Here is a 72089-nt window from a genome sequence, read left to right on the forward strand (position 1 = left end):
TGAACAAAAACACAATAAATATCATACTAATACATCAACTTTAAACACTCCACGACACGTTATTCCTCTTTGGCATTTCATCAAACATTTGGCGCGTAACCTCCACCGCTAGGGTTTTCCAGCTCACTCGTGAGCTAGGTCATAAGTCCGACGGCCAAAACAATCGACTCCATGGTTTCCGGCACCAACAACCTTTTCCAGCTACTCCATGGTTTCCGGCGCCCCAACCTTTTTCCGGTGACTCCATGGTTTCCGGCGCCCCTACCTCCGTTCACCCCATGTTTCCGGTGATTCCATGGTTTCCGGCGCCCCTACCTCCGCTCACCCCATGTCGACCACCGCCACCCAGCCACCAACCCAATCCGGCACCAACAACCTTGCCACCGCTACCAAACTCTTCAGCACCAATTAACTCATAAATCAATAAGTAGGATGCAGATCTTGAAAAACACTTCACAAAGACATTTCAACTGTCTTGTGAACAACCGGCCGCCGGAACCGCCAGTGCCAGTCGTCTCCTTGCCTAGATTTGGGCAATGCCGGAAACCAGAACCGTCATTGCCGGCTGTCGTGTGAACAAAATATTAAGAGAGAGAGATAGAGAGGGAGAGGATGATTATAATAAGTTTTAAATTAATTCCAAAAATAATAAAATTGATATGGACAATCCTACCCTAATGTGCTATAACTAATCTAATGGTCCAAATCACTTCCTACACTTCTTAGACAAACTTCACTTCTTATTTTAACCTTGCTCTATATATATATATATATATGTATATATATGGGATGGTTCATGCGAGAAGTGATATTATAGTGAGAAGTGCGAGAAGCCGATCTCAACCATTGATGTGTTCCTACATTGCGAATATTTTGCAAGTTTAGGTTAATACTATTAATTGTATGTAATATCATAAACAAGTTTTGTTTGTGTAGGTTAATATTCTGATATGTGTAGATAAATACAAATTGGCAGACTATAACATGAAGTAAATTTGTATATATAGGTTAATATTATGATTTGTGTAGGTTAACATGAACTAGTTATGTGAATGTATATAAATATTGTAATTTGTGTAGATGATAACATAAACTAGTTTTTGTATATGTAGGTTAATATTATGATTTGTGTAGCTATTTGTTTTTATGATGATAAATATATTTATATTTTTTATAGTATGAGTATGATGGTTTTATTTTATGAATTGTTTGAAGATTAAATCAAATTAAAGGTAAAAAATAAATGTACAATCATTTGTAACTTAACATTAATTAGTATTAATTACCAAAAGAAGCTCTTAAACTTTTTACTAGTATACTTCTACAATTAAATAATTCGAAATTAAAAAGAAAATTTTGTGATTGGTTAGATACTCTTCTCGCACTTCTCACACTAAGAAACACTTCTGAAATGAACTCAATCATATACATATATGTGTGTGTGTGCGTGTGTGTGTGTGAAGTATAGAATGAAAACTCATTTGAGTTATGAAAACTCGTGAAAACCCTATGTAACATCGTTTTTTTTTTTTTTGCATATGTAATATAGGTTATTATATTTAATACGAAACATCAAAAAATAAAAAAAAATTTGTTTCGCTATTTTTTTACATTTATTTACTAATTTTTATATATGTTTTCAAAAGAGAAAAAAGTTATATTTACTTTTACATTTTTTATTAACTTTAATTTTGAACCACAAGATTTAAACTTTAATTAAAAACATGTTGTTGAAAATGAGTTTCTAGAGTTTTCACAACTCAATTGAGTTTTTATTAACCCTATACATGTTACACACACATACTAATATAATAATATGGAGTATTGTTTTAAACAAGGTTGTAAAAGTCGTTAGGCGGTCCTAGGCGGTCGACCGGGGAATTGTGAGTACTCGGAAGTAGTCGGGGATTACTCGGAAAATACCTATGGAGTACTCGGCCGAGGTGGGGAGTACTCGATCTAGGCGGGGAGTAATCGGGGAGTACTCGATATAGGCGGGGAGTAATCGGGAGTTTTACAACATTGATTTTAAATAATCCCAACTATAGCTGTTTGGCCGCCACCGGTCCCAACTACAGATTTCACCACCGCCAAGCCTAACTATTAACATTTTTGTAACCAATGGACCCTGACTAACTGAGCCCCAACTACAAAGATTTCCGAGACGAAATTGTTGAGTTTCCCGGCCAAAAATGAGTTTTCCGGCCAACTAGCTTTTTTCCGGCAAGCTCAAAAATTGGGGGTTCTACTAGAAAAGGTTTCCTAAAAAGTCCTATTTAAGGTTACAAAGAAGTTTAGGATGAAAATGTCGAGTTTTCCAGCCAAAAAAGAATAATCCAGTAAAAAACTGATTTTTCCGCGGACCTTAAAACCAAAGATTTTAATAGAAAAATGATCCTAAAGGTCCAATCCAAGATTACAAAGAGGTTTGGGACGAAAAAGTTAAGTCTCCAGCCAAAAACGTTTTTCCGGCGACTGGAGACTAACGGCGTTAGGGTTCAGTTTGCCATGGTCCATTGGTGACTAAAATGTTAATAGTTTGGACTGGTGGTGGTGGTGATTTTTGTAGTTGGGATCGGTGGTGGCCAAACAGCGATAGTTGGGGTTATTTAAATCTAATACTCCTAATAATATTAAACCAAAAAACACACTATGGCGACAAATACACCCCCCCCCCCCCCCCGGGCCCTGTCACCCCTCTATCGCTAGGGGCGGTGTTCTCGCCCATGTCGGCCACTTATGGCCACTCTTTGTCGCCCACTACACCTTGCCTAAGGGAGGGTTCATCTAAAGTTAAAAGGGAATGTTAATTTGTAAAATGTGATCGGTTTTATATAATTATAAAGTTTATGAGGCTCATCCTCTTTGCTGAATTATTCTTTCTTTCTTTTTTTTCGTTTTACCAGCATGGTATTATAAAACTAACAACTGGCTCGACCTTTTTAGAGGCCTAGAACGATGTCTAAAAACGGGGTGTTGTTGTAAAAATGTTATTTTGCTTTCACTCCAAATAAAAACAAAATGTTATCATTTTTTACAAATATAAAAGTAATGTAATACCTCATGCCTTGTTAGACTTAACTCAGTTTAACACCTCTCAAATTGCATACACCAATCCAAAACCCAAACCTCAAATTATAGACGTATAATTATTAACTTTGTTCTGGAAATTAAGGGCCGTAGAAGGATAAGGCCTAAAGCCCTAGCTTCATTTTGTTGTCCCTATACACACCCTAACTAGCCATGAAGTTAGAAACAAAGTATATATACATACCTCAAGAAGAAAAAAAGATTATAAAAGTTAAAATCAAACCATGTGTTAGAATTTAACTTTTCTTTAATGAAAGTTATTAGTACTTAACGAAATGATCTTTTTGTGAATTACTCAGTAGTTGCCAATTCGGGTACATAAAATCTGTATACGAGCACAATAAAAAATAATTAAGTTTTGGTTCTCATTTCAATTAATTGTGTTCAGGTTTAACATGTTTTACTCGTTAAATTAAAATATCAGGTTGGCCCATTTAACATTTTAATTATACGTCTCAACATATCAATCTATTTAAAATGTAAAAAAAAAAATAATTAAAAAAAATGTAGTGTAAGGTCAACCTGACTAAGCATTTACAACCCAGGTAACCTATTCACTACAACTAGTTTACAATATGATATGACTGATGTAATTAAAAAAGGCAACAGTGTTAAACAAAAGCTTAATTCATTAATAAACCTTGAAGGCTATAAATACTAATACAAACAAACGGAAATAAACTAATCTATCTAAAAAACAGGAAACAAACAAACAAATGCTGAACAAGTAAACTCCATAAAAGTAGGCAACCTCTCTCCGAAGTGCTTGACTTGATCAGCTTATTCTAACTGAACTTCAAACGGAAAATTACCATCAAATATTCAAATGACAATTATTCCATCAAACCTTCCCTCAAACCAGACATGGTGTCCATGACTTGTTTGCCCTTGAGAGAACATACACCAAGTTGATCTCTCAACCTGTTAAACACTTCTCTTTGTAGTGGTTTAGTAAGAATGTCTGCCAACTGATCATATGTTCCACAAAACTCTAATTCCACAATGCCTTCATTGACCATGCCTCTAAGAAAATGATACCGGACCCCAATGTGCTTACACTTACCATGAAAGATTGGATTTTTAGACAATTTAATGGCAGATGTATTATCACATTTAACTGAAATTCTTCCTTCCATCTTTACACCAAATTCATTCATCACCTCTTTAACCCAAATTACCTGACAAACACAAGCAGCCGCTACTACATACTCGGCTTCAGTTGAAGATAAGGCTACTATGCTTTGCTTCTTAGAAGACCAAGTGACTGCAGCACCATCCCAAAGAACCAAATAGCCTGAAGTACTTTTTCTATCATTTAAATCTCCCGCGTAGTCGCTGTCGGTGAAGACTTTAATTTCTCCTTTACCACCTCTTTTATACCATATTCCATAATCAAGGGTTCCTTTCACATACCTCATTACTCTTTTGGCAGCAGCATAATGCTCCTCCATGGGCTTTGACATAAAACGACTGATCAAACTAAACACAAATTGTATATCTAGCCTTGTATTGGTAATGTACATTAAACTTCTGACCATCTGCTTGAACAAAGTTTCATCCACACGTTCTCCTTCATCTTGCTTCAACGTGGTACCTGGAACTATAGGGTTTAAAACAACATTGCAGTCTATCATATCAAAACGTGCTAACACTTCAGTAGCATACTTTTTTTGTGATATGTGTATTCTAGTTTCTGTTTGACTTCAATTCCTAGGAAATACTTCATTTTTCCTAGGTCAGTCATTACAAACGCCTTTTTCATCGATCTTCTAAACTCCTCCATCATTCCCGTGAATATTAGATCATCCACATATATATTCACAAACAACATTTTACCATTTTCACCCCTTTTGATAAACAAGGTATATTCAGATTTGCTTCTTTGAAAACCTTGATTAATAAAATATGTATCAATTCGATTGAACCATGACCTATGGGCTTGCTTCAATCCGAACAAAGCCTTAGCAAGTTTGTACACTTTATGTTCATTTCCCTTCACTACATAACCTTGAGGTTGCTGCACAAACACATTGTCTTCCAGCGTGCCATAGAGAAAGGCAGACTTCGCATCCATTTGAAATATCACCAACCTCTTTGAGCAGCAACAGCTATCATTAGCCTTATAGTATCCATTCTTGCGACTGGTGCATAGATTTCCAAGTAGTCTACACCAAATTCTTGACCATATCCACGAGCCACGAGTCTAGCCTTATGTTTTTCAACTTCACCCCTTTCATTCAACTTAGTCTTATACACCCATTTTACCCCAATACACTTAGCATCCTTTGGCAAATCAACTAAATGCCACGTCTCATTTCTTTCTATTGCCTCGATTTCAAGATCCATTGCTTTCTTTCATTTTTCACTTTTTATTGCTTCTTCAAATCGTATTGGATCAGCATCTATTTCTTCCATTACATTAACCTCCTCTTCATCATAATCCAAATCATTAATGACCACATAATCTTTCAGATATTGTGGAGGTCTTCTCTGTCTAACTTCTCTCCCTTCCTGCTCACTTGTACCTGGATCATTTACCTCATGTTCTTCCTCAGCCCATTCTTCAACACCATCTGAATCTTCTGTTTCAACATTCTGATCGAAAACATAATTACCCTAACTTATTTCAACCCTTTCATGAACCTTTTCTTCTTGATCCCATTCCCATGATTTTTCTTCTTCAAAAATTATATCTTTACTTACCACAACCTTCATAGAAGTTTGGTCTATCACCCCGTAACCCTTAGATTCTTCACTCATGCCAGTTAGGATACAGGTCTGGCTCCTATCACCCAACTTGGTTCTCTTCTCCTTAGGTACATGAACATGTGCAAGGCAACCCCATACACGCAGGTGTGTAGGATTTCTTCCACACCATGCCTCCTCAGGAGTCATGTTAGATAGAGCCTTTGATGGACTTCTATTAAGTAAATAATAACTCCAAATGGCTGCCTCTGCCCAAAAAACTTTGGGCATATGTTTTGAGGCTAGTAGAGTAATTATCATACCAATTACAGTCTTATTCTTACGTTCAGCTACTCCATTCTGATGTGGAGTGTACCTTGTACATTTTCTTTACAAAACTTAGTAAAGTCATTAGATAAATATTCTCCCCCTCTATGTGTTCTAAGCCCTTTAATCATTTTACCGGTTTCCTTCTCAACTTTAACCTTAAATTCCTTAAAACTTTCAAAGACTTGTGATTTATCAATTAACAAGTACACCTAACCCATATGACTAAAGTCATCAATAAAACTTAACATATACTTCCTACCTGTGTTTGAGTGTGGTGTGATCGGCCCACAAATGTCTGAATGAATCAACTCAAGCACATCACTTGCACACCACTTGCTCGTTTTGGGAACATCTTCTCTTGTTTGCTTCCCAGTCAGACATTCATTGCAAACTGCCTTATCAACAATGAAACTTGGCAGCCCCCTGACCATTCTACTTTGTTGAGGAGTTCTCATGCTAGTTTTGCTTATATGCCCCAACCTTTCATGCCACAATTTTGCCAAGCTTTCATCACTTGAATAGTTACAATTGTCAGCCCTTCGAGTACTTGAGCTGCCTCTATTTTTCAACTCTGCTACATAATAAACATCTTGTACTACAAAGCTGGTTCCTTCTATTTTCAATTTCACATTCCCTTTTCCCTCAACTTTCATTCTAGTGTTGTTACCCAACCTAACAGTTGTTGAGAAAGACTGATCTAAACTTACAAATTTTTCTTTAATTCCACACATATGGTTAGAGCATCCAAAGTCTAAGAACCAATGAGGGCTCCTACTCTCTTCATTGGTTAAGGCCATAAGAGCATGTTCTTTCACACGTGATTCCACCATGAGCATCACTTCCTCGTTTTCATCAAATCCAGCATAATTTGCTTCCTTGGTGGAACTAGGGCATTCATAAGCAAAATGCCCTAATTTATGACACTTGTAGCACTCTATGGTTTCTTTATTGAACGATAGTCGGCCACGTCCACGGCCCCTTCCCCGTGGACTGTACTTTCCCCTTCCACGACCTCGTCCACCTGATCCTTCACCTTCATCAATTCTGAAGGCTTGCTCATCCTCCCTATCTACCCTTTTGAATTTCTGCTCATGCACAATCAAGGTACCTTGCAACTCATCTACTGACATTTCTTCAATATTGTTGGATTCTTCAATAGACACAACCACATAAACGTATTTCTCAGATAGAGTTTTGAGAATTTTTTCTACAATCTTGGAATCAGATAAGATCTCCCCATTGCTTCTCATTTGGTTTGACACCGCCAAAACCCTACCGAAATAATCCGGTATAGTCTCATCACTCTTCATCTCAAGAACTTCAAAATCTCTTCAAAGTTTCTGTAGCATCGATCTCTTCACATGTTCATTCCCAGTATAACGTTTCTTCATGGAGTCTGGCTTCGGATGTTTATCTGTCAAGAATCTGCTGGAAGGTTACCCTATCAATTGCTTGATAAAGGTAATGCTTGACTTGCAAATCGACAGTTCTGAGTTCCTCCAATTTCTTCTTCTGTGCATCACTCCCCACCGCTTGTTCTATGATTCCCGGATCGATTAGCCTCCATAATTGCTTTGCTCGCAGCAAATTTTCCATCATTTCACTCTCGTGTTTATAATGACCATCGAACACAGGCAACTTAAGATGTTCTTCATTCATCATCTTAACTTTCTTGTGATCGAAGATTTTGCTCTGATGCCACTTGATGTAATTAAAAAGGGTAACAGCGTTAAACAAAAGCTTAATTCATTAATAAACCTTGAAGGCTATAAATACTAATACAAACAAACGGAAATAAACTAATCTATCTAAAAAACAGGAACCAAACAAACAAATGCTGAACAAGTAAACTCCAGAAAAGTAGGCAACCTCTCTCCCACGTGCTTGACTTGATCAGCTTATTCTAACTGAACTTCAAACAGAAAACTACCATCAAATATTCAAATGACAATTATTCCATCAATGACTTCAACCCGTTTAGATAAATGGTTATATGGGTCTTGCTCAAGTTATAAAATTTAAAGTGTATTCATATTTGGTGGTTTTGATCCAATTGTCACCCTAGTTTTACCTGGTTTATTTTCCACTCATGCCTCTAAAAGGGGACCATGATTATGTATTGGCAAAATCATGAAATTTATTTTCTAATGAATTTTTAATGAAGCATTAATCCTAGTCAGGGGCTCTGCCCTTTGACCCCTGCTAACCACGGGCGCTTCCCTCGGAACCCCGTTCGTTAGAGGCTTTGCCCCTAGCATCATAACAAATTAAAACAAGCATGCATTTCGCGCATCTCTAACTTGCCTAATGTTTATTATGATTACATTAATGACCAGTTAATCCGATTACACTAAATTACTAACAGTCTTCGTATTCGAATAGTAGGGTTTGATGGTGGCACACTACACTAGTGATAACTTCATTTGTAGTTAAAATCTTAATTTGGGAAATTGAGGGGTGCTCTAGTCACTACTTGGTAACTTAAGGAGGCACTGTGCTAATTATTCAATTATATTATGGGAAAATTGCTAAAATAGTCCCTTTTAGAGTGAGAGTCCCTAAAATAGCCTTTTTTTTCTCAAAAACTTTTAGAATTTGGACTGTCAAAATGCTTTGGGAAAAGATAAAAACAAAGAGGGAGCAGGCCAAATTTCGAAAGAAAGTCAGGTAGGAGAGATTTCTGGAAATAATGAAGGTAAAGTCCAAATTATTTTGTAATCTTGGAGCAAAAGTTCAAGTTTTTTCAAATCTTTTTTATTCAAAAAACCGTCTTGAGAGACTGTTTTTTAGGTTTCCTACCTTTCCCGTCTATATTTTCAAATTTTTGGAAAATAGATTTTGAAATCTCGTCTTGAGAGACACATATAGGATGAATTTGTTCTTAACAGACGAGATTCTTTTCTTTCTTCCAACCTTCATGCTACACACACACACACATATATATATATGTGTGTGTGTGTGTAAATTCCGTATATATACATGCATATATATATGTATGTATGTATGTATATACATACATATATATATACGGAATTTATATATATATGTGTGTGTGTGTATGTATGTATGTATGTATGTATGTATGTATGTATGTATAAGTGTGTGTGTGTAGCATGAAGGTTGGAAGAAAGAAAAGAATCTCGTCTGTTAAGAACAAATTCATCTTAAATGCGTCTCTCAAGACGAGATTTCAAAATCTCTTTTTTCAAGAAATTGAAAATATGGACGGGAAAGGTAGGAAACATAAAGTAACAGTCTCTCAAGACGGTTTTTTGAATAAAAAAGATTTGGAAAAAATTGAACTTTTGCTCCAATATTACAAAATAATTTGGACTTTACCTTTATTATTTCCCAAAATCTCGTCTCCTACCTGACTTTCTTTCGAAATTTGGCCAGCTCCCTCTTTATTTTTATCTTTTCCCAAAACGTCTTGCCAGCCCAAATTCTAAAAGATTTTGAGGAAAAAAAAAGTGTTATTTTAGGGACTCTCTCTCTAAAAGGGCTATTTTGAGAATTTTCCCTTATATTATTCTATACGCACGCACACTCGAGTCTCTATCAGCTTGGAATTACCTTATTACTCTTACATTTGTGTAGATATCTGTTCATTTTTATCATGAGTTCATGACACATCTATAAGATTTAGTTTTAGAAAATTCACTCAAATCTGTTTATATATTTTTCTGTTCAATTCTTTTACATTTTCTTTTAAATATAACTTGTAAACAATTATATTATGTTATTTCAGTTTAAAAAATAACTCTGTTTTAAACTTGATTCTATACCAAAGTAAAATAGATTAATGATAGATATTCGAATAGCACGTTCCACCAGACTAAAGAGTAGTTTTTCACGTAAGCTCAATCTAAGAGTAGTTTCTCAAGGTCAGAGTCGGCTCATTTAGCTAAGAGAACTTTGAGTTTGGCTCCTTCAAGATAGAGGTCGAACTCGGTTTATTTTGTGCTCCATTTCTATAACTCTAGCTCACTCATGACTTGTTTTTTTAATACATCTTTATCCAGATAGGATTACCAAACTATGGCTTATCATTTGTTTCTTAATTATTTTTTCAATTTAAACTAACTTCTTAAATTGAAAGAAAAACAGAACCAATAACCACCCAACCCTCGTTCCGATTCAGAAATCTTCTATCACAAATGCATACAATCAGTTGTTGATCGTCTGAGTGACTCTCCCTGCGATAATATCACATCTAGAGGTGCACAAATCAGGTATTCTTGGAACCGGGTATAGTCAACAAAAGTCAAAATCAGGTCTGGGTAGGAACCGGTTCCGGATATAGTTGGGTATTTGACCAGGTTTTGAGCAGTTCCATCGAGTTTTTTTGGGGTTTCGGGTAGGGTACAGCCGAGTTTTGACCGGGTATTGGCGGAACCGGTTCCACCGAGTCCGGGTAGGTTCCGGTTCCACTTTCAGAGAGAAACCCAAAACCCGGTCCATACCTGCGAGTAGGGTAGAGTCGGGTCCAGTTCCGGGTAAGAACCGCCAGGTCGGGTCCGGACCCGGTTCTTTTGTGCACCTCTAATCACGTTGACTTAACATACACAAACTCACAACTTGAAGCAAATTCAGTCCTATCACCCTTTTACTTTTTCAACAGAACTTCCAACAATCCAAGCAATAAAACAGTAAAGCCAAACATGAAAAGGGAGCCAATTTGTCAACTGTAAACTAATGTAAGCAGCAGCAGCAGCAAAACAGATAATATTACAATATCCACAAATCAGGATCATCATATTGGCTTATAAAAAAACTTAAAAGAGAGACTTAGGTGGCATGGCATCGTCCGATCATCAATCCAAAACATTGGCAACATCTATATCAGCCAATCAAACTTCACGCTCTTAATTGATCATCCTCAACAGTAACCATAACCATAACCATAAATGGAATCATGCCAAGTACCGAAACAAGTTCGCATTCTCTTTGTCTCTTTCAAGATAATCACGCGTTATCAGATCTTCAATCCTCTTTTTTATTGCCTTCACATCAGGCTACACAACGCATGTTCATTATAATATCAGAAAAACTGGGGCCACTTGGGCAGTGTATTATCTTTAACAGGTCAAACTGAAGTATTTTGAAGAAAAAAAATTACCTTAAACATGCGGCCCAACTGCTCAACACACTCCATAACCAACTGCTGATATCCCAACACTTTTCTGCTCTTCATGATTCGCACGATTGAAGCATCAATCGCATACCGCCTATCTTTATCAACATCCTCAATTACCTTTTTCTTCTCGTCCACAGGAGGTAGAGGAATCTAAATAAATAAATTGATTAAACAATAGGATTGATCACCAAATCAGAAGATATATACAAAAATATAGCGGAAGGCTAGACAAAATACATTTTTGTTTTGCAAGAACATGAAAAACAAAATAAATCATTCATGTTTTCAATTAAATTTCTTTTTAAAACATAAGAAAATTGTTGAAATGCAATGTTTATCTCTCTCCTGAAATTAAAGAAGAAAATATGAACAAATTCTGTTTATTTAACCTAAGCATGTGCAAGTAATGAGTAGGTTATATTCCCTACACATGTATAGGTAACGGTCAAAATTAAATGAACATATAAACAAATTTGTTTAATGGATTTTTACGCACATAACATAGGAATTCATATGTAAAAAATCAAAAATTTGAAAAAATGACTTAATATAAAAATCAAGCAAAATTAGGTTTGTTCTTTTTCGCAACAATTTAGTGTCTTCTATAATGAACCTCATACACATAAATATGCACACAGACAGACAAATACCTTGATCCTCCTCATTTTATCTGTAAACTTGGAGTTGAACTCAAAGTAGTCAGTTGGAGAGATACTTTTGGTATTTGGCTCCTTGGTAAGAATTTTATATTTTGCACACGACAGAGAGTGAAGAAGCCTAACAACATCATCATCTGGCAAGTTCAACTGACTCATAATTTCCTGATAACTCAATCGGTCTGACAAGTTGAACAGTAGTAGAGCAGATGCCTTCATCAATCAAAGTCAACCCCTTAGACATTAACAACTATTGCACATAAGTAAATACATAAAGCATTTTTATCAAGGAAACCTGGTAGGTTGTGACAATGAGCTCCATAGTTTTCGGATCAAACTTCCCATTAATGTTGCAGGTACCCAATGAATATATCCATGTAAGTTTTCTGTGCTTTGTTTTTGTTTGATAAAATTCTCTGAAAACTTCAACACACTTCACCTAAAAGAAATATTATAACAAATTAAACATGCGTCAAAGCTATTGTTTCTTATAAAATGAAGTTAAAGGTTGTATTGTACCATTTCTGCTGGGAGATTTAGGTCAAAAGATTTGTAGCTTGGCCAGAAGCCGGTGGTCAGCACAGTTACAGTCAAGTCAATCCCAGGGCTAACATTTGAATTATTGCTCAAGTATTCCTCAAAGTGGGATTGGTTTTCCTTTGCTAACGTTAGATCTGTAACCTGAAAAGTAGATACGGCAGAGATAAATGGGTCAATTCGAGTTACGATTTATCCATATCATGTTAAATTGTTAGAATAAAAAGTACCTAAAGAGGAGATATCAATTTCTGACACTACCGAATCAGGTTTTGGGCTGCCATATCTAACCTGTTTAGAAAACGGGTCGTGTTCGAGTTGGACTATTGCTTAGTCAAACTTGCCGACCCGCTAACCCGTTTATGACTCGTTTAACCTATTTTTTGACAGCCTACCAAGTCGATTAACATGTTTACAGCTTCTTATCACCCATAAATTTGTTTAGAAAAATGATTACACAATTTGTGTTCGGTTTGTTAAGCTTGTGCAGATTAGGGTTTAACATATTTATCAAACAAATAAAAAACGGGTCATGTTTGTGTTGAACAAATCAAGCAGTCAACCTGCCATCTGTTAACCCCGACACCCCTTAAAATCATATAACTTAAGACTATTTATGAAGATTTTAAAAGTTTGGACTACAGCCACAGGTGATTCTAAATACTTATCCACGCTTACCATTCCTTCCATCTTAGATGTGAATTGACCACCGCATTGTTGCTTCAGTTTGGTCAAAATGCTTCTCTCATGCTCATCATTGGCACTTTTGTCAAACAAAAGCCGTCGAGCGAGTTTTTTCCTGCAAGTAGTATACAGTTTCAAAAGTTAAGAGAGTTAGCAATTTTGACCCATACATATATGAACAGGTCAATTAAGTTTATGTTTGTCACAATAGGTACAAAAAACAGCTTCATAGAGATGAGCGTCAAAGCTATTAAGTGTCATCAAAGTGTACTCCTAAATCATTTTATTCAAGCAAATATAGTATCAATGAAACAAAATAATGTTTTGTGATCATATTTAACATACTAATAGTACATATAGAAGTTGTCAACTAGGCCTGTAACCAAACTGAACGTTCGGTAAACTATTTGTGAACCGTCCAGTGGAAAGTTAACATGTAGGACATTGTTTATTCATTTGGTTAAAACAGACGAACATGACCATTTATGTTCGTAACTGTTTATTTAAGTTCGTTTACGCTCATTCAAATAGGTTCGTTTATCTTTGTTTAAGTTCATTCATTTGTATATTCATTAAAATCTTTAAGGTAAATTACAATTTAGTCTAGTTTTATTATTTTTTAGGCCAACAGACTGGCATTCACGATTACTTTTAATTGGTGTTCACTTAAGTATGTTCTTTATGTTCGTACATCTATCTGCAGTAATGTTCATTTGTTAGCAGTCACCAATCGTTTGCTTATATTGTTAATGAACAACGTACACAAACACGTTCACTTTCTTAACGAACGAACATGAAAAAGAAAACCATGTTCATTTAACTGTTCAAGTTTGACCATTTGTTCGGTTAAAGTTAAACAAGCACGTCAGTTACTTTATAGGCCTACAGTCAACCCATCCATTTTACAATTATTATACCAACCGATTAACGTTCATTAAAATAAAAATAACTGATTTTACCTATAAAATTCAGCAAATAGATCTTTATCACTGATGTAGGCAAGCAGCTTTACAACCTGCAAGTTAATCAGACAGCTCAAATGTCAGCCTGGATCAACAATGTTAGAAAAAGAACGGCATCTATAACAATTAGACATTACCTTCTCAAGGGTGTCTTCAATGGCTTCATCACTCAATTTCTCACTTCCACCCTTCTTAAGAATATTATCACAAAATGTGGCAAGTAACTCTGCACTTGAACTTCCGGCAACACCCTTATTGCAGAATATTTCAAATGCTTCTTTAAGTGCCTAGACACAAATTAATAATTAATAACAGGGAAAAAAAATGACAAATCATATTAGTAATTTATTAGTGAAACTAATAAACATACCTTGTGGAAGAGGGTATGGTTACTAAAACAGTCATTTACATACGCCAGATACTTATCATGAAGCTCAATCACTTTTCTAACAAAAACCTGAACGCATACCAAGGAATAAACACATACGTTTAACAATTGATATATATTAATAAATAGTAACTGCAGATTATAGGTGTGAATTTCTGACATGACATATACCAAACACGAAACTCATGCGTTTTGGTTTAGTATAAACAGGTTCAGGTCAGTTTCAGATTGAACCCACGAACCTATTTAGCTAAACAAGTTGTGTTTGTGTCAACCCGGCGGGTTTGAAGGTTGACCGATTTAACCCGTTTTTTTATTATATACTAACAAAATGAGTTTTATGACATAATTTAAATTAGTTGGGTAGTTTATCCCAATATTCAAAACTTCAAATTAAAAATGACATAATATTTTATGGCTAAAATGTAATTGCTATATATGCATTTCCATCTTCTGTTGTAAATTGTAATAGCAAAGTATTAATATGAACAAAAAAAAAGGAGTTGAACAGGTTGAGATGGTGTCAACCCGCGAGCACTCATGTCATGCAACACAATTTTCGGGTTTATGTCAGGTTGGACCAGCGAACACGGCCTGTTTAGCACCCTTCAGCAAATACCACATTATCAATATTACCTGTTCCTGCAAGCCAACCACATCTCTCTTTTCAGCCTGTAATAAACCACAAAAAGGCTTAACAAACATGTGATTTAAATAGATTGTGATATAACATGTTTACAAAGTACAAACCTTCTTGTTACTTGCAGCATCTTCAGCTTGTTTGACCAAAGTTGTACCTTCAGCAGTGACATGCTGTACAATAGAAATGCATTATGCATATAAAACAAGAAGAATGAAAAAGGAAATAAAAGAAATAAACTTGTGATTAACATAACAATTAACAAACCTGCTTAAACATACTAGACACAGGCTCTAGTCCTTTTGGTATCTTTGAAAAGAGTCTGTACATCCTTGACAGATCATCAACCTAAATAGAAGTAAAAAGTGCATACTCATATGAACAAAACCCAACTAAATATTAAAAGAAAAAAGTCAAATGATAAATGCACACCTTGTCATCCCTGAGCAATGCATGACAACCAGAGTGTTCTTTCTCAAGCAATTGAGTTGCATAAACAGACAGCAACTCATTTTGAACTTTCTACGAATATCAATAAAGTATACACACAATAAATTAATGACCATCAAAAGTAAATAAGATAAACCTTAAGAAAACAAACCTCAAGCAGCTTTGGCTCACTGCTGACATGAAGATAATGAGACACTCGGTCTTTTTCTCTTTTCAAGCACTCCTCTGCCTGAAAAAAATTATAAAAGATGCTTACAATTTTTTCACAAAATATTTGAAAAAGAAAGCCTACTATCATAAGTTCAATTTCAAAATGATTTTTTTTTTACTTTGAGCATGTAATCTGGACAAGAATCTTCTAAGATCCAGTTTGAAGCCTTGCGTGAATAATATGCAGCAGTATCTTTAAGCATAGATGATTCAAAATCATTCTCATAGTACTCCATTTGCCCCATTCCAATCTCAACAAATATATCTAGAACATTCTTCAGTAAAGCTCGATCTATCTGCTCGCCTTCACGCTCTTGATCAATCTGGTTGCAAATCCATAAATAATATCACAATAAAACTTATCACAACCAATGTTGCAGAAAAAACATTAAAGAAACACATACCAGAGATATCACAGCATCTCTCACTTTCCCATTCACCTCTTTGTACACCTAACAACCACATCCGACAGTAAAATCAACACAAAATATTTCAAGTAATTAGAGAAAAGATGAAATAGAACGATTCATGTCAAAGTAGTTGATGCATGCATCCATCCTAAGTTGGGATAAACACTAGAAGTGCAAGCGAACCAAGCCGTTCGTAAACTACTCGAGATCAACTCGCTAAAAACTTGAAAAGAGCCAAGCTTACACAAGCATGTTTAAACAAGAACGAGTTCGATGATAGAGCTCAAAACGAGCCGAGCTCGTACTCTCATAAGTCAAACGAGCCGAGCTCAGACCTAGTCGATCTCTCAGCTTGGTCGTTTACAACCCTAAATAAGATGTTATAAATATTATCTGGATACTTGAAGAATTTATTCTCGTTCAATAGTATTCTTGAACTTTGTAACTCTTTACTAAATATAAACATTATTACCAGATCACGGAAACAAGCAAGTCCAACTTCATGAAGTGGAGGAAGAGATCGGCGGGCGATGAAGTAACGGTCAAGATAATGAAAGAATCTTGAAAGCCACCTAACCATGATTTTATGATTAGACCACCTTCTCACAAGCTCTCTTAGCATGAACTCATCATGTTTCTCCCTTAAAGAAGGCAACACCTGCGTAACAGAATCCACCATTAAAACCAACATAGATAACAACAATCTTACAATAAATAAACGAATAACGTAACACAATAATCCTACCGTTGAAGTAATGTACTCTTCGAAAGACTCGCGATACTTATCATACAACTGCTGAGAGTAGTCATGTGGTGGTTTCTGCGTGCACATGTTGTAGATGGTTCTAGAACAACATTAACAAATTACACAAAATTTAGCTTATAGAACAATAAACGATAAAAAATCAAATCACAAAAACGATAGTGAATAGAGCGAGATTGAATAATACGTGTAGAGCATCATGTAGTCCTCTGAGCTAAACTGCGGCTCAGGAAGACCTTCTAGAATGTTCTTCAACTTTGTAATTCCTTTCTGCATGAAGTCCCATCCCTGCTCTAAATCTATCGTTTTCCGCTCGTTCATTTTTATTAAATTTCACTTTTCACGCCAGATTATTGTTCAAAACCTATAAAACCTGTCGGAGATCAGATAACAATAATTATAATAATAATAATAATAATGATAATAATAATAATAATAGGTATATGAATCTTGCATTTATGAGAATCTGTTATACAAAAAGAGAACAAAACAAAGTTTACAGACTAGTCAAAATCAATGTTCAATAAACCAATAACAAAACACAAACCATAATTTACAAACAAAGAGCTTCGCATAAACCCTACAAGTCCAGAAGCCCTAAATCCAACACAAACATAACCTAAGCCTAACAACAACGCATCAACACGTATCAGTAGACGTAAATAAGCAGTCACGACCGAACACGAACACAAAACCGATGTCATCAAATAGCTTCGAAACAGAATCCGGTTTTGCAAAAAAATATAAAATATCAGAAATCAAATACACTTAAATTGCATAAACTTAGGTCACGAAAACACCTAGGGCAAATTGCATAACAAAATGAAACAATCTGCAGCTGGAATAAGCTAATAGCAAAACACAAACCCTAATTGTCGAATGAGAACCTCTTATAAACCCTAGAAGTCCAGAAACCCCAAATCCGGAACGAATATGACCTAAACCTAGCAACAACGCATCAGCATGTATCGAACAATCGATCGATATCAAAGGCACAACAGATAGGTTGGAAGAGAAGATATGATGGTAAGAAATTGAATCGGATAAAATTGAGAAATCAAATACATAGGTAATAAACAGCAGAAGGTGATTGATTAATTACCTGAGTCGATTGATTGGAATGAAATGAATCGAAGAGCAGAGTATACGGGTGAAAGAGAGAGAGAGAGAGGAAGGATTTTGGATCTTCTTCGGTGGTTTCTTTCTCTCTCTCTCCTTTTATTACAACCCCCTTCCTCGTTCCCGTGCATATCTTTCCCTTCCCACAAAGTTATTATTATTATTATTTATTATCGTGACGATGAAAGTGTCATGTAATTCAAAATTCAATTAGCTAGTTAATTTAATTTGTATTTAATCCAACATATTATTATTTAGTTTGTATTTTCTTCGTATAAAAAATGAAGTAGTGTTCTAGTATATTACTATGAGTTTAAATTTTAGTAGATTTAGATGCTAAAATGTTGTTTCAATTGACAAACATTTCCTTTTGTATTTTGAAAACTTTGTTTTTACTCGGTTTAAGACCACATTATACTCTATTGATAAAACTGCATCATCTAGTCATTTTCTTCCATCTACTGCTTATTCTATAAGTTGGTTGTTTCTTTCTATTTATGTCACATCTAGTATTCTTTGAACGGAAGATCTTGAATTTCATTAGTAAATTATTAGGACTGTTTTCTTATATTTATGATCCAATTCAAAAATTTATATGGGATAATATAAAACTATTTGATTTTTAATAAATATTGGTATGTGTGACGTCTAAGATATAAAGACGTGTTAGTCTAATCACATCATGATGGCAACTAAAATTTGTGTGTATTTCGTCATCGATTTGTTAGCTTGGTATTATTAGGTTTGATATATGTCAGTTTGAATATTTATTTAATTTTTTGAAGAATACCAAACGTTAAATTCAAGCTCCATCATTATGCATGACATTACCCAGGTAGTAAGTATAAAATGTGTAGATGCGATCATCAATTAACCAGCCACCATACATGGTATTTGGGAACCATCATTATTGATTATATCTCCTACTAAGTGGGTCTACCATATTACTTACTATGCATCCACCATTACAATGGTCGAAATGCCTGAAGTGTTTATAGTCTCCCAGTAAGTCCAATCGAACGTCCATAAGTGAAAGACTAACCTAACTTCGTTGTGCATTACGCTTGAAAACATTTAGAAGAAGGGGATGAAGTGTATGTTTTAGGTGGTGTTTATCTTTTCTTATTTTACTTTTTGTGTAAAGTAAATAGGTTTGAATGTAAAATATTTGTGTTTCATTTTATGAAATGTCCAAATATAAATAAACTTTCAAAATTATAAATTTAAATATAGCTTAAAATAAGTCACATAATAATGTAATTTTAATCCTATAGTATGCTTTCTCATTAAAATTTTGTGTATATATGACATCCACACATGCATGTTTTGTATATGTCGACATTCATATGCCTCATGTGAAAATTTATATGTTTAATTTTGAGTAAAATAATTTAGAGATTTAGCCATCAAGATAAAAAAAAATTAATGATTAAATATGAACCACAAAAGTGTGATAATGGTTAAATATTAATCAGTTATAAAAAACACTCCAATCATCATTTATCTCAATTAGATAACCCTGTATGTCTAAAGGAGAGTCAAAATTGAATCTTACATTCTCATTCTTTGGTGTGGTATTAAATCTGTTGGAACCCTTAATGAATTTTTAGTGTGTGTATGAGAGTTCAAGATTGTCCTCTAATAAAATGGTAATAATGATGATAATAGTATTGAAATGAGTTTATTATGATGGTGTCCTTCTTTACAACATGATACCCCTTCTATATATAGAGAAGGTGGCTACAATTATCATCCCATGTGAACAGTATTTTGAATTTCCCCCCTAAACACCCTTTCCCTTCAATTCTCTTTTTAAAATGATCTTTTCCCTTTAATCTTGGGCTTTCTTTCTTGGGCCATTGTCATTCTTCTTGCTTAATGGGTCTTAGCTTACATCGGGAGCCCAATTCTGAGGTAGGCTCTTCAAGTCCCCCAGTTCATTGTGCTAGTTATTTATGACGAGTACAATGGACTCACAACAAGTCTCTATTCTTCCTCTACCATGACCTCTTGTGTGATACATCTTAAACTTCGATTGACCTTTATATAGCCATTGGTATCTTTGATATAAAAAGAATATCCATAGAACTATTATATGCTAGTTCTTGACCTATGAGCTTTCCCCTGGGCCATTGTTCTCTTTGACTTAGGCCCCATCCATTACAACAACATGGCTTGAGACATGTGTTGTTCTAATCCTTTCTTTCTAGTTGATACTACCACTTGCTTAGATCGATTGGACAAGTCCTTAATCCTTCTGGAACCTTTGGTTTCATTTAGTTACTTTGAAAGGCCTTTTGGTTACTCTTTTCTGGGCTTCCTTTCTTTGGCCACCTTTACTTTGAGCATGTGTTTGCTATAGGCTTATTTCTCTTATCACTTGAATAGCCCATTTCAAGGGTAATCTCTTCAAGACTCCCCAGTCCATCGTGCTCGTTATTTATGACAAGTATAATGGACTTATATCAATTATCCGCTATACTTTTAACCTGACGCTTTCTTTATCCTCCGGAAGTGTCCACTTATGTTGTTTTCTCTATTGGCCCAATTTTCGTGTTATCTTAAACGGCTCAACACTTCTCTATATATCTTATAAAGACATTTGCCCATCTTTTCACTTTCTTCATAAGGTTAGTGCTGATATCCTTTATCGGTCTCACCATCACCTTAACAGCTGCTAAAGTGAGAATGTTATTGTTAGGCTCATTTCCAGGGTAGCTTCATCAAGTCTCCCCCGTTTATTATCCTTATTATTTATGATAAGGGTTATGGACCAAACTCGAACCTGGCTTATCCTTACCTTTCTCTTACTTAAATTACCTAATCCCCTTTTATCCTTTCAGCCCGTCACTGGGCCCACACCTAAACTGGCAACAATTTTGAAAATGCCACTCGCGCTTCCTCCCAAGATGTCATGATACCTTTCGCATCGTCTGCTTTTCTCTTAACTGTTGGCTTCCTTTTTACGCTTTCAAATTTGCCTTTCTCTCACCCTATCTCTTCTTATCTTGTTGGTTTGATGTTTTTGTTAGAGTAACTAGTACTCCTCAAGTATCTTGGTTTCTCTAGGATTACCTAACTTGGACCCCTCATGGGATGGAGACCCATTTTCATAGCATGCTCTACAAGTCCCCCTAGTCCTTATTCTTTATGATAAGGATAAAGGACTAATGCAGTCCTGGCCCAAATTTCTCATCACATCCTAGATAGGTCTATCCTCTTTGCCTTTTAAGCCCATTCATTGAGCTAGTTTCAGGCAAGATCCTCTTTTGGTATCTGGATGAGGTAGATGATATTTAGTTCCTACGAGTATGCCCCAATTCTCTTGATGGTTTAAATCTACCATGATATAAATATGCGGTCCCTCTTCTATAAAGGATGAGCGAGCCATAAACATAATGGGTTGACTCCATTTTGACTTATCAAATTTGGACCCAGTAAGGTCGAGATGGTGAAGTCATGGGATGAGATAAAGACCAAATATATCTAAACTCATCCCCATACAATGGGCCCGGTCCTGGAATTATCTCTTCAAGTCCCCTAATCTGTCGCACCCTGCCAAAACGAAAACGTGGGCGCATGACGTCATGTATACTGTAAGTATATAATTATTGCCAACGCACATGTATTAGGATACCAATAATTTTAAAAGGTGTTTACAAACCATAATTTGTTTTCAAATAAAATTAATTGAAGACAAAAAGGAGATTTCTCGTATATGACCCTAAACATTGATAGGGTTATACAAGCGAAATCCCTTCAAAAAGGTATCCTAATTATGCATTGAGGTCCCATCTTCATGATTCCTTATGTGAGTTGTTAACTGAAAAACATACATTTTAAAAAGTCAACACAATGGTTGGTGAGTTCACAGTTTTGAGACTCAATATGAAGTCACGTTATTCATAAAATGTTGAATCAGTTCACAAATAAGTATACGATAATCTGTTGAAACAAATACGATGATCCTCCGTATACTAGCAAAATCTACGAATTAATATGACGAACCCTGAGCCTATAACCAAACCACGACTTATATCCTTTTGCCCTGTTCAAATCTCACAAATGAAATATACGCACCCTGTTTCGATACAATATCGGAGGTTAGCGCGACTAACCTAACAGTAGGGGGAAATGTCAACGTCAATGGTACTATTCGTATATTCCTGTGGCTAACTCCGTTAGCTAATAGTTATAGTATGCAAGCAAGGAACTTATAGCATTACATAGTTTAACTCATTTCGCATAAGGATTGAGTGTTTTGTTTCTAATTATCATATATAAGTTGTGTATGTTTCCCCCCGGATTTATAAAACAATAAAACAGTAAAAAGGGGGTTGTGAAACTCACCTCTTGAGTTCAGTGCTTGGTTCGCTAGCAATTTCAGTTTAGACCGGGTTACGCTGCCTTCACATGTCCTATACGCGTAAGGTCAGTTAGTTACCGTAATTGACTCGCAAGTCGGTTTATGCTAGTCGCTTTCACCCAACTAGTCGTTTCGTTCATTATGTTTGTGTCGGTCGCTTTCACCAACCGAACGTTTCGTTTATTATATTGTGTCGGTCACTGTCACCAACCGAAAGTTTCGTCTATTATATATTGTGTCGATTGCTTTCACCAACTAAACGTTCTGTTTTTAGGTTTCTGTCGGTTGCTTTCTCCAACCAAACGTTTCGTTTACCGCGTCGGTTGCTTTCACCCAACCGATCATTCTGTTTATTTCGTAAATAACGTTTCACACATTAGTTTTGGGATGGCCTGTTGGTAATAAGTTTTTATATTTCTTTTTCTTAAATAAATACTTATTTATCTATATAAATATTAATAATATTCTTTATATTAGTGTCGGTGTCACTTAAATGTCATTTGTCTTGAATACAAACGCCTTGTCCGTTCAAATAGTAAATAAATATATGATAAATATATCTATTTCTAGATAATTTCGTTAAGTTATTAAATTGTTATCATTATTTTTAATTCAAGATACTAGTGTGTATATTTTCTTTTGTAAATCTCTAACTGACTTTATATATTGTTGTGGTCATTTTTCCTCATTCACTAAAATAATCATTTTTATATTTCCCAATAAATCAAGTTATAAAAACAATATCATTTTTCATGAATAAAATTCCATCATTCTACAATAATATAACTTATAAACACATTTTTGTCCATATGTCTCAAACACATATCTACTTTTTTTATATTATCCTTTTACCCAATAGTTCATACTCCTTTCAAATCTTCAACCAAAACCTATGCTTATTAAGTTTTATGGGCATGTTTTAGTATTTTCTCAACATATTAATGTATAGTTGGCATACATATACTTTATATAAACATAAAGACAGGCTTAAGAGGTTAAGCTCACTTAGTTTTAGGATTAAAGTTTGAAAAGAGGTTGGAGAGTCTTGAGCTCCTTTCTCCACTTGAAGCTCATTTAACTTCCAGGAAAAAAAAATATCTCCTACACCATCTTGGTCTTGAAACACAAGGAGATATATATATATATATATATATATATATATATATATATATATAGTTAGAATGTATCTATGTATGTATGTGTTTGTATATAAAACGAAGAGAGAGATGAGTGAACGTGAGTATATTTCTTACTCAAAGAGAGAGCGTAGAGAGAAAAATAAAATGGTGGACGATAATGCTGGTTCCGGGGCGGTGGTTCACGGTGGCCACTGGAGGGTGGAGGTTGTTGATGGTGATGATGGGTTGACGCATTACCGTGATGTTGCGGTGGCGTACCGGAGATGGAGCGAGAGAGTGTGGAAGGTGATTGGTGGTGGCTCACGGTGGCTAGCAGAGAGGGAAACAAGGTGGCTGTTAGATGGTGGCGGTTGACTGCTGTGTGTTGCGGTGGGTTATAATGACCGAAGTGACGATGGTTGCTGCCGGTGACGCACCACTGCCGTGAGGAATAAGATGGTAGCTTTTGGAGTTGACGGAGGTGATTGTTGGTGGTAGTTTGCTGGTGGTGTGGGCTGTAACCGATGGAGGGGGGGCGAGCTATGATACACCGGTTGCAAACAAAGAAGAAGAGGGTGTGTTTGGATCTTGCTTCAAGATGTTATGTGGTTTTATTTGACCTTTTGTTTGCTTATAAAATGAATAATTATCAAGTGTTGTATAACCTCCAAACAATGATGGTTGAGTAGAATGTTAAACTTTGAAAAAAAATTGATGTATGTATGTTGTAGGGAGTACGGTTGGTGGCAAGGGAGAGAGAAGACAAAATAACATGACCTGCTCTCATGATGAAGATGTGTTCAAGAATTTTGGTTTGACTTCTTGTTATGATGAGACATGATCATTTATTTAAGTTGTTATTTGTAGATTTAGTTAGATATTTAGTTTATGTTCATTAAGGATGATTAGATATACTTCTAGTTGATTGGATGGAAATTCAGTAAGATTAAGCGTCTACTAATCGTTTTAGTTTATTTATAACTCAATGGCATCTCGTAAATCCAGAACCTCACAACAACAAATAAACGCTCGAAATCGTTTCATCAACGTTGATACTTTATAAAAATAATAATTATAAAATATAATCATACAAGATATGATTCAAACTTCCTGATTCGCTTATATATATGCTCGAGTTGTTTAAAATTATCACCAATGTCCATGTTCGTCGAACAAAATACGAAATTTCAAGTAATTTAAATAAAAATAAATTACTTATATGCAATGTATCGTGCATATGCGGGCCTATACTAGACTTGTCATGATTAAAATTAACAAAATTTAATCATGCAGGAATTGATGTTAAGAAATCATAATTAAGCATTGTACGGAAAATGGCATGTTTAGCGGAGTGTCACATAGTCCCTCATGCTAATTATTTATGATTAGGATAAGGGACTTTAAGCCCAAGTTTCTTTAATATAACCAAGACAAGGTTAAGTTTTCTTTCTTGGGTAACTATGTTGGCTGTACGTAATCTCTTTCTTCTTGTTGAATAAACCTACCAAAGTTGTTAGTAACAGATTAACAGGCTCTAATAATGATCATGCTATTTTTGCTTTACTAGTATCGAGGATAGAAACGAAGACATAAACAAATTCCAATGTGATAGTATACAATGAAAATGTATCAAATCGCCGACTTAATCATGATGATTTGAATTCTTTCTATATGTTTCTCCTACAAGGTCTTGTCAGATAATATGAATAAATCAAGTCAAAGATGTTAGTGGATATTGCGTTTTAACTATAGGGTGCATTTAAGCACATTTTGGGCTATATGGTTCACCTCCTTCTTGTGGGTGTATCATGATGTTTTTAGTTTGTATAGGGATGTATTATAAGGTTTCTAACCTGTGAGGTGGATGTAGTAGGATAGCTCTCAATTTGTAGCTCGGCTTTCCTTTCACTCGTTGTGAAGAAGATTCGATTAACTTTCCCCATTAGGGGAGGACGTATATGTATGGTGTTTCATTTAGTGGGAAATATATAAGTCGTGAGCCTCCTATAAGGGGCCATATCCCTCTTAGGGGGAATGTAAGTTCTGAGCCTCTTAGAAGGGGCTATTTTCCACAGGAGAAATTATAAGTATTGAGCCTCATATATGAGACTATTTTCTACAGGGGAAGTTATAAGTATTGAGTCTTATAGATGGGGCTATTTTCCTCTGGGGAAATTATAAGTATTGAGCCTCATAGATGGAGCTATTTTTGTATATGGATCCAAGCCCCCCCCCCCCCCCCCCCGTTACCGCCTTCCTTTCACTCATTGTGAAGGAGAATTTATGTCATTTTCCCACTAGAGGGAATTATAAGTATTGTTTCTCTTAAAGAAGGCTTTATCCCATCTGGAGAAATTATAAGTATGGTGGCTCTTAAAGAGGGCTTTATCCTACCTGGGGGAATTATAAGTATGATGCCTCCTAAAGAGGGCTCTATCCCGCCTGGGGAAATTATAAGTAACGATCGACCAATTATATTTGTTAGTCATAAATATAAAAGCATATTTAGTTTTATGTTAGAAGTCTTACATATGAAGGATGACGGAAGGGGCTAATGGAAGGGGCCCATTCTCTTCTGATAAAAGATAATATGGATATGGAAGTTTCTTCCCCCTTGAAAAATTCTTGGAATGTAAAGTGTTCCTAGAAGAGGCTTTTTTCCTTCCATAGAGACTTTGTCACTCTATAGAAGGGAACTCTTCTTCTTCAAAAGGACAACTCTTAAAACATGAGATGTTGCTTTAGAAGGCTCTCCTTCCTTTTGGAAGGCACTTTTCCAATACCTCCTTCGGTTAGAAGGGTACTATTCTTCTTAGAAGTCTCTTTAAGATGACGATTTCTTTATGAGATACGTCTTCATGCATAGAAGCTGATGAATAGGTCCCCCTTGTCTTATTAAAAGAGACTTCAATGACGAAAATCCACAATACAATGACGCAGTGCCAAATTAGTCCCCCAGCTCCATGTTGGTGTAGGGAGGGGCTTCCTTCTGAAGAGGATTTGACAGAAAGAAGTGCCTTTAAACATTCCATCCCTTGGAGGGGGATTCTTCTCCTTCAGATAAAATTCTTGCAATGCAAAAGGTTGTTGTAGAAGACTCTCCTTTTTCTCGCGGAAGGGGCTTCTCGAATACATCATCCAATAGAAGGGGATTAGTCTTCCTCATGGGAGGAACTTTTCAAATACTTCTCTTCATTGATATGTTGCTGTAGAAGGCTCTCCTTCCTCATGGGAGGAACTTTTCAAATACTTCTCTTCATTGGAAAGAGATTATTCTTCTTGATAAAGAAAATATGGAAGAGGTTGTTTTCCTTTGCAGAGAACCAAATGATAATTTTTTCTTTCGGATGGAATTTTTAAACACCTCATCCTTGGAAAGGGATTCTTCTTATTTGAAAAAGATTCTTGTAATATGGCAAGAGGCTTTAGTATGGATTGTCAGGGAGAAGTGTTTGTAATGAAGGGATTGCTTTGGAAGGAGCATTATTATTAATGGATTGTCTTGAAAGGATGCTTCAATCTTGGAGGAGGCTTCGTTATAACTTCCTTGTCTTAGAAGGGGCTTTGTTATGAAGGAATGCTTAGTAAGGGACCTCGATATGGGGAGATGGTTTAGTAAGGGACCTTGTTCTGAAGGAATTATTTTGTAAGAGGCTTTGTTCTAAAGGAATTTTTTAGTAAGAGGCTTCGTTCTGGAGAGATTGTTTAGTGAGGGACCTTATTCTGAATGAATTTGTAAGGGGGTTTGTTCTAGAGAGATTATTTAGTAAGGGACCTCATTCTGAGGAGGTGGTTCAGTAAGGGACCTTGTTCTGAAGGAATTATTTTGTAAGGGGGTTTCATTGTAACGGATTTGTTTAGTAGGGAGCTTTGCTTTAAACAAGCTGTTTAGTAAGGGGTTTCATTGTGGAGGACCTCGTTCTGGAGGGATTGTTTTGGGGATTGGTTATGGATGAATTGTTTTGTACGGGGTTTCATTTTGAATGACTTTCATATTAAAGTAATGACCCAGTACCCCCCCCCCCCCCTGGAAAGGGGCTCACTTTCCAAACTTTTAATACATAAAGTACAAGTAATGTTTAAATAATACATAAGATGAGTAAAGTTGATCTAAAAGATGAAAAGATGGTTCATGTGGGTATGTAATATCACATCAACTTTTAAAAAGAAACTTCCAATCAACTTTTTTTTAAGTGTACTTTCTATCAATTTTAAAAAGTGGACTTCCTTACCCCCCCCCCCCACCCCTCTTAAATATAAAGTAGATGGAATACAGTACACACATTTATAAAAATTTGAGTTTATTTTATTTTCTTCTTTATATTAAAAGATAGTGATACAAGATACTCTAGATTTTAAGTGCTTTTGATAATCTAAAAAGAGAAAGTAAGAGAAAATTTAGTTTTTTACAGCTAGGGTCAAACCCTCTGACCTTATATTCACCCAGATTTTGTCATCCCTCATTCTTTGGTATAAGAGCAGAAAATATAATTAAATAGATAAATGATTAAATATACCTTTTATATGTTTCTCCATCTAGGGCGGTTGACCTTGTTGACCCCCTTTCTAACCCGACAACTTAACCGCGAAAAACCGACTATGACTCACCAAGATCTGCCTATGAGCATTCATGAAACATTCATCCCATCTTTATAGCTCAACGTAAGCCTCACATCACTCGAATTCGCCTCATTGAACCGATTCCCGAGACTCCGACAAGACAAAAGATCCAGCAACCCTTATTTCATCAAAGCATGTCTATCAATTACAACCATGTTGGACTAGGTCAAGTTTTATCAGCTCTGGCAGTCGACGAAGGCGACATCAGATTCAACAATCCGGTGGCGAGGGCATAGTTGAAACCGGCAAAAGAAGATGGGTATGTGTCTTGTTGGTTGAAAGCAGTCGTCATATCTGACTTTTCAAGACACGCCGGAGAAGATTTCAAGATTCCAGAATTCTCAGAATATTTCGGATAATCGGAAAAAGACTTCGATGACAGACATAACACCAGAGATCTCAACCGGGTTGGTGTTTGTTTGCCAAAACACTAGACGGACAGCACCAAGAAATGTTTCCGGCGAGACAATGGTGGCAGTGGCGGATTTGATGACGGTTGTCGACCATTCTTTAGAGGCTATGGGTGGAAACCTTTTGCCGGAGCTTAAGGTCCTACGAATTACGCTAATGTTGGAACCCTTAGTGAATTTCTAGTGTGTGTATCTAAGCAGTCAATCTCGGTGGTATCTCGGTTATCGGACCTCTAGACAAATATCGGTCCAATTATCGGTCCCGGTAAAATCGGCGATATTTACCGATATTTGGTCACCATAATATTGGTGATTTCGCCGATATTCTTGGTTTTTCTTATTTACTGCATAAACTTTCCTAAAGCCCAATACAAGTAAATTTTAGAGAAAAAAAAGCCCAATACAAGAGAAAAAAAAAGCCAAGCCCCAATTATAAACCCCTAATAAGTAAATCATGGCGCCTCTTTCCAACTTCAATCTGCCTTGCTTCTCAACTTCAAGGTACGTATCTTTCTTCTTTCTTCTTATGGCTAATCATTAATACTCTTCTATTAATGTAATAATGGTCAATTAAGTATTGTGCCTTAAATACATTAATACTCTCTGCTCTTAATGTAGTAAATGTGGCCATAAGATTCAATTTAATGATTAATCTAATACTAATACTAAATTACTAATAAAGAAGGTGTAAATCATTAACTTATAAGTTATAATACGTTGTAAATTCCATGTCATCTAAAGTTATTAGTAATAGCCAACAGGTTTATGTTAATGTCCTAAATTCTAATTAAATGGATGGCTCAACTCCATTTTCACATGCATCTGCAAACCCGACAAACACAATGTCGTCTGATGCCAACACCGCCTCATCTAGTTTAAATAGAGATATGGCATGGGAATGGGCAGAGTGTAGAGATCCCATGAAAAAAGCATCCCTCACCTGCAAACTTTGTGGTCACAAGATGAGTGGAGGAATCACACGACTTAAGCAACATCTTACTCATACCAAAGGGCAAGTCAAAGGTTGTACGCATGTGACAGTGGATATCTAGAAGAGAGTCTTGGCATCAATTAAAGAAAAAGAAAAAATACAACTACAAAAGAAAAGAAATATGCATATTCTTAGAGAAAATTCGGTTAATCTTTCTGATGAAGATGAGGATGAGGAAGATCAATACGATGTACAAGAAGTTGATAAACAAAAAAAGGTTTCAAAGAAAAGGAAATTTGTGGGTGCTAGCAATATGCGAGGTTCTATTGATAAGATGTTAAAGACTGATTATGGAGAGGTTCTATTGATAAGATGTTAAAGACTGATTATGGAAAAACAAAGCAAGCTATATTGGATAGAAATGATCCAATAAAAGAAAAGTTAATGATGGAAGCTTGGGATAAATTTTCAATGTGGGGTGTTTCGATTTCTTTACCGTTCAATGCCGTACGCGATGAAGGATTCCAAGATATGATCAATGCCATTCGAAAATAAGGAAGAGGTATTCAAATGTGATTAATATTTATTGTTAATTTCATAATTTGATTATTACTTTATTAGTTCATTACTTAATTTTATTGCATTATGTTAGGTATGCCGGCTCCATCTTATCATAATTATCGCGTCACACTGATGAAAAGGCGTTTAGAAGAAACGAAAAAGTTTGTGGATTCGTTCCGACCACATTGAGAAGAATATGGGTGTATCATTATGTCCGATTTTTAGACAAACGGGAAACGAAGGTGTTTGATAAACTTTTTAGTCAATTGCCTTCTTGGAACGGTATTTTTGAAATCAATTGATGCATTGGAGCATGTGAAGAATGCTCAATTAATCGTGGAGATGATAAATGAGGTGATAGAAGATGTTGGAGAGGCAAATATTGTGCAGATAGTTTTAATTTTGTTGTTTTATGAAGATGTTACGAACTATTATTTGTTACTTTTACTAAGTATTCATTTTAGTAATTAAATTCTTTATTATTTCCTATAGTTCATTACAGATAACGGATCAAACTTTAAAGCTGCCGGTAAGATTTTAGAACAACAACACCCTAAGATGATTTGGACTCCTTGTGCCGCACATTGTGTGAACCTCATGATTCAAGATATCGATGAGCAAATACCAAAGATAAAGAGTACATCGGCTGATGCAAGAGCAATTGTGGTTTACATTTACAACCAGGGAAGGATTCTTAATATGATGAGGAAGTTGACGAAAAACAAGGAGTTGAATTGGTCTTGTGTAACTAGGTTTGCAACTCAATTTTATACCATTCAGAGTGTCCACGAGAATTGACATCATATTTAAGTATTGTTTGTTTCTGAAGAATGGAGGAAGAGTGACTTTACAAAGAAGCCACCTGGAAAGAAAGTTGAATGAATAGTTGCAAAAATATAATTTGGGACAACATACTCCTAGCTTGTCAAGTTCTAGCTCCATTGGTGGATGTAGTCAGATTGGTTGATACGAAAGAGAAGCCAAGTATGGGTTACGTCTATGATTCAGTGGATAGAGCGAAGGAACAAATCAAGAAAAATGTAGCTGATGTAAGACCTGTCACTAAAGTTTTGGGTATGATTCAAACAAGATAGTCTTCATCACCCGTTACATGCAGGTTTTGATTATTGAACTTTTTATTTATTAGTTTAAAGTTAAAATTTAATATAATCGCTTAGTTAGTTTTAAATTTAAGTTTTTAACTCTTTAATATTGAATGTGCAGCTGGATATTACCTAAACCCAGCCATTTTACATGAGGAAAAGAAGGATGTAAAGAAGAACTCGGACATTTTGGCTGGACTTTATGTTGCCATTGACCGTCTAGTGCCGGATGAAAATGAGAATGATAAAGTGAGGCAAGACTTGAATTTATACATAGATTCAGTGGGGCAATTTGGATCTCCGGCTACTATTCGGGGTAGAACGAAAAACGCACCATGTAAGTAAAACATTATAAAATATTAGCATGTCTTTATAGCATAATTTTTTATTAGATCACTTGAGTTTATTATAAAATGTAGATATATGGTGGCGTAGTTATGGGATTGACACACCTTTGCTCCAAACATTTGCAATCAAGGTCCTCAGTCAAACTTTTAGTGCTGCACCTTGTGAACGCAATTGGAGCGCATTTGACAATGTAAGTTCGCTCTAACAAATGTTTTTATAAATTATATAGTTATATATTATTCTATTTAACTTATTTGCTTCATTATGTAATACTTTATCCTTTATGTTCAGGTACATTCAAAGAAAAGAAATTGCCTTGTGCAACAAAAACTCAATGACCTTATATACGTCCAATACAACACAAGGTTACAAAGACGCTTCAATTCATTGAGAGCCAATAGATCTTTGGACCCTATTTTGTTGAGAGACGTAAATGAAAATGATGATTGGGTTACACCAACAGAAGATGAGCTTCAAGAGTTTGTTGATGGTAGAGATGGTCTTCTTTGGTCAGTTGTGCGAGAGGCAATGGGAGGAAATGAAGAAGTTGGTGCAAGTACTAGGAGCAAAAGATCACGCTATAGAGATGATGATGATGATATTACAGCTGAAGTGGGCAGTCTTGAAGAACAATTGGAGGGCTTGATTGATGTGGACTTGGAGGAAGATTTTATCGCTTACGATTAGATCATGTTTAAAATTAAAAAATATTGATACTTTTGGGCTTAGATTTTGATTTTGTTATTAATATTAGATATTTTTAGTGTTATAATATATATATATATATATATATATATATATATATTTGGCATGATATTAAAGTTACCGATATACCACCGATATCCCACCGTGATAATCGATATTTCAAATATCGGTCCTTTATTGATTACTGATATTTTTCCGTATTAACTGCATAAGTGTGTATGAGAGTTCTAGTTGCCCTCTAAGAGCGGTGATAATGGTAATAATAGTATTGAAATGAGTTTATTGTAGTGGTGTCTTTCTTTACGTCATGATGCCCCCTTCTATATATAGAGAAGGGGGTTTACAATTATTATCCCAGGTGAACATTATTTCGAGTTTCCCCCCTAAACACCCTTTCCCTCCAAGTCTCCTTCTAGAATGATCTTTTCCCTTTAGCCCCGGGCCTTTTTTCTTAGACCACTGTCATTCTTCTTGCTTAACGAGTCTTAGCCTACCTCGGGAGCCCAATTCCAAGGTAGGTCTTCAAAATCAAAAGGAGATAAATCATCAAAAAAGTATTTGCATATGATATTTCAAGAAACTAAAAAAACTATTTGCATATGATATTTCAAGAAACTGAGTACACATCAATAAGTTAATTTATTTAAGAACTAATACTATGAAGGTTTGTTTTATTATCATTATATGTAGATTGGTGTCAAGCCTTTTTTTACATCTGATATATTTGTGTCATGTCATTCATAAACTTATGTTAACTATGAAAAGTTTGGGTGTGTTTAACTACTAAGACTTAGAAAGAGGACATGATGATTTACAAAGTTATCGGTGTTTGTGTCTTAATGAGTTTACTAAAATTCTTTTAAGTTTGTTAGCATCATTCATCAGCTTTAGTTGACGTATTTTCAAAATTGTTTTCTAGTAATAAAAAATATAGAATAGACAAAGATAGTTGCCGAAGGAATGGGAGATTCTCTATGCGATAGATATTTGATGGTTAAGATAATGTTTGTAAACTAAATCGTTGTAACTGGTATTGTGAAACAAGAGTTTCGTAACCGAATAAAGGATATTGAATTTCTTGTTTGTATAAATTAATATTTTAAATCATATATTTTTCATTGCCCAACAAACTTTGATTAAATGACAAAAGTAGTACAAACTGGAAGTCATACGTTTGGACCCCTGGTATTTGTTGTGACATTAAAAGTTGTAGATCTTTGATGAAGATGGAAACTCGACAAAGTTATATCCACACCAAGGAACTTCAACTAGTTGCTAGCCAAAATCTCTTGATGTCAAGATTAAAGAAAGTACAAGAACGTTTTTTAAGTAGACTATGATGTACGTAAGAATGTAAACTTGAATATTCTTTGTATTATCCAAAACATTATAAGTTAAAAAGAAAAAAAAATGCTATTCTTACTTTTGCCTTCACCACCTCAAAAGAAAAGTAACATATGCCTCCCTTGTATAGTAAAATCATTTTTGGCCAAAGAAGCACTACACGTGGATAACCAACATGTCATGCGATAAGCCAATGAGAAGCATGCATATTACCAAACTTTGACCAAGTTTGAATAAGTATTCCATGCGTTAAAGTTAACTCTTATGGTGGTGGAAGACTTAACAATTCGTAGTGAAAACTTTGAACACCTAAGCCATTTTATAATACGTGGCGGTCCAGTCAGTATTTGAAAGCTTTGTAAAAGTGACGTAGTGATAAATAACTCATAACTCTCATGCAATCACTATTATTTCTCTCTTTCTCTTTCAAACAACCTAAAACGTCATCTGCACCAAGTTATGCACAACTTTAAAACCTATAACTTTATTCATAACTTTGAGAGAGGTAGTGTAGGGGAAAGTTTTAAGTCAAAACGTCATTCATAACCCTCTCACTACACATGGTCTTGTAGCAAACCAAGAAAGTGGTGTATCACTTGTATATTTAGTTTTGCAACTTGAAAGTTGAAACCAACCAATTTAGTTATTCTATAATAACTATATTCCAAATTTCCAACTAAACACTTGAAACCTATTATTAATAAACTAATCATGTTATAATTAATTTGGATTTGTTACTAATTAACTAATTAGATTAGTGCATAACTGATTAATTGCAAGATGACTTGCAAAATTAATAAATCATAATTTACTAGTGCATCATAAATGAATAAATAACAACTATTATTATTATTATTATTATTATTTATTTCATTCTATATATTATTTTTAAAATAATGAATGCAAAACTAATTTTGACACGGTTTAACGTTAAGCAATTTGAACATTAGTTAGATAATAGTTGCTTAGTGTGTGTAACATCACGAAAAATTTGGTCCAATGTTGACAAATAATAAAGATAAGGGATCAAAAATATTCATGGTATAAATAATGGGTAAAATAAGATAGAAAAAATGGAAGTAGCTTATGTTAAGGAAATAAAGTAAGGAGATTCCACCCCACATGGAAATTGGAAAAGAAAATAAAACACTTATAAGGAGAGAGCTTTTCATGTTAATGTTCTTATGTGGTTAACTGTCACACCCCAACCTAAGGTGGAAATGCCGGGGCGTGATCCGATTGCTCACAGCTTGAAGATACTATCATAAATATAAATGACAATATCTAATTAATTATTTACAAATATTACACACAATATCCAAATATACAAAACAATTCAAATACACAAATATGAGTTCATATGACGATTATCTTGATTATATCCTAAGGTCCTGTCTACGTTTCCACTTCAATCTTCAGGCAACCTGTATATGCGTAGAAAATTGACTTTTTATCAACAAATATGCTGAGTGAGATGATCACCAATTTGACACAACATTAAATAATAGCATATATATATATATAGTTGATAAATGATAAATGCGCAAACCAACCATGTGATAATAATCAATCAAATCATAACAATCATGCATATAACCAAATCGTGTGTGCCAATGAAATCGTTGCCAAGCGAATCGGGCATTGATTACAATGACTAAGGTTGTCGTTTTACCTTTGCAAAGCGAATCGGGCTCCGGTTACTAAGCGGGCGTATGATCATACTAATGAGAACCCTCTACAAGGGGATATGTTGGACCTCTCTGAACGTTATCAAGTAAATAATTAAACATGTAGCAATTAGCAAATAGCATTCAACTGATATTCACACAATGATTATGTTTGCGATTTTGTGTATATATATAATAGAAAATATGAGTAAGTATGCATATGTCCCCAAAACATTTGAAAAAAGTAGATAAAAAGGGGAATGGTCAAACTCACCTTAGACGGAAGGCACGTGATTAATAAATTCGACAAACGAATTAATGATTTAGGCGAGTCGTCCAATACGCGTCCAACGAGATTAATGATCAGAATCTGAAACTTTGTGATATGAAACTATAAATAAAAAAGAACTTAATGCCGCTGGAATCAATCCAAACGGATGAGTAGAACTCTAGTTATGGTGATTTTAATGTTTAAACGAGTCGAGTCTGATCAGAATCCGAACTTCGATTCGGGAGTCAAGTTTTGGTCAGAACCCTTAAAATTTAATTACGAGAAGAAAAGTCTCCTGGAATGAACATTGAATCCGACCAGAAGCATGAGAAAACGCAAAGTCAAACTTGTTGACTGTTTTACCCTTGATCGGGTTTTAAAGCAATTGACCAGTCAATACCCTTCAATCTCAGAAATTGATTGAAGGTTATTGACTAGGGAATACGTATGAACGATTTTACAGTTTACAACTTACCCAGAAAGTGAAAGGAATGATGAGAAACGGAAGTCAAAGGTCCTTGAGTTTGCAAAGTCAACGAACAAGTCTTGAATCTTTAACGAACATGCAAAAACCGAAGGGTTGGAGAACGAGCAGAGGTAGGTGACGGCTTGAGGAGGTGTATTAGGGTTAGGTTAAAGTTTACAGCAGACGGTTATGTCTTGTTTATATAGGAAAAACATAAAACGTACTAATTATAGGCTTTTTGGCCCGTTTAAGCAAGTATATGCGATTTAAGGAAAGAATCAATGAAATATTAGTAAGGATCTGATCTTGGGTAGAGGGAAACGAATTAGGAATGATATTTTAGTTATATGATGTTTACTTGGACCTTAATTCACTCAAACATGGCTAAAATAAACGATTTTATGTCTTAAACGAGTTAACGAACGAAAACGAGTTGGGATTCTAACCAGGTCAGCCACCGCGCTGCGCGGCCATATGGAGTGGAGCCTGTCGCGCGGCGCTCCAGAGTTTAGGAGGGGAAATTTTCATTTTTTACAAGTTTAGTCCCTATAGTTTGGTGTATGGTCTTTAAATGCACTTTTTGATGAAATCATTAGGATTTAAACGTTATTTAAAGTACGAGGGCCTAAAGTGAACATTAGGAATTTAATACTTATAAAGATTTGATTTTTGATTAATAATAGTGATCCAAAATATTCCCGGGTTGGGTTAAACGTAAATGAATACGATTTGAAAAATCCGAAATGTTACACTAACCACTTTCCCTAGTCCTAGCGGAGGGTGCGAAGCACCCGACGCACACACGCACGGGCTCGGGTGAAGGGCGATGGGCACAATGTGGCGCTTTGATGGCGCACTTTGCACTTCGCACCGCTTAAGAGCCGCCTTTGTATTTTTGGATGATGAGACAAAATCAAAATATGGTAAGTTACCAAAAGATCAGGGACTAAAAATGGAAGATTTGAAATTTTGCATCTTCGCTCGTCGCGAAGAATTTGCTCTTGCATCTTTGTGCTGCGCGAAGATGCAAGTCACCGACAATCGACATGTGGGGACACGTCAAGGGACACGCGGTGACACGTGGCAGGCTGAGGTGACACATGGCAAGCCTACATGGCAACTCAGCGAGCCTAGTGCATCTTTGCGCGTCGCGAAGATGCTTTGCGTATCGCGAAGTTGCAACATATTCGCTATAAATAGGGCAGCCATTGGGGGGACCTCTCATCCATTCTCATACTCCAAAACACACACACAACCTCGATAAGCGTGCCACGACCCCGACATGCCGATATCCCAACGATTATAGCCTCGAAGTGCGTACTAGAATTCTTCTAAGTTGCTCCCTCGACTTTCCCCAAGTAGAAGTGCGGTCCAAGTAGAGCATAGGCATTTCGTATAATAAACCATACAAGGTAGGGGTTCTGCCCGATTATTATATTATAAATGGCTTAGACCCTAGTCGGGGTTCTTAGGGATATAGCCCATACCTTGATTATATAATAAAGTGAGAAAATAGATTTTTACAAGTCGAGATTATATATGAAATATTGTTTCTCTTTTATATATAAAGATTTTGATAAATATGTCTTATTATAAAAGAAACTTGAAATATACGTTTCTTCATAAAGAAGAAAACATAGTTCATAAATGATTAACAAAAGAAAGGACTAGAGGTCTTTATATTTTATAAAGAGATAAATGTCAAGGTAAATGTTATGCAATCGGACTAAAGGTCTGAAGCTAGATCATTTATCTAGTACTTATAAAGCGTTATTCTCGTACTATAGGTCCGAGGTAACAAGAAAAATCGGTGAGAAATACCAAACAAGAAGAAAGGTGAATACGTCCACCTTTTAATAAAACAAGTCTTTGAATGTTTGCATGGGATTATATATCCCTAAAACTTTATAATCGAAAGTAATCACTGGCTCAAGCTATTGTATATCTTTGTTTGGATCCTTACATATGTGGGTAGAACACCACACCACACTTGCTAATGCCTCCGCCACGTTGGGCCGGATCTAAGTAATGTCCGAGAGGGGATTCTCTCGTGTATATTAGTAGTTGTTAAGTCCTCGATGTTGCGGTATCGCTGAGCGGTTTCAAGTATAACTGGATGTTTATAATAGTAAAGTTTAGCTTGGTTATTTCCTAAGCCACGATGGGCCGGGTCATAAGATACCCAAGGGGATAACTAAGTAACTTAAATGTTTTGTGTCAACGTGTTCACCAGCATGTGTTGTTGACGTATTTTTATAACTGTTTTACAGGTAATGGAGAGTAGGTGTTTGGAGATGATGGATAGCCGTTAGACGATCTAATGGCTCAATGGATGTTTTATTATTAAAATAATGTAAATCATGGTTTTATTACCCAAACACTTTTGTACAAATTAATGGGTGTTTTCAAATCCTGTATTTTGAATATAATAATATTTTATTAAGTCTTTCGCTTTTCAACCTTAAACTCTGATATATTTACAAAACAGGTACCAACTTATGAGTCACACGCCTAGGTCCTAAGTCGGGGTGTAACAGTGTGCGGCCATCAAGACATCATATATTAATAGCTATAACGAGAAATAATGAAATATGGACATTTGATTCTAACATGAACTAAAATAAAAAATAAACCAACGCCTAAAGGCTTCATCAATCCTAACATCTGGACCGGCTTGAATGCATGGCCGTATTTCAACGAACTTGTTATGATAAAAAATACAATGAAACACAAGGAGTACGATAGATAACATGGTTCAACCCATGTCTTTAGTAAGGGTGGCAATCGTAAGGGTTATCTTAGTAAATGTGATACTCGTGTCGGCTTGTCGAGTAGAATCGATAAGCCCACACATGTCCCATTTATTTGTTGGGGTCCGATAGAACTACCCAAACCCAAACATACATAAATCATGTAGTCTAAATACAATTTGTTTAAATCATAGAAAATTAGGTATATTGTAATCAAGTTATAAACATGTTAAACGAAGAGACGAGAGATAAATAAATGAATTATATGAGTTGACCTTGTCAAATACTTTTTTATTTCTTTCATCCTACATTAAAAAACATGTTGAATGTTAGCCTTTTGAGTAAACAAATTAAAAAAGAATTAAACCACAATATTTATTAAACAGATAGATATTATAAATCAAAACATGATTGTAATCATCTAATTACATTCTTCACATAGAATAGATGCTCTTGAACGAAGAGCTCTTGAACAAAATGGATAGATCGCATACGAGAAGAGCTCTTGAACGAAGGAGCATTCGGTTAACAAATAGTGTGTGCCCTTTATGTGAGATGGGTGGGGAGAAGGCGGACCATATTATGACGGGTTGTGGAGTCTTGTCGGTGGTTTGGGAACATATACGTCGGTGGTGCAAGGCTCCCCTATTTTTGGGTTCTCGGTTAGAGACCTTCTAGTGCTCCACAAGATCACAAGGAGGCGTCACATGGGATTATCATCATTGCTTAAATGAGACTTTGGAAGACGAGAAACGAAAAGGTGTTTGAAGGGAAAGGGGTCAATTTGGAAGAGATTATAGGAGAAATTAAGGCTAATGGCTTCCTTTGGTTAAGTATAGGTCTAAACTTAGATCTTTAATTTGGTTGAATTGGTGTAATTTTGATTTCATGTAATCCTTCATTTTTGGGGGCTGCCCTCCGGCTTGTGGAGGCGGCCCATGGGTGTTTTTATTGTTTGGTGTTATTTATAAAAGTTCACAGTTCGAAAAAAAAAAGAATAGATGCATTATATGACTTCATAAAATATAGCTAGTAGTTTATGACTTTTATAAACCAAATCACCGCAAGAGTTAGGTTTCATAAATGTTTATTTAAATATTAAATTATTGCAATAGTATAGTTATTATAATCGCACTTCACGTATTAATGTGTTAATCACAAAAAAGAAAATTATAAAACCGAATATGATTCTAAACATTAAATGCCATGTGACGGGTTTTTCCCCCCTAGAGTTCATGGTGTATTTATTTTTTTTCGAAATAGGAATGGTCTAAATAGCTTATGACTTGAAGCTCGTTCAAAATTGGCTCGGTTTATAAACAAGCCGAGGTCAAGCCAAAGTTGGCTTGCTTAAGTAAACCCCCAAAGCTGGCTTGCTTAAGCAACCCCCACCTTTAGCGTTTCATGGCCCTGATAAAAGACATTCAATCTTTTAAACTAGCTCCCGATCATTATCCAGTATAATTCACATCAGAACTTTTTCTCAAGTTTTCAATTTAAAATTCAAGACCAGCTCGAGTTGGCCTAGCTCATAAACAACCCTATTCAAAAGACCATTATGAACCCATTCTTGAAATCAGTCCCAACCGATCCTTGAAGCAAGCCCTGAACCAACCTGTATGAACCGGATGAGCCTAACCATGTATGGACTGGTTATGGAACTGGCTTAAGTACCCTAGTCCTATTCATGCATCTCTACTCTGTAGCCATCAATGACTAAAGCTACCAAAGACTATGTAATGCATTTTCTAGATTCACGCATACATTTGTCAAATTCTCATAAACACTTCTATGAACAAAAACACAAAGTTCACCTATATAAACCTCTTTTTGAATTTTCAGTCAAATCTTAACAGGTCAAAGATATTAAAAAAAAAGTCAACCAGTATAACCAAGTCTAACCGAATCTGAAACAGGGTATAATCTCAAGCACTTTCTATTCGATGGATCGTCATCAAAATCGAATTTTGATAACTTTACCCAACTCTGCAACATATACAAATGTATTTCCCCCCCTATTTACCAATTTCACCATTTTCATCATCTCCTTTAATGGCAGAAGAAGCATCCCCTGTGCTAGACTCGCTTACAACCGCAGCTTCAGGGGTATTTTGGTAATTTCTTGATTTTGATTCTTGTTTATCTTTATTCCCCTTCCTAGAGTTAACTGTCAAGAACCCACTGGCAATAGCTTCCAATGCTTTAGCAGTTGGTGGTTTGGTTCTAGTACTGTGCCTCCTTGAACCACCATCTTCTTGCTCAGTGGGACCCACAAGATTTTCAGAGCGTTTCAGTGAGACCCGCTCGTTTCTTTCATCTTTAACTTCTGTTACAAACTCACTGTTTCCAAATTCAAGGGTCACATTCAAGTCGATTAAATTCATCTTTTGAGGCCGGTTTTGTTCATCAACAGTGTCGATTGAGCTGCATCTTGATGTAAAACTTAAATTGGATGACAGTTTATGATTATTGATATTAGCTTGAGATGAAGAACCCACATGAGAATCCAAGCTAGAGCCCGCGTTTGAATCCACACGTATGCATGCAGTTAATCTCCTTCGTCTTTTTGCATGATTCCCTGCATTTTCTAGGCTCAGTTTCCTGCTCAATTTGACGGTCTTCAAATCTTGTTTTTCAAGATTCTTGTTTTCATCAGTTTTCTGTTTCTTGGTAGGCTCCTGACGGTTAAAAATCGTTTCTTGATTCGCAAGAAACATGTTTTCACAATCTGAAACATCATTCACATGTTTTTTTCCAAGATTCTTGCTTTCCGCAGAGGTTTTCTGTTTCTTGGCATGTTTTCGACGGCCAGAACTCGTTTCTTGATCCGCAAGAAACGTGTTTTCACAATCGGAAACATCATTCACATGTTTTTTTCCAAGATTCTTGCTTTCATCAGAGATTTTCTGTTTCTTGGCAGGCTTTTGACAGTTAAAGTTTGTTTCTTGATCCTCAAGAAACACGTTTTCACAGTCTGAAACATCACTAGAAACCAACTCACTATGAGATTCATCAGCGCGAGACGTTAAGCTTAAACCCAAATTCTTGGTTTCCAATTCTTTAACCCTATAGACTTTCCTGCCATGGAAACTTGTATCAACCACTGTAAGCTTCACTACAACATTACCAAGATTCAAACTTGGAGCTCGAGGTTGAAGATAATGGCTTTTTCGTTTCTCAACGAACCCATCTTCTTCTTCCTCCTCATCTTCCAATATCGTTTCATTTTGACCATTTTGACCATTATCGAACTCAAGAAGTTGAGGGTCAGAAGCAACTTTGTTCAACACATCAGTAACACAATCCAAATAATCATCCCCTTTGACTAGTTTTCTTGAAAACTTTTTGACACCTGGCATCAAGAACACCAAAGGAGTCTTCCCATTTGCAGCATAATTGTACCCATTTGGTTGTTCTGAGTGCCACCCTCTTGCAAGCAATATGGGCCAAACAGCTTCCCAAAATAGGTCATTGGACCGGGCTTTGCTTAACCGATAATCACCCGTGAGAAATTGAATGATTTCTGGTGGAGTAAGTGAAGAACACGCTTGTCCAATTGGGATTTCCGGCCAGATGCGGATTGCTTGGTTTTGCTTAGTTGGCTCAATGGTATTGCGTGTTAAGTCTTGTTTGCCTTTTCCAATCGCAACTGCATCGATCATTTTTTTGATCCCGATTAATGTTTTTATGGAAGTAACATATTGCTCGAGTGATATCTTTGCATCTCCAAATGTCCTAGAAACCTGACAAGTTATTACAAAAGAAAATTAAGATATATTATTTCATTAATAAAAGAGAGCAACCCTTACAAGATATACATACACACACACACACAAACATATATATAGAAATGTTCTATTTACAAGAGTGGCGAATGAGGGTGCAAACAAATACTGCCCCCAACCTTGATAGATAATGACCAGTGATGCCCCATTTGCATTTGATTCTCAGAACAAAAATGGCTATTAAACAGAAGCACAATTGGTCATTTACACCTATTGCTTTAAATGTGACACACAAGACATCTTACAGTATCATCTTAAATTAGACATTCATTATTTTAGGATGATATTGTTGATTCAAACCTTAAGATTTACAATCCAACTGCTCTTTTTCATCTTATTTTTAGGTGTCCGTGTAACAATATACATAATGATTCTTTTACAAAAAAAAAAAAATTACGTTAAATGTTATTCTTATATCATAGCTTGTAGAGGTGACAATTTGGAGGGCTGCGCTGGGTAACAGATCTAAGCTGGCTTGGATTTGCTACATTTTAAATATTGTTATTGTTTCTTTACTAATATTTACTCAAAAAAAATTACAAATAAATAAATTATTAACAAAACAAGAATATTATTTTGATCTTAACTAAAAGAAGAAAATTATGTCTAAAGTCAAGATACTCATTGCATTTCTATGCAGAGACACTTACACTGTGGTTTCAAAACTATGTCTACTCTTTCACCAGTAAACATATAGAAGGTTAAAATGGGAAACTATAGAATTCATACTACTTATCAAGCACATCTTACTAAATCACTTAATATAGCACAAGTTCTGATTAACATACCTCCAAAAGATCATTCAGGCATTCTTGAGACACATGTGGAACCAAACGCGCAAGAAACTCCTGTTGCCTCAAACCACTAAATATCCTTTGTCCCATTATGCACCTTTTTCCTCTACGTTCCCTACGATTTGACCATCTTTTATACTCATTAGAACTATAAAAACTACCATAATAATATGCCAATATATCCCCAATCTTTTTAGTCTCCATAAATCTACTCAATCGAACAAAATCCTTCCTGAAAATATACAACCCAAGGACAAAACTACCCTTCTCCACCTCACTCCATGATTCCATAACGCACCCCGGAACAACAGCATTATCTTTATTATCTTTCATGTTTTCTTGCTTGATCCAAACAATTGGTATATCTAATCCTATTAAGAAATCAATGGGTGTTTCTGACTTTGTTTCTTCAAGAAAGGGGGTTTTCATGTAATCAAGAAACTCGGATTTTGTAAGCAATGGGGGGATTTCGGCTTGGTACTCGTCACCAACACGAGAAAGGTTTCTAAACGGTCCGTATAAACTGGATGCATAAGCCTTTGAAGGACTAATGTCACAATCATCATTTGAATCCATTGTTTTGAAATTATCTGCACAATATATCAAGGGAAACAAAAGTCAGCTCAACTATCAACAACAATATATCACACTAGTCATAGTTGAAAAGAGAGAACATTTTCAAATAAATGTGTGTTTATGGACATAACTAAGCATGAGTTTGGTTTATTGTGAGAAATTTATACTAACACAAAAACTGCCTTATGTACCACATTCAAAGCAGCATGCACAAACGCATTATACGGTCCACAACATATTATTGGTTCTTAAATGAACACGTCCCAAAAGTACTAAAAGTACAAAAAAAATAATAACATAAAACTATTACAACAACAACAATCATACCCAACAAAATCCCAACCATAGCAAAGTTATTTATAGGGTCCGGGGAGGTGGAATGTAAGCAAACCGCACCTCTATCCCACGGGATAAAGAGGCTGCTTCTAAGGAGACCCCCGACTACAAACAATATTCGCATGAAAAGTATCTCGAAAACATAGAGTGAGTATATCTAGCATGAATCTAAATAGCCAAAACAATATCCGCGTGAAAAGTACCAACAATATAGCCCTAGTGAACTACCAATAACCGAACAAGATATGTAAGGATAATAGTAACAGATAAAACATCACAAAATGACAACGACAATAGGAAGGTAACGCACGAATTAGTACCCTCACGTAAAAGGAAAAAACAAGATCCTTAATTCTACATCTCCACAAAGTCCTATCCCGGACCATGTCCCGAGAGAGGTGAAAGCCTAGCAAATCCTGCCTAATCTGCTCATCCCAATAACCGAAAACTACTCATAAACACAAAATGGTGGAAAAACTATAGAAATAACAGATAAAAACACATATGGAGATGAAAAAGGCAGCACAAATCCCTTCAAAATAACCAACACCCTCCTCTAAAAGAATCTATACGCCACGACCGTGTTAAGACAAAACTAAGGCTAAAGCAACTTTCTTTAATAATAAAGACCCAATTTGAGTATGCATAAGTTGTTAAAACCGACTACAATATTTGACAAGAAGAAAGCAAAGCAAAAAAAAAACTTAAGTTTAACAAACATGGCCATAAACAACATGAATCTGAATCGAAGAGTAGATCCCATGAAATGAAAAACCCAAATCCCTAAAAGCAAATTAGAGCAACATACATACATACATACATAGATAGACGCAACAAATCAAGAAGTGGGGTGGGTTGAAAATCGCAATGCGAGTCAATCACAGTAACCCACCCACATCCAATTTGTCATATAAAGCCCACCCGTGAAGTGAAACCCCACAAGAAAGCAAAGCAAGAGGAGTGTTGTTGAGATAAAAAAGAGTAAATTCGTGGGTATTATAGCATGCAAAACGTGAAACATGAGTACGACTGGGTTTGAATCGAAGGGTGAAACCGCAAAGTGAAAGAGAACCCAAATGGAGAATAGTAATAATAAGAAGGAGCAGATTGAGAGGGGTTTTATGTTTATGGCGAATATGAGATGAATGGAGATCGGGTCTCCGTCTACGAGACGAAACAAAGAAAGAAAGTTAAACACATACTTTCAGATGCGCTGCAAGCGCGTGGACTCTACACTCACCCTTATATTGCTTTACTTGCATGCAATTTATATTACTTGGCCCGCCTTAGATAATAGACAGGTAAAAGGAACGTACATACTATACGTCCATATACATACGGACTCTTATGTTATACGTCCGTAGGTATAAGATAATAATGCATACGCTTCTTTTATTAAATGCTTGCTTAACTAAATAAATGTGTATACTTCATTTTACGTGTTACAATACGTGTCTAATGAGTATATTTATGGCTGTGCAACGGTTCCGAGCCACAAGAACCAATCCGGAACCGAAGAAAATGATTGAAAAATAGAACCGGAACCGGAACCGGAATCTATTGTAGTAAACCGGTTCGGTTTCGGAACCGATAAAGTCGATTCTAGCTAATTGGTTATGTGCTAGAATCGGTTTGGTCATTTATTGATCAAATGGGTTGTGCAAACTTTGAAAATTACACAAGTTTATATAATTGTATGTCTTCTTTCACGGTAAAATTAATTTAGATTACAACATGAGTATCCATTATTATTTAATTAAATCCTAATTGTTGAAGTTAGGTAAATTATTAGTGGCGATAGATTAAAGGAATATCATATCATTTTATACTATATTATCTTAAAAGCTTGAATCAAAATTGATCTTGACTGTTAGGTATTGAGTGCAAATAAAGAATATTCGAATTAAAGAATTATTGAATGGATGCTGGTTAATAAGTTACCCTATAAAAATGAGGATTGGTAAGTTTATTTAAAAAGTTTTTAATATTCTGGTTCTTCGGTTTCACGTTTAGAACCGTCAGTTTTACCCGAAACGAACTGGGAACCATTTAATAAAATACTGAGAACCGAGAACCGTAAGGTAGCACACGTTAGCGGTTCTAAGGCACCGGTTTGGTTCCAGTTCCTTGGATCTGGCGGTTCCGAACCGTTTCTTGCTCACCCCTAAGTATATTCATGTATTACCTAGACGACTAGTTAGTGATTATCAGTGAGTTACAAATTCTAAAAAAATCCACTTTTAAAAAACAGATAACGCATAACCTCTATTTTAAATAGAGGCCCTATAAAACTTGATACCCAATGTCTTGACCGGATTTAGCTGGTCTGAATATATTACATTTGACCAATCTTTTTGCTATTGTTTATTTATTTATGTTTTTCATCGCCTGTTTAGTTGTTTTCTCCTTATTTACACATTTTAAAGCGTTATACACATTATAACTCTTTAATTTGATAGTACTAAATAGTAAATACACATGAATCATTATGTGAATGATAGTGTATGCATATGGGTTATCATAAAAAGAATAAAGAGTTATTTACGAGAACGATACATGTGATAATATTATGTATTACAATTTGATAAAGCGTGATCCATAAAATGAAAATTATTTATACTTTCACTTTTATTTTGGTCATTAGTTAAAATTAATAAGTTAGTGGCTTATAAAGTGAAATACCGTTTTTGTACTTTTTTGAATTTCTTAATGAATGTAATGCATCTCCTCCATATTTACCAAATGTATTACTTAATATTACTTATTTCATCTTCTTTAAGCACGCTATACATCCGTATATAGGTTGTTATACGTCCATAAAACACGATGTATATCTTGTATAAAAGGGTGTATGTGTCCGTAAACATGTCTTGTATCGTATACGTATCACATCAATAGGGATATAACAATTTACCGGGGTGCATTTAGGCAAGTTATTGTGTTCTTTTATTGATCTTTTTTATTTTATTCCATTACGGCTTTCAAGCTTTATGTACATGACAAGCCATTTAATTTTAGAATTAATGTGCTAATCATATAGTATGCAATTGTGATATGCATGATGCGTCATTGGAAAAATATATATATAAAGAGTTATTTATGAGAACGGTGCATGTGATAATAATATCATATAACAGTTTTGTTTGTTTTTTTTATTATTTATATTTTAGCTTTTATTGACGATTGAGTTGTAGGACATTTGTGCTTGACGTTACCGGCCGTTAATAAACATGTTAAAGTGTTAAAAGTTTACGAAATGACCATTATAACATTTAAAAAAACAAAATAATAATAAAGTAAATTACATATTTCATCTTTTATATTTACACAGTTTTGTAGTGATTATTCTTTTTATCTTTAAAAATATCAAAATTCATATTTTGTTTTAAAAAAAACTGCACGTCTCGTCATTTTCATTAATGGGTGTTAAAATTTCCATGTAAATTTGGTTACATCCAAGACGCATGAGGTTATATCAGTCATTTTACCCTTGTATATAAAAGTATCTATATAAATAATTTCTTTCTCTTCCCACACCCCCTCCCCTTTCTGCCAACCTTAGCCGCCCACCGCTACTGCCACCCACTGCCACTGCACATCAGTGGCAATGAGAAGAAAGTTCAACTTGCAACCTTTTTGTTCGGTTAAAAAGAAAGTCAAGGCAGCATTAGATCCAACAATAGTGACACGCGGATTAAAGAAGGACTCGATCCAAATCCAGTTGAAAGTACATGCAGGTTAGAAATGAAACCCTATATTCCGTCTCAATTCCTTTGAAAACAATGTTGTTGAATATCCTTCTACTACAATCGAAAATCACCTCACACACAACCTTGCATTGCCAACTCTGGTGTCACCCCCAACCAAAGGCGGAAATGTCGGGGCGTGATCCGATTGGTCACAGCTCGAAGATACTATTATGAATATAAATAACAATATCTAATTAATTATTTTATTCAAAGAATACACATAATATCCAAATGTAACAAAATATTCCAAATAGATAAATATGATTCCAAACAAACTTAAGCAATGATTTTCTTTGTTAAATCCTAAGGTCTTGCTTAAGTGTCCAACTTCAATCTTTAATACAAAGCAACCTGCATATTCGTAGAAAATAAAAAAGTTTGTCAACAACACATGTTGAGTGAGATGATCACCAGATTTTGACATAACAATAATATATATGATAGATAAATGATAAATGCTAAATACGCAAACAAACATATGTGGTAATAATCAATTAAACCTTAACAAACCATATACACAACCAAAGACTTGCTAGTGTGCCAATGAATCGTTGCCAAGCGAATCGCCCGTTAATTACGATGACTAAAATTGTCGGTTTACTTTCGCCAAGCGAATCGGGCCCCGGTTACTATGACGGTCGTATGATCATACTAATGAGCACCCTATGCAAGGGAATACGTTGGACCTCTCCGAATGCAATAAAGTAAACAATTAAACAAGTAGCAATTAGCAAATAGCATTTAATTGATATTCACACAATGATTATGCTTGCGAGTTTGTATATAATATATGATAGAAAATATGAGTAGGTATGTATATGTCCCCAAAACATTTGAAAACAGTTGCAAAAAAAGGGGAATGATCAAACTCACCTTAGGCTAAAGGCAAGTGAATATAATTACGAATAAATGAGTAAAGATTAAGCAAGTCGTCCACTAATACGCCAAACAAGATAAACAAATCAGAACCTGAAACTTTGAGATATGATAATATAAGTAAAAACGAACTTAATGCACTAGAATCGATCCAAACGGACGTCTACAACTCCGGTTATGTTCAATTAAAGATTTAAGCGAGCTGGTACTGACCAGAATCCGAACAGCCATTCGGAAGTCGGGTTTTGGTCATTAGCCTTAAAATTTTGTTACAAGAATAAAAGTCTTCTGAATCGAACGTTGAATCCGAGCAGAAGTATGAGAAAACGTTAAGTCAAACTTGTTGACTGTTTTGCCCTTTAACGAGTTTTAAACGATTTGACCAGTCAAGACCCTTAAACCACCGAAATTGATTGAAGTTTATTTGCTAGGGAATATATATGAACGATTTCTTAGTTTACAACTTACCCGGAAAGTGAAAGAATCAAGAGAAACGATGAGTCAGAGGTCCACACGAAAGCAAAGTCAAACGAACAAGCTTGTAACTTCAATAAATAAGCAAAAAAACGAAGATTTTGGGTATACTCAGAGGTAGGTGACGGCTAGGGTTAGTATATTAGGGTATGAGGAAGTTTGTGGCAGGAGAATTATGATGTGTTTATATAGAGATTACAAACACGAATCATATTTAGTATATTTACTCGTTTAGGAAACCGAATCGAGTTTTAATGATCAAATAAACCTAATTTGCAGACATAATTCAATCTTGTGGAAGAGGTAATGCATGTGAACAAGTATGTAAGTTATATTAGTTTTATTGGAGCTTGAAACACTTGATTTGGTCCAAAAATAAAGGATTTCGGGCCAAAAACGAACTAGGAAAGAAAGTCGGCTACACGATCAGTGCAGATACTTCACCACGCTGCGCGATGGGGAGGGTGGAGCCGGCCATGCGACGCTCCGGCCACCTAGGGGTGGAACTTTGATTTTTGACGCTTTTAGTCCCTAAAGTTTGTTAATTGGTCATTTATTGAATCTTTTATGAAATAATTAAGGAATAAGCAATATATAGAATATGAAGGGCCTAAAGTAAACATTATAAAACTTGATTACTCATAAATATTTGATTTTGATTAATATTAAAGATCTAAAAAATATTCCCGGTCGAGTTAAACGCAAACGAATACGGGTTTAGAAAATCCGAAATGTTACATTTGGTATTATCTCACCCGCCATCACAAGATCGCTAGTGAGGCAAATTGAAAAATTTTCCCTAAAATCGGATCAAAACTAGCCCCTGGCTTTCGAAAGGACCATTTTAGTCCTATCCCATCATCTTGAAAAAAACTATCACAAGATCTCTAAGTGATGTTGCATCTCATGGCGACACATCTGAGTGCCGACTATGCCCTGATTCACAAGCGTGGTGTCCAGAATTGGAATAATGGAAATGGACAAATTTCTGATTCTATGAGTGGTGATGGATCGCATGGTTGTAAAAACGTGGTGGTTGGGTTGCAAGTATTAGTTGATGTGGAGGAGATGATAATACGTGTTGGCGATAATAAAGTTGGTCAGGCTGAAAGTGTAGATGCGATGTTTAGTCTGTTGTGGTAGTTGTAGAGGAGGGTGATAGTGGGTAGCAGAGGTGGGTGATGGTGGTAGAGGTGGGTGGTATAAAAAGAGAGATATTATTTATATTTATTATTTTATTGAAAAATATAAAGACCAAATCTTTAATCTAATTAGACAAATAGCGTTCGTTAGTGAAAATGACGAACATGCAAAGTTTCTTTGAACACAAAGTACGAATTCTGATATTTTTAAAGGTAAAGGGCGACTAATGAAAAGTTATGTGAACTTAAATGTGGCATTCGTTATTTTTCAAACCCAAAAACTCGACCCATTTTAAAATTTGATATTTTTGGGTTTTTGTTTATTAATAAAATGGTGAATTTATTGAGTATGTATGTTCATTATGATGTTTATGTTTATAATGATGTTTTATTATTTATGATGTTGTTACAAAATTAATCCCAAGTTCCATTTCATGTATATTCAACCTAGACTCTTTTGATTTTTGCTAGAACCTTCCTTGATCAACAAATTGATCAAATGCTATTAAATTCTCTTGATCCAAGCTTCAAAGACTAGCCTTATGACTAGCTTTGTAATTAACTCTCTATAGCATTGTTATTAACGATTATTGGCCTGTATATACAACCTCTAAGCTTATGCAAATCCTTTACCTCAACCCAATTCACACTCAATTGCTCTCTTGCTAGTGGAATTTTGCTAAAGTCTTAATTTGACTTTTAAAGTCAACCGTTCAAGAACTCTTTCTTTTTCGTTTGTGTATCAATCCTCGGGTAATTATTATTTTCTGTTTGTTAACACATTTTGTCGTTATCATGATGTCAAGATATCTAACATTCGTTGTGGCGTATCATCCTTCGTTATTCGGCTCGTCCAATGCTCGGTTTATAAAATCTTTATGTTAAAAAAATCACTTTTTGCAAACTAATAACCAAGACTAAACTTTTCTACTATATCATTTCATTTTATCATTCAAAACAAGTTAGACACAAACCCGTCTCAAAACCGCGTTCGTGTCCGACAAAAATGAACCACTCGTTTAAACCGTTTTCTTGAATAATGTTCGGTTCGAAAATGAACCGAACTCGCTTAAATTAACTAATAATTATTATAACAATTTCTTTTACTAAGACTAAAATAAATTAACCTAAAACCAAATAACAAAACCTCTCTACTTACAAAAATAAAATATATCTTTAGCAAACTTTTCGTATAACTATAAACCGAACACGTTGGCCACCCCTTTTCTTATTTTCTTCAAGCTCATTTTGATCCTAGCTATTTATTTGCCTAGGGTCACTCGTTGAGCCGAACTTTTTTGGTTCACTCGCTTAAAGGCATCTGCGCTTATTTGTCAGTTCTCATTTATTTACCAAGTGAGTTTCTCACACCCCTTTTCACCATTTTACATATTTTAGGGGTATCATGTATAACCTAGCAAAACACTTTATTTTAGCAAAATTACAATTCATACATGGACTCGTGTGTTAATTACTTGCTTGATGTTTTATGCCTCATTGAACGATTATTAGTTTGTGTTATTTATTTATTGTTGTTGCCTCATAGTCTCACTAGCCTCATTAAGTATGATCATACACTCTCCTTAATATTTTGACTTAGTTTCAAATAGAAAAGGGCCTCATTTGTTATTTTACATTATTCATCTATGCTTGAATTATCATACTTGTCTCATGGATGGATTTTGCCTCGTAGTATATTATATTAAACTTATGGGAAATTCACCAACTATTCGTAGTTGACCTTGTTTTTATATATGCTGCATGTGCAATAGTTTGATGCATTTACCAAGGTTGAAGACATTGGATTGTCTTTTGGTTATTTTAATAAAACAATGTAATAATTAGTTTGTTTGTTTTGATGTTATTTCCATTTCAAAATTGTGTACTCGAGATTTAATATGATAATGATAGTGTTGCCGCTTTAATAGTTGTCATATGTGTTTTGAGCAATATATGCGTTACCCCCCGACATAAATTTCGCCGTTAGTTGGAGTGTGACAATAAAGGACGAAAAATGTAGCTTACTCTAAAATATAAATAAACTAGTATCGTCATTCTTTCTTGTCCCCTTATCTATGATCTTCATCGCCTCTAATGATCTTGCTCGCCCCATGCTTGAAATCTATCGGTCAGTGCTTCACTGTCTTATCTAAACACACATAATATTTGCTTCAAAAAAGTAAAGTAAAAAAGTGTTATATGAGGTGTGGTGCACAATGGCTTCTGTGGCCTGGCTCATTGAGACCACACTATTAGAGGTCTGGGTAGTAGGGACGCGGTATTTTAGTGAGGCTATTGATGTATCTCAACATGCTAGTGGTGTTGCATGGATCAAGCCACATGATAATGATGTAAAAGTCGGATTCTAAGGCATACTAGTCGGTTCTCGGCCCCTACCTTGAAGCCTTTCTTCAAGTCACTCTAGATTCATCGGAGGAGGTCAGAAGTTGAGCTGAGCGGTCAAAAGTTGGGTTAGGATTCTTTAAAAGTCGGTCAAAAGTTGAGCTAGGCGGTCAAAGTCGGCTAGGATACCTTTTTGACGTGAATTATGATTATTTTAACATATATATAATACCAAAATATATTTTTTTTTATATATTTATCATGTCCGAGTACTCCGAATACTTTCAACTCCCCAGTCGACCGCTCAAGCTCCGCCAACAACTTTTGAAAGGTTGCCGCATGAATTTAACGTTATCAGACGGACCAAGTTTAGCCTTTGAACTTTACAATAAAACTTAGTACCTAACATATACAAATAGTTTACTAATGTCTTAGGTTACGATATTTATATCAAACTCATTTTTAAATATAGGTTTATTGGATTTTAATAACCCCTATTGATTGGTATTGACCGATAATAATCCCTATTCATTTTATCATCGTTGGTGGTCCCAAATTTAAAAAAAGTTGGCCCCAATGGTCCCCCATTAAAAATGACTTAACGGTGCTTTTTTCCGAATTTCAAACTATTGTTTTAGGGTTTTTGTTCGGAAATAGGATACGAGTTGATTGATGTAAAACTTAGCTCGAAACGGTGATCCAAACGACTTGATTTTTGTTAATTGTAAGTTCAAACAACCGAATTGAAGGATTGTTTCGTCGTTTTGGAGCACCGTTTTGAACGAAACTTTACATCAATTGACCCGTATCCTCCTTCCGATCAAAAACCCTAAAACATTATTTTGAAATTCAGAAAAACGTATAACGCCGTTAAGTAATTATAATTTTTAACGGGGGACCACTGGGGGCCAACCTTTTTAAATTTGGGACCGCCAGCGGTGGTAAAATGAATAGGGATTATTATCGGCCAATACCAGTCAATAGGGATTATTAAAATCCAATAAACCTTAAATATATTCAAAGTACATAACAAAATAATTAAACTTTAAGACTAAACATGGAATAAAGTCTCTTAAGACTAAATATTATATTATATTCTGTCTTTATTTTTAATTTACTAAAAGAATTATATAATATAAGCAAAGGGTAATAAAAATAAGAAAGATAAGAAGTCATATTTGATTGTAATGTGTAAAATGGGGACCGAAAGAGGAAGAGCATAAAAAAAAAGCACATATTTCTCTAGTCATATGTTAAGCACATGTCAATTTATCCATCATTTTGAAACGTCTATAACTTTTTCAAACGACATTTTTTTGAACAAAAGTTCACCATAATAACAAGCGTTTTTTTATCTTTAATATGAGTATGACTTTGTTTTATAAAATTAAAAAATTACGTCATTGTGTCTTTCTGCTTATCATTGTGTCTTATGTTCATCTTTGTGTCTCTCTGTTTATCATCGTGTCTTATGCTTACCATTATGTTTGTTTTTTCAAAAGTGATGAAATCTAAAAATTGTAGTTGTGAATTAACACCGTTGTGTAATTTTAATATGTAAATATAATGATAAAATAACAACCATATCTAATACATAAAACACAATGATTAATGCATATTACATGATAACATAAAATGTAAAACACAATGGTGAATACATTTATTACACAATCATCTGAAACGTAAAACACAGTGAAAAATACATAATACACAATGAACGTATACACAATGACTAAAACACAATGATGAGTATAAAGACACAAAAACGAACAACAGACAAAATGATGAGCTTAAAGACACAGTGACGAGCAAAAGACACAATGGCATACCTTTTGTTTTAAATTTAATCTTTAATATGTGTAACGATTGTAAAACACAATACAAAACTCAAATAAAAAAATACAATGACAAACAAATAACACAATGTATAAAAAACCCACTATTTTGTTTAATTTTTTACAACAATATGGTACTCATATTGAAGATGAAAGACGTTTGTTATTATGGTGATTTTTTTTTTAAAAAAAATTGTCGTATGAAAAAGTTATTGGCGCTTTAAATTGTCTTGTATGCGGAGAGAAAAAATCAACCAATTATAGACTATTTCATATATACCATTTATATCATTTTTTTATTCTCAAATTAATCACAATCATTCAATTAAGTATCAATAGACTAGATTACTTATTAATCACACTTCTATGTTTTATTTACTTCACATTTTAAGCTAACTCATGCAACTTGAGTTAAACTTATAAAAACCAAGTACCTTTTTTAATTATAGTTATACTTTATTTTATTAATTTACAATGTTACCCAACAACATAACTTTTACCTTCAGTGTCTATTCTATTTTCCATGAATATGATATCAACAAGCATATTCTCAAATCCATCTAACAACGAGTTGTATTGTGTTCTAATGTTTAAACCCGTTTAACTATATAATTAACTTGCCAACTTTAAAATTACAAATAAAATATTTTTGTGACGTCAACCTGCCAACTTGTTTACAACTCGTTTAATCACTTTTTTTTATAGACAATGCAACATTTTTACAACATGTCAACCCATTTGACGTGTTTAGAAAACACACAACTTTCTGATTACACGATTTTAACTATCATGATTGATAACTTTAACACAAGTTAATATATATTATATATTTGGATTCATTAACTCAACCCGTCAAACCTAACACGATTGTCACAACTACTTGACTACTTCTAACTATCACCATCTCTTATTGGCAATCACCAACCGCCAAATGTTGACCGTCAATAACCAACCGTTGACAATCACCCCTACTTCTAACCATCACCATCTTTTCTCGCCAACCACCAACCGTTGACCGCCAACAATCAACCGGTACCTAAATGGGTGGGACGGTGTTCCCACTCCTCTCAAGTCCCATCCCAAAATCATTCTTCATCTTGAAATTGCATCTCACGCCTTCAATGATCTTGATACTTAACGGTACGTATCCCTCCAGGACACTTTGGGCGCTTTCTATCGGTACCACAACCGATACCGATGTGGCACCGCCCCTCTCCCGCTCCCCATTGCCACCACCCTAAGTATCACCGTCTCTTTCCGCCACCGACCATCATCCGTCTACGGTTCCCGAAGACCACAGTTACTACTTAACAAAACCAACGACATCTACCGACGAAACCAAATACAGACCACACAATAGCTCCTAGACAAAACAAAAACCAAAGAAATAAATAAATAAATAAAATACCTTATCTCATCACCCAATCTCACCTCCAAATATTATTACACTATTTTTATCAATTCAAAAAAAAAAAAAAAAAAAAACATTTCCGAAAAACATGGAGGCCGATTCTCCGGCGACAACAGAACCACCGTCACCACCAACCGCCGCCTTTGAGCTTCCACAGGAGATATTATCAGTATTACCTTCAGACCCATTTCAACAACTGGACGTTGCTCGCAAAATCACCTCCATTGCTCTCTCCACACGTGTCTCCGCCTTGGAAGCCGAATCTTCCGACCTCCGCCAACAGCTTGCCGACCGGGAAACACTAATCGCCGACCTCTACGCTCAGATTGACTCACTTGACTCCTCTCTTACCCAAAATTTGAATAAGCTGTCGATTGTTAATCAGGAGAAAGTAAGGGTTACTATTATATTATTCTGTGTGGGTTTTGGATATTGATTTTTGGGATGTGTTTTTTTAGGAGAGTTTGTTCAAAGAGAATGCGGCGTTGGTGGAAACTGTTAATAAGCTCAAGCGTGATGTTGCCAAGGTAATTTGGAACCCTAAATTTGGCATAATTTGAAGTGGGTTTAGCTTGAATTTAGGGGTGTACATGGGTCGGGTTGGTTCGGTTTTGGTATAAAACCTAACTGAAAGCTGAAATGTCGGTTTTAGATTTTGAAACCGCCCTGTTTCGTTCGTTGGTTTGGGTTCGGTTTTTACGGTTTTGCAAAGTTTTGGGTGGAAAAACAATTACTTGATTATTATACATTTGGGCTAGAATATTTGTGTTAAACCATAATATATTATTACACTATTACAAATTTCTGAAGTTTATTATGAAAAATAAAATATTATAAGTTAGGTGCGGTTTGGTTTTTTCGGTTTTACTTATGCCCAAAACCGAAACCGAAATGAAAGTTTGGTTTTTACGATAACGTAAAGGCAGACAATAGAATTTTGTTTCGGTTTGGTTATTTCAGTTTTGGGATCAATTTTTTTCGGTTTCATGCATATGGAATTCATTTAGTTTTGATGAACTTGATTGCTTTTATGGAATTGATGTTGATTCTATTATGCTACTGTTGGATTATAGATTTATGATTTGTAGGGCTAAAAATCTTACTTGATGAGAGAGAAAGTGGCTGCTTTTAGTTCTTTTTATCATTACTTGTTTGGATTAAAGTTGAGATGGTTCTTGAATGTGAATTGTAAAGCTACATTTGTTGTTTTCTGACTAGCAATATTTCAAAGATGTTCATGGTTATGTAATAATTGTAAACACTTTTTGTCAAACTATTAACTAGTAATTACACTGTTATAAATGCCATTAGAAAGTAAGATCATTGCCATTTCTATGAATAAGAAGTTGAATATGTAGACAGATTTATGATAAGGTGATAAGGTCACTTATTATCTTGTTTGGTCAAAAAGTAAAAAAATAATAGGGAAAATGAATAATAAACATTTTTACCAAAATAGCCATTGACTAAAAATATTAATAAAACAGTAATGCTATTAGTGATTTAGTGTTACTTGTGTAAAGTGTGATTTAAGATCTTTTTGTTTCTAAGGTATTAACTAAATCATGATTGTTATTTATGCAGTTGGAGAGCTTCCGAAAGACGCTCATGATGTCACTTCAAGATGAAGAAGGAAGCAATGTAAGCAACTTCCTAACTAGCTTTGCATAAACAAATTATGCTTTTGTTCATCATATTATTTACTACGGGTTACATGATTGTTTAACTTAAACCAAACAAACGATCCAACACAAACAGTTAAATGAACAAGGTTTTCTTGCTTGTGTTAGTTCGTTAAGAAAACGAATATGTTCGTGTTCGTTCGTTATGAAAATGGATACGTTCGTGTTTGTTCATTATAGTATAAACGAACAGTTCACGAACATAAATGAACAAACAAAACTTAACATAGATGAACGAAACGAACATAAATGAGCTAAAGTCAATTAAAAGTAGATGTGAACAACAACGTGTTGGGCCTAAAAAGTTATTAAAACTAGATTAAACTGTAATGGGTTTAAAAAAAATATAAATGAAATATTAACGCAGTTAAACAAACATAAACTAACAAACATAATTGAACGTAAACGAACAAGAATAAACAAATATAAATGAACGAGCATAAACGAATTTTCACGAACATAAATGAACAAATGATAAATGTGTTCATGTTCGTTCATTAAAGTAAATGAACACATTCTTTTGTTCATGTTAGTTCTGACGAACATTAATGGACTTCTTGCCGAACATTTCACTGAACGTTCGGTTCGTTTACAGGCCTAACTTCAATAATCAAATGCAACTAAATTGATCATCTATGGGTAAAAATATAAAATATACTTACCTTTATTTGGCACATTTTTTGATCATATGTTCATGTATTTTGCGAGACTACAGGCAGCAGGTCCCACGGTTGCTGCAGCCAATGTTCAAAGCCAAACAAGTTTATCATCTCAAACATATTCTGGAGGTTACTTAATTTCTTGTGTCATTTCAAATATTTTATTCAGCAAAAGAACTTATTTTTAACAAACAAGGTGATGCCATGTTTGCAGAAGATGATGAAAGCGCGCCATTGACGAGGAGTCAATCCTCAGACGTAGGAAACTCATACCATGATGAGCCTGTGAAGGATGGTGAGACACATAAGTGTTCCGATTTGACTTCTTCTTCTTAGTTATTGACCAAGTTTGACCTTTTGTCTTATCTCTTATTATTATCAGCCTCAAGACCTCGCATATCACCAAGCCTTTTGTTAGCATCCCAAACGAGCACGCCTCGGCTAACACCACCTGGATCACCGCCAACTTTATCTGCATCAGCATCACCAACAAGGACACCTAAGCCCGTTTCTCCAAGACGACACTCAATTGCTGTTTCATCTGCACGGGGCGGGATTGATGGAAAATCTTCTGTCTTTTCATCTGCAAGCTCGAGTCTGTACGGTTCAATGTCAGGTACTACAGTTAGGCTTGTAAACAAACCAAAAGAACACGAACGGGACATGTTCGTGTTTGTTCGTTTAACTTTAACAGAACAAACAATTATACGAACAGAGTTTTCTTTTTCGTATTTGTTTGTTAAGAAAATGAGTTTGTTCGTGCTTGTTTGTTAATAGTATGACAAACGATTCATGAACAAAATAACTGGACATAGAAGAACAAGCATAACCGAGAGATCACCGATTAAAATTAAACGTGAACAATATTCTTTTGAGCCCAAAAAGTTTATAAAACTAGATTAAAAGTGGGTCTAAAAAATTTAACTGAATGTATAAATGAATGTAAACAAGCGAACCTAAAAATTTAACTGAATATACAAATGAATGTAAACGAGCGAACCAAACAAGCGTAAACGAACGAGCATAATGAATGGAAAGGATCGAACCTAAACGAGCGTAAATGAATGAACATCAAGGAACATTCACATACATAAATGAGTGAACAAGACATGTGTTCATGTTCGTTCATTGCTAAATGAACTAAAAAATTTGTTAAATGCCCGTTTGTTTATTGATAAACAAACATAAACAAACTTCCTATCGAACAGTTCACTAAACGTTCGCTACAAGCCTACTTAAAGTAGGCTGGGTTGGTTTGACCTGAAACTTTTAGCAAATTTTAAATATTTTTTTTGGATAATTTGTGTGCTAAATATGATTTTATCTTTTGACTCGTTAGACCTCCCCCCCTTTTTTATTAAACCTTTTTATGATTTTATCTATTTGGCCCATTAGAGATAAATGTATAAAGCTTAAGGCGAGTGACACACTCATAAACATTCTACTTCTTTGTGCTTATTTCAGGAGGAAGGACTCGTGTGGATGGTAAAGAATTTTTTAGACAAGTCAGGTAAATAAACATATCTACTGAAAATAACATTACTTAAGGCATTTGTATTTTATATTTGTTCAAAATCACTGATTCTTATTTAATAATGTCTACATTTAACCCTTGATATATTTAATCTTATCAGGAGCCGATTATCCTACGAGCAGTTTGCTGCATTCTTAGCCAACGTGAAGGAACTCAACTCTCAAAAACAATCGAAGGAGGTTTGTGTTTTTATAAGCATTTGTTACGCTGTTTTCATTTGTGGAACTTATGCTGGCTCTACTTAACTGTGATTATTATAGGAGACTTTAAGGAAGGCTGATGAAATTTTTGGACCCGAAAACAAGGACCTCTATGCTATATTCGAGGGGTTAATTAGTCGTAACTTTAATTGAAAGTGTGATTTATGATTATGCTATGTTAATGTTAGTTGCTTGATTGATTGTACATACAATCTCATTGCATCTTTTTGTATATCATGATAAATGATACATTTCCCTTATGTATATGTTACCATGTGTATAATGAGATTAACCATGCATCCAATATCAAATGTCTTCATGTGATATATACCTTTGACTATATAATATGTTTACTGATCTTGTAAATTTACCATACAACTAAAAAAATACATTTGTGTACATCCGCTAGAAAAAAATTAGTTGTCGCAAAAAATATAGTCGGAAAAATTCAATGTAGCTTCTTAGTAGTGAGTAGAGGTACACAAGAAAAAACAGTTTCAAAAACCGACAACCCCAACCGACACTGAACTGGTTTGGAATTGATACTTGTTGAAACCGGTTTGGAACCGACAGAAACTGTAACTTCGAGACCGATTTGTAATGCTCTCCATTGAAGCTGGTTCCAAACAGGTTAAACTGAACCAATAAAATACTGGCTAAAATATGGTCATAAACGGTCTAGAAACCGATAATAAACCGGTTTCAAACTGAAGTTGTTTGTACTCAACCCGGTTTTGACTTATTGTTGATCATCTCGAACTGGTTTCTACTTTGAATTTGGTTTGTGCACCTCTAGCGGTGAGATGCTAAGATGAGTGGTATTTAGATGCATAGAGAAATCGTTAACCATAGAGACAATCTAAATCATTAACGAGTCATAAACGAATTTGTGAGCTGTAAACTTGTAATAAAGTCGTAAACGGGTTTCTATAAATTATGCATTTTTTTATTTTATAATTTAAACAACTTACTAAAAAATCCAACTAAGTTTGTATAAACGTATATCGTAATCATCCCATATGAAATGTACCGTATCTTTTCTGCTAAAAAGTATTGCCTCTGCACTCTCTCTAAACCTTCTTTCCATCGTCTTTTTTTTCCATTGCATGTTCTCCGAAATCACTAGCATGAATAACAATGACGAAGTTGAAAATGAAATCAATAATAATAATCAACAATGACAGAATGAAAGTGAAATGAACAATGCTAAATCGTCCCACTTCTGAAATGCCATGAGCATGCATTCCTCGAAATAAATTCATACCGCAAAGCTCTGCCATCTAGACTGCTTCCACAACATCAAACTCGGGCACTGGATCCAGGACTTGTAGGATCTCCCTTGTTTAGTCTGTTAATTTTTAGTTGCTCCCTTAGGCCTCCCATTAGCATGGGGAGATACGAAGCTCTGAACAAATATAGGGGCTTCAATATAATCCCAACGACATCCTCGATGTGCTCTTGTTCACTGTACTAAAGTAGTTTGCAGTAACATATTTCATTCATGATTACGTCGCAGCAGCACATCACACAATTGTTTTACATTGTAGTTTTTCATAATCCACTAGAGACATTCTTCAACGATCCCCGGGTTACCACTAGAAGAACATTCATATCTTGTATCGGTTTGGGGGATTTCTTTGAATCCCTCAAAAAAAAGTTGGATATCTTCATGAACCATATGTTGAATATGTAGTTTCTTTAAAGACTTTATTAGCTGAAAGTTACAAGATTTATGTGACATTCGTCATTTTCGTTTCAATAAATGCATTTGTTTTATTATTCGTTTGTAATCGGATTTTCATAATTAATACGAATCGTCGAATTTATTTTTATTTATTTATTTTTCTTTACACGTCACTCGCATTTGTCATTTGCTAACGAGGCTTTCAAAGTATTAGTTATATGCAAATTAAACCCCTACAACAAAGATCTTACCTCTTCTAACCAACAACCAAACACAAGGGACTATCTTGCTAATAATAAAACATCCCCCCCCCCTTTTCTTCTCTTCCCCGTCATCACCGGTGACCCCCCCTTCCATATTTTCGCTCCGTTTGACCCGTAAAATCAGTAGTTGTTGACGCTTAACCTCCACGCCAATCGTCCTTATGGAAATAACGAGTAATTGCCAACTAATCGAATCAATTATAATCAAATTCTTTAACTCGAGCCGCGGACTGAAATTCAACTTGTTAACCTCCACGCCAATCGTCCTTATGGAAATAACGAGTAATTGCCAACTAATCGAATCAATTATAATCAAATTCTTTAACTCGAGCCGCGGACTGAAATTCAACTTGTTAGCCTATACTCGGTTATAACGCAATTAAATTGTACCTCACACTCTCTAGCACCTTGCGAACCTAAGCCCCATCCTAATTGCAGCATTGAATCAGTTTCTGAACTCGTTTGATCTCACCCTTGAGCCGAAACCCTAATGCATTCTCGGGTTTAGAATACAAGGAAAAGAAATAATAAGATTGGATAAGAGAAGAAAAGAAATTATATGCTTAAAAGACATTTTCAGTTAAAATAAAAGAAAAGAAAAGAAAAGAAAGTGTTAATTATATTCTTGAGTTAGATAGGAAGGAAAAGATAAGAAAAAATTATAACTTTACAATTATGCCCTCATTCTTGAGTTAAATAGGAAGGAAAAGATGGGTAAATTAGTAATAAATAAACTTTTCCTTCACAATCCGGCCATATTTGGCAGGAAAGTTTTGGAGGAAAAAGAGCCTAACTTTTCTTTCAATTCTCTTTCTTTTCCTTTAATAAAAAAACTCAAGAATAAAACAAGAAAAATTTTCTTATATTTTCTTTTCTAAACCCTTAAATAAAAAACTCAAGAATACAGTGTAAGTGTTTGTTCTCCATCAATCCAGATCCAAACCAGGTGATTAATATATCGTTTAGGTTCGGAATTGAACGTGTTATGAAACCCATCTGTCAAAATTCATCGACAGAGGGTATAAATCTTTAATTTGGAGGATTTATGGATTAGGGTTTATAAGGTTTGGGGGCTTGTTTGCATATCTGGTTATATATATTCTTTTCTGTTTGTGTTAACGAACTAGACACTGGCACAGATGGCCAATGCATATCACCATAAACACGTGACCCGGCCAGGGGCGCAGGTTCGACCCTCCCCTGGTCCAGTTTTTGTTTTTATTAATTTTGATTTAATTAATATAAAAACTATATTTACATTTAAAATTATATTGTTTATACTCGCTTAAACGAACCGAAACCTGATAAGTTCTAAAACAAACCCGTATGAATGTATGGATATATATATGCACACACACACACATGTAAATAATCAATTATAAATCTATATATTTTTTTAACTAAATAATAATAATAATAACAACAAATGTTTTCTTAATTCTTTTTCTCGTTTAACCAAATTGAACCCCATTAAAACTATTAAAATAGATTACACAAAATGTTCTTTGTATGTACATATAGATAAATCACATTTATATTATAAATGGCTTTCCTTTAATAATCAAATATGACGTTTTGTTCTTTTTCTAATAATTAATGAAATTTAATTTCACCTTTACCAATTATATATGGCATATAACTAATGATTAACGACCCCAAAACCCGTTAAAAATCCATCTCTTTGTGTCTTGCTCGTTACCTTAGTTTAAGTATTTATTTTATTTACGCTTTAATAATTAGGACAAATTATCGAGAATTCTCGCGGGACCAAGTAGCTTACTCTAACCTTTACCGTCTTCTCATTACCGTATTCCTCATTCAAAGTGAGTTCTTCATAACCCCATTTTAACGTTTTATAATATTTTGGGGGTAGCACGTCACAAGTTTTTCTTTCATTAGTTATGTGATTGTTTACAAACCGATTCACTTATATCGTACATGTTAATATTATTCGTGCATATTGTTTATGATTATACGTGAACTTGCTTGCAATGTGTTTATTGTTTTTATGGTGGAAGTTACGCAAACGCAAACGCATACACATAGTGGGAGGGTCCGACGCGACGTACCCGCGCCGTCTAACATTACGTCTCTGGTTGTTTACGTAAGGTGGTTCTCATTTCCCTGACTTCAACGGCTTCGGCTAAACGAACGGGAGGATGACACTATTTGATTTCATTTACTTTACGCACGAATACTTATTTCATTACGATTGTTGAATCGCGAGTTATATATATATATATATATATGTATGTATGTATGTATACGCAAAAACTTATGAAAACTCACCAACTTAATTGTTGACAAAATATATTATTTTCAACGTGTTACAGGTTTAACCGATGGTGTGCTAAGGACGAAGATAATTAGTTTGCCTTAGGATATTTGAATTAAAGAACCTGTTTACTTTTTTTTTTGATGAAGTGTTATTGTTTTCTTTTATTTATGAACAATGTGTGTATTTTTGATGATATGAAATGAATTAAATATAATTAATGTTGCTTTAATAGCGTTACGAGCTTATGAATGATCTGTATGTTACACCCGGGCGTATTCCGCTTAAAGCTGGGGTGTTACAGATTGGTATCAAAGCCGTAACTATAAGATAGGTTGTTAGACATATCAGCCTAGTATAGTTATAGTTTATTTTAGGGCCCAAAATTGCATGAATTCTCTATGTGCTATGTGCCCGCACTTATATTAAAGTTTCATTCATACGCTCGAATTTATAACATTTCATAGCGGCTCCTGTACACATGTTCACACACAAACTCCAAGGGATAGACTTAAAGCAAATATTTTCAAAATATGTTTCAATCAATTTTATTTCGGTTTTCCGATATTTTTCTGCATAAAGACGGTTTTACGTGGCGGGTATGTAGTAAATGTAGGGGGGAGGTGCTTGTTTTCCGAACTCTTGACACCAAGGTTCATGAAACCTAAGGATAAGCAATGCACATACATCCCAATCAACCACGGGACCTGGTTGCTTACCTGGAGAGTTCGGAAAGGGCGTGAAATCCTAAGCCAAAGCGTACCACCCAAACGCCATACGAATCGCAACTTTATGTTTTCATACGTGATCATGTCCTCTTTGTGATAAGGATATGGTTACACTCCTTAGGATGTCATAAATGTCATGGTGGTTCATGCGACGTGTGACTCCGAACCTCCATGTTTTACAATGTGTTTTAACAGAAAGTCTGTCAAGTCGTGGTGATACACCCAGCTTTTGGTTCGATTTAATTTTGATTTTGATTTTTGTGCTGGAACATAAGAGTCCATGGTGGTTCATGAAAACTCTAACTTCCACACAACACTTATTTTATTTTTACAAGTTTTCATATTTAACATACATTAACAAGAACTCTTACACCATACACAATTCCGAGACTCATGATTCTTATAACGCTTGTTCTAGAATGGCCTCTCATCACCTTAACCGTCGTCCTTCCAGCCGCAAGATGACAGCCCAGATCGCCAAACAAATGGCTGCTGTGCTCCCGTAGATGGTGACTCAAATGCACCAAACCATTGCTACCAATTCGAACGCAACTGCTTCAGGTTCAAACTCCAACTCTTGTCGCTATAAGAATTTCACCGACGCGAAACCTGATAAGTTCGATGGCTCTGAAGGTGCCACTGCCCTATTGCAATGGTACCAAAGTATGGAGAGTACTTTCCTCCATATCGAATGTCCTGATGACAAGAAGACAAGCTTTGCTTCAAGTGTCTTCGAGAAAAGAGCCCTAAATTGGTGGGTGTAAGAAAAATCCACCCGTGGTGCCGATGTAGCCATGGCCTTGCCATAGGAAGAACTTAAGGAAATCATGACTGCTGAATTCTGTCCACCCAATGAACTTATGAATCTGGAAGTGGAATTTTGGAACCTCAAACAAGAGGGTGGTGACAACATTGCCTACACTGCCCGCTTCAACGAACTTAGCATCCTGGTGCCACACCTTGTCACTCCTCTCTCTCGTGGGATTAGCAAGTATATTTGGGGTCTACCAAGGCAAATCCAAGAGTCAGTTCAAAGTAGCGCTCCTAAGACTCTTCGCGAGGCTATTGTTCTTGCTGCATCCTTTTTCTAACAACCACGTCAAGGCAGGAACCCTCAAAATTAGCAAGAAGGCTACCGAGAAAACCGAGGCCGAACCTTCCAAAGTGGTCAAGGCCGTAGCCACACCCAAGCCAAACCGCTACAACAACAACAACAACAACCACCACTCTAAGAAGCGAAAGCAAACTATGCCTTAACCCAAACAAACCCACCACAACTCCAATACCCACAAACTCAAACCCAAACCTTCAAACTCCCCCTCCAAAGAAACCCTACCTAGGTCCTCACCCGTTTTACCAAATCTGCCAACGACACCATCAACTCAGCAACCCTTGCCGTCAATACACTCATTGTGGCCGTTACGGACACCTGCTAGGTGCGTGTTTTGAATTCATGCGTACCCAACCAACCCTCGCCAAACCACCCTGTACTCCCCACACCTTCAACCAAAACTGTGTCTTAACCCAAGCCCAACCTATCACTCAAGCTTACCCCACCCCTCGAACCTGTTTCAATTGTGGAGCTCTTGGTCATTTTCGCAACGCCTGTCTTCGACTCGCATATCAGGTCCAAATGGTTGCTCAGCCGGTTTATCCTGCTCAAGCCTATCAAGTTCAGGCTTATCAACCCCCAGTTCCGCAGATCATGGCAGATCAAGCTGTACAACTGGTTCAAACTAATCAAGCCTCAACTTCTCAAGCTGCACCAGCCGTCCCCAATGCTCGTGGGAGGGCATTTGTGATCAATACAAATCAAGCCTAGCATAACAACGATGTGGTGAACGATACGTTCTTGGTTAATAACGTCTATGCATCCATTTTATTTGATACCGGTGCTGATATGAGTTTTGTGTCGTTCAATTTTGAGCCTATGCTTTCTTCATCTCGTTCTAAGCTCGAAAATTCCTTTACGGTTGAAGTCGCAAACGGTAAAACTATCTCGATTGATTCGGGGATTCGTGGTTGCAACCTAAATCTCAATGACTATGATTTCTCCATCGACTTTATTCCTATGCAACTCGGGAGCTTCGATATCATATTAGGCATGGATTGATTAGCTCAACACCGTGCCGAAATCGTGTGTTTTGAAAAGTATATTCGGATTCTTCTTGAAGACGATCGGATTTTGCTTATTTTCGGTGAGAAGCCTTCCAAAGGGCTCAAACTTATGTCGTGTACCCAAGCCCAAAAATACTTACGTAAAAGTATGTGGCTTTCCTTGCCAACGTCGTGGAAAAGAAACCAGAAAAGAAGACAATAAAAGACATTCCGGTGGTTCGTAATTTTCCCAAAGTTTTCCCCGACGACGTTTATGATTTACCTCCTACTCGTGAAGTGAAATTTCTTATTGATCTCGTGCCCAGTGCGAATCTTGTCGCCAAAGCTCCCTATCGTCTCGCACCTACGGAAATGCAAGAACCGGCGAGTTAACTCCAAGAACTCTCCAGCAAGGGTTTCATTCGCCCAAGTTCGTCACCTTGGGGCGCACCTGTTCTTTTCGTTATAAAGAAGGACGGTTCCTTTCGAATGTGTATTGACTATGGTGAACTCAACAAACTCACGATTAAGAACCGTTACCCTTTGCCTAGAATTGACGACCTTTTCGATCAACTTCAAGGCGCATCTTGCTTTTCAAAAATCAATCTACGTTCGGGTTATCACCAATTGCGCGTTCATGAGGATGATATACCGAAAACCACCTTTCGAACTCGCTACGGTCATTACGAGTTTATGGTTATGCCAGGGCTTGACCAATGCACTTGCGGTATTTATGGACCTTATGAACCGCGTGTGCAAGCCTTATCTTGATAAAATCGTGATCGTGTTCATCGACGACATTCTCATTTACTCGAAATCTAAAGTTGAGCATGAAAAGCATATGCATGATATCCTCAAATTATTGAAGAAAGAGCAACTTTTTGCCAAGTTTTCCAAGTGCGAGTTCTGGTTAAACGAAGTTTAATTCCTTGGTCACATCGTTAACGAAAAAGGCATTCATGTTGATCCCGTTAAAATCGAAGCTGTTAAAAACTGGAAGACTCCGACTTCACCCAACGAAGTTTGATCCTTTCTTGGTCTTGCCGGTTATTACCGCCGTTTCATTTTTAACTTTTCCAAGATTGCTTTGCCTCTCACCGCCTTAACTCATAAGGGTAAACCTTATGAGTGGGGGGCTAAGCAAGATGAAGCCTTCCAAATCTTAAAGCGTATGCTTTGCGATGCTCCTATCCTAGCCCTTCCCGAAGGAAATGAGGATTTCGTTGTCTATTGTGATGCCTCAAATCAAGGTCTCGGTTGCGTTCTCATGCAACGAGGCAAGGTTATCGCCTATGCGTCACGACAACTTAAGGTTCACGAGAAGAATTATACGACACACGACCTTGAGCTCGGTGCTATTGTATTCGCGTTGAAAATATGGAGGCACTATTTGTATGGAACGAAATGTGTGGTATTCACCGACCACAAGAGCCTCCAACACATTTTCGACCAAAAGGATTTAATATGAGGCAACGACGATGGGCCGAACTCCTTAGCGATTATGATTGCGAAATACTTTACCATCCCGGTAAAGCAAACGTAGTGGCTGATGCCCTTAGTCGCAAGACCCATGTTAAGAGCATTCTTCTCCAAAGCGTTGTTATTCCAACCGACCTCTAGCTACGTATCTTTGAAGCCCAACACCATCTCGGTCACCGAGGGCAATATGTACAAAGAGATGTCATGTGGTGCTGAACTCCAACTCGAAACCAAGAGTGATGGTTTGCTTTACTTTCTTAATCGTCTTTGGGTCCCAGATCGTGACAATCTTCGTACAGTTATCATGGACGAAGCTCACAAGTCACGATATTCTGTCCACCCTGGTGTGGATAAGATGTACTTCAACCTTCGAACTACTTTCTGGTGGCCCGACATGAAGAAGGATATCGTTGTCTACGTTGGGAAATGTCTAATGACGTGTGCGAATATATATATAAAATTTGAATAAAAGTTTTACACAAATCGGGTTTTAAAAATGGTTTTCACCAACAACCAAATCACACACGAAAGGCAAGTGTACCTATCGTTTGTAGCAAAGTATCGGTAAGAACCGAGTGTCAATCCATGGACACGGCTAACTTTTGATACTAAATCTTTTTAATTAATTTAACCAAACCAACAATCCAAATAATTTCTTTTCAAGTAACTAAACTAGCATACAACAATGACAAAGCAAATTAAATACAACTAATAATCAATCCAAACAAGGCTATTTAGACTATGCATCCACTCAACTTAGTGACAAAATAGCAATGATAATGACAAACATCATGTATTAAGTACCAACATTAAATTCCAATCAAGGCAACCTAATACTAGCAACAAAACAACATGATGGGTTTTCAACAAGTTAATAACCATAGATTATTAAGTTTTTCAAAACTACCTAATCTCATAATCAAAGGAAAGCTAGAATGAAAACAACAAACTAACCACCTAAAATCATGTAAAATAGACAAGTTCAAGAACACTAGTTAAACACATGAGTCTTTTAATTAGCAAAATATGAACCAAGAATTATGGCCTTAATCCCTAGCAAATATTAACCAACTCAAAGAATCATATTATCACCATACAATTTTCCAATATCAAGTGATAGGTTTCATGCTTGTTAAAATTCATAACTAAGTTAATTTTCACTAGTCATTCCTAACTTAGTGATATAAACAAAGTATGCATACACAAACTAAGTTCATAAACAAATACTTAACACATAGTTTTCCAACATATTATGGCTAAGCATCTATCAAACTAACAAGACTAGGAATTAAAACAAGCATTCAACCATCAAACTCTATTCAAGAACATATCATAAAATTGAAGAATACCAACTTGCCGAAATCATGCATAGATAAAATATCACATAAGTAGGAGTTTCAACATAATCTAAGTAGTAAAAGTATTAGCCCATAAGGCTTAATACAACAACCAAAATCAACATAGTCTTACAAAGCATTGTTAGAAACAAGAAATTGCAAACTAAGATGAATGATGAAGCTACTTGCAAGGATGATCATACAAGATGGAAGCCTTGAATTCTCCCTAGCAAACACACAACAATTTTCCAGAAATTTTAGAGAATTCCCCTAAGGCTCCACACTTGAAATGGGTGTAGTGGAGGTATATTTAAGCTTCTGGACGTCTGGAACGGGCTCGTGCACGGGCATGCACGGTCGTGCATATAAGTGGAAAGTCAACACCCTGCTTTAGCCTGACCAAAAGGTCAGATTTCTCTATTCTGGCACGGTCATCGGCACGGGCCCGCACGGCCGTGCAGATCTTGCACGGGCATCCGCACGACCATGCACGGTTGTGCACCTTTGAATTTGCGGCACTGGCTCTGGCACAGGCAAACATGGTCGTGCAAGTCTGGCAGATTGCCTATTTTGTCCCCGAAACGCCCTCTTTTCATGTTTTCTTTGTCGGGCGGGCGCCCGGACTTGCAAATTCACAAATAACTCTAATAAGTACCAAAACCAATGAATTTTCATGGAGTTAAACACAAATATGAGGATAATTCAATGCAATAAGATGTACACTTTGGGTTACATCATCTAACATGTGCCAAAGTGAAGGCCGAGCACCAAAAGCCTTCTGGTTTGCTCGTGCAACCTATTATTTCGGTTTGGAAGTAGGAGAACATTGCGATGGACATCGTCACAAAACTTCCAACCACAAAAAGGCAGCATGATAGCATTTGGGTAATCGTCGATCGATTAACCAAATCAGCCCATTTCATTCCCATTCGAGAGAAACTTCCAATCAATCAGCTTGCTCAAATCTATGTCAACGAGATTGTTTGTCATCATGGTATACCTTTGAGTATCATCTCTGATCGTGATGGTCGCTTTGTGTCTCGCTTTTGGAAATCGCTTCAAACCGCTTTGCGAGCTCGCCTAGATCTTAGCACCGTTTATCATCCTCAAACGGATGGTCAATCGGAACGAACCATTCAAACCCTTCAGGATATGCTAAGAACTTGTGTACTTGACTTTGGTGGTAATTGGGACACTCATCTTCCGTTGATTGAGTTTTCTTAAAACAACAGTTACCACTCGAGCATCAAAATGGCTCCATTTGAAGTACTCTAAGGCCGCAAATGTCGTTCCCCTATTTGATGGACCGAGATTGATGAATCCCAGCTCACCAGACCCGAAATGGTACAAGAGACCACCGAAAAAATTACTCAAATCCGTAATAACCTACTCGCTGCTAGAAGTCGCCAAAAGTCTTACGCTGATAAGCGACAACGACCCTTGGAATTCGAAGTTGGTGACCTTGTCCTTCTCAAAATTTCACCTTGGAAAGGAGTGGTCCGATTCGGTATGAAGGGTAAACTAGCACCTCGTTTTTTGGTCCATTTAAGATTCTTGAATGAATCGAAGACGTAGCCTATCCCCTCGATCTTCCGCAAGAACTCCAAGGCATTCATCCCGTGTTTCATGTTTCAAACCTTCGAAAGTGTTTAGCCGATGAGAACCTTCGTATCCCTCTCGAAAAAGTGTGTATCGATAAGACAATGCATTTCGTTGAGAAACCGGTGGAAATAATAGATCGAATAGATAAAGAAACCAAGCGTAGCCGAATCCCTTTGGTCAATGTTCATTGGGAATCTAAGTGCGGTGCAGAATTCACTTGGGAGTGTGAAGACCAAATGAAGACTAAGTATCCGCATCTTTTTGCTACGGATACTAATTCCTAATTTCGGGACGAAATTTCCTAAAAGTTGGGAATACTGTGACATTCGTCATTTTCGTTTCAATAAATGTATTTGTTTTATTATCCGTTAGTAATCGGATTTTCAAAATTAATACGAATCGTCGAATTTATTTTTATTTATTTATTTTTCTTTACACGTCACTCACATTTGTCATTTGCTAACGAGGCTTTCAAAGTATTAGTTATATGCAAATTAAACCCCTACA

The 72089-nt window shown here is 35.7% G+C and overlaps 3 protein-coding genes and 2 long non-coding RNA genes across 6 annotated transcripts; 3 read left to right on the top strand and 2 right to left on the bottom strand.

Moving 5' to 3' along the window:
* Positions 1-10747: 10747 nt before the first annotated feature.
* Positions 10748-17273, bottom strand: LOC143563990 (cullin-1-like). The gene is made up of 19 exons (XM_077051393.1): positions 17130-17273; positions 16925-17024; positions 16652-16837; positions 16174-16221; positions 15889-16092; positions 15711-15788; positions 15542-15631; positions 15377-15457; positions 15220-15282; positions 15106-15141; positions 14452-14538; positions 14219-14368; positions 14079-14134; positions 13114-13234; positions 12418-12579; positions 12194-12337; positions 11893-12111; positions 11225-11392; positions 10748-11120 (listed from the first exon to the last, which is right to left on the bottom strand). The coding sequence occupies exons 1-19, from the start codon at positions 17261-17263 to the stop codon at positions 11019-11021; spliced, it is 2229 nt and encodes a 742-aa protein (XP_076907508.1). The 5' UTR covers positions 17264-17273; the 3' UTR covers positions 10748-11018.
* Positions 17274-29392: 12119 nt separating this feature from the next.
* Positions 29393-30451, top strand: LOC143563983 (uncharacterized). The gene is made up of 3 exons (XR_013140760.1): positions 29393-29826; positions 29865-30068; positions 30159-30451. It is a non-coding gene; the product is annotated as an uncharacterized LOC143563983 (long non-coding RNA).
* A 539-nt stretch (positions 30452-30990) lies between these two features.
* On the top strand, positions 30991-31776 carry LOC143563984 (uncharacterized). Its single transcript, XR_013140761.1, has 3 exons — positions 30991-31184; positions 31292-31507; positions 31590-31776. It is a non-coding gene; the product is annotated as an uncharacterized LOC143563984 (long non-coding RNA).
* An 8628-nt stretch (positions 31777-40404) lies between these two features.
* On the bottom strand, positions 40405-43937 carry LOC143563994 (uncharacterized). The gene is made up of 2 exons (XM_077051398.1): positions 43295-43937; positions 40405-42464 (listed from the first exon to the last, which is right to left on the bottom strand). The coding sequence occupies exons 1-2, from the start codon at positions 43874-43876 to the stop codon at positions 40737-40739; spliced, it is 2310 nt and encodes a 769-aa protein (XP_076907513.1). The 5' UTR covers positions 43877-43937; the 3' UTR covers positions 40405-40736.
* Positions 43938-56048: 12111 nt separating this feature from the next.
* LOC143563985 (uncharacterized protein At4g15545-like) lies at positions 56049-60286 on the top strand. Of its 2 annotated transcripts, none has more exons than XM_077051389.1 (9): positions 56049-56433; positions 56501-56569; positions 57627-57683; positions 58440-58512; positions 58598-58678; positions 58766-58999; positions 59851-59893; positions 60018-60096; positions 60178-60286. In XM_077051389.1, the coding sequence occupies exons 1-9, from the start codon at positions 56131-56133 to the stop codon at positions 60268-60270; spliced, it is 1032 nt and encodes a 343-aa protein (XP_076907504.1). In that variant the 5' UTR covers positions 56049-56130; the 3' UTR covers positions 60271-60286. The 2 variants fall into 2 exon arrangements, with proteins under 2 accessions (XP_076907504.1, XP_076907503.1); XM_077051388.1 differs by having other exon boundaries at positions 56050-56433; positions 59848-59893.
* The last annotated feature ends 11803 nt before the right edge of the window (positions 60287-72089 follow it).

This window comes from Bidens hawaiensis, unplaced genomic scaffold (genome assembly GCF_021521415.1).
Source record: "Bidens hawaiensis isolate Kalapana, Puna unplaced genomic scaffold, B.hawaiensis_p1.1 tig00021678_1, whole genome shotgun sequence".
NCBI classification, from domain to species: Eukaryota; Viridiplantae; Streptophyta; class Magnoliopsida; order Asterales; family Asteraceae; genus Bidens; species Bidens hawaiensis.

What these genes read in the sequence shown, in the direction of transcription:
- LOC143563990 (XM_077051393.1), bottom strand. Translation starts at nt 17,263, where the DNA reads ATGAACGAGCGGAAAACGATAGATTTAGAGCAGGGATGGGACTTCATG. An exon ending in GTGAGCCAAAGCTGCTTGAG is followed by an intron (nt 15,632 to 15,710) that starts GTTTGTTTTCTT and finishes TGATATTCGTAG; the next exon opens with AAAGTTCAAAATGAGTTGCT. An exon ending in ACCATACCCTCTTCCACAAG is followed by an intron (nt 14,369 to 14,451) that starts GTATGTTTATTA and finishes ATTTGTGTCTAG; the next exon opens with GCACTTAAAGAAGCATTTGA.
- LOC143563994 (XM_077051398.1), bottom strand. Translation starts at nt 43,876, where the DNA reads ATGGATTCAAATGATGATTGTGACATTAGTCCTTCAAAGGCTTATGCA. An exon ending in GCCTGAATGATCTTTTGGAG is followed by an intron (nt 42,465 to 43,294) that starts GTATGTTAATCA and finishes ATAACTTGTCAG; the next exon opens with GTTTCTAGGACATTTGGAGA.
- LOC143563985 (XM_077051388.1), top strand. Translation starts at nt 56,131, where the DNA reads ATGGAGGCCGATTCTCCGGCGACAACAGAACCACCGTCACCACCAACC. An exon ending in ATCTCAAACATATTCTGGAG is followed by an intron (nt 58,513 to 58,597) that starts GTTACTTAATTT and finishes CCATGTTTGCAG; the next exon opens with AAGATGATGAAAGCGCGCCA. An exon ending in GAATTTTTTAGACAAGTCAG is followed by an intron (nt 59,894 to 60,017) that starts GTAAATAAACAT and finishes TAATCTTATCAG; the next exon opens with GAGCCGATTATCCTACGAGC.